The sequence below is a fragment of the Miscanthus floridulus genome, chromosome 8, assembly GCF_019320115.1.
Source record: "Miscanthus floridulus cultivar M001 chromosome 8, ASM1932011v1, whole genome shotgun sequence".
NCBI classification, from domain to species: Eukaryota; Viridiplantae; Streptophyta; class Magnoliopsida; order Poales; family Poaceae; genus Miscanthus; species Miscanthus floridulus.
The window spans coordinates 122879226-122950743 of record NC_089587.1 but is presented as its reverse complement, the minus strand read 5'-3'; the positions used below and the strand labels follow the sequence as shown (position 1 = coordinate 122950743).

At 44.1% G+C, this 71518-nt stretch overlaps 3 protein-coding genes and 4 pseudogenes across 4 annotated transcripts; 3 read left to right on the top strand and 4 right to left on the bottom strand.

The window, feature by feature from the left end:
* Positions 1–4332: 4332 nt before the first annotated feature.
* Positions 4333–15694, bottom strand: LOC136473461 (obtusifoliol 14-alpha demethylase-like; annotated as a pseudogene).
* Positions 15695–16491: 797 nt separating this feature from the next.
* On the bottom strand, positions 16492–18547 carry LOC136473460 (uncharacterized). Its single transcript, XM_066471101.1, has 2 exons — positions 17317–18547; positions 16492–16796 (listed from the first exon to the last, which is right to left on the bottom strand). Exons 1-2 carry the CDS (start codon positions 18545–18547, stop codon positions 16690–16692), a joined length of 1338 nt encoding a protein of 445 aa, XP_066327198.1. The 3' UTR covers positions 16492–16689.
* Positions 18548–32774: 14227 nt separating this feature from the next.
* Positions 32775–35712, bottom strand: LOC136473459 (AP-4 complex subunit sigma). The gene is made up of 4 exons (XM_066471100.1): positions 35474–35712; positions 35128–35214; positions 33194–33262; positions 32775–33084 (listed from the first exon to the last, which is right to left on the bottom strand). Exons 1-4 carry the CDS (start codon positions 35612–35614, stop codon positions 32950–32952), a joined length of 432 nt encoding a protein of 143 aa, XP_066327197.1. The 5' UTR covers positions 35615–35712; the 3' UTR covers positions 32775–32949.
* A 7257-nt stretch (positions 35713–42969) lies between these two features.
* LOC136469843 (protein ALP1-like) lies at positions 42970–44619 on the top strand (annotated as a pseudogene).
* Positions 44620–45135: 516 nt separating this feature from the next.
* LOC136469842 (uncharacterized) lies at positions 45136–47631 on the bottom strand (annotated as a pseudogene).
* Positions 47632–48347: 716 nt separating this feature from the next.
* LOC136473457 (aminopeptidase M1-B) lies at positions 48348–58274 on the top strand. 2 transcript variants are annotated; one of them, XM_066471099.1, is made up of 19 exons: positions 48348–48706; positions 48787–48932; positions 50515–50617; positions 50809–50995; positions 51098–51191; positions 51331–51484; positions 51615–51719; positions 51808–51924; positions 52708–52821; positions 53623–53805; positions 54328–54622; positions 54698–54819; positions 54920–55017; positions 55255–55432; positions 55507–55621; positions 55722–55789; positions 56301–56378; positions 57628–57705; positions 57795–58268. In XM_066471099.1, the coding sequence occupies exons 1-19, from the start codon at positions 48497–48499 to the stop codon at positions 57978–57980; spliced, it is 2631 nt and encodes an 876-aa protein (XP_066327196.1). In that variant the 5' UTR covers positions 48348–48496; the 3' UTR covers positions 57981–58268. The 2 variants fall into 2 exon arrangements, with proteins under 2 accessions (XP_066327196.1, XP_066327195.1); XM_066471098.1 differs by having other exon boundaries at positions 48366–48706; positions 54328–54819; positions 57795–58274.
* Positions 58275–60978: 2704 nt separating this feature from the next.
* LOC136473456 (uncharacterized) lies at positions 60979–64287 on the top strand (annotated as a pseudogene).
* Positions 64288–71518: the final 7231 nt, after the last annotated feature.

Below are 71518 nucleotides of genomic sequence, written 5' to 3'. Positions count from 1 at the left end.
TTTTTATTATGCATCTAAATATACATTATGTCTATATACATAGCAGGAGCAACTTATAATTTGAGAATGGAGTATTTCCCGCTGTAAAGAAAAAAAAAGGCTGCTATATCTGCTATGTTAATGCTTAGCTATCTGAAAAGGCTGCCATGATCCTACAACCACCTTTTAGTAAAAAAGGTGGCCAATTAACGGCCCGTTTTCAAGACATCTGTATCGGTATTTTCTACAATAAATTAACGACCAATCAATGGGGCATCCGAGCTCCTCCGGAACCTCGGATCCATGCCCCGTTTAGTAAGGCTATGCTTTCTTTTTCTATGAATTACACAAATACAGACACAACGTTCAACACGCATGCACATTCATCCTATAAACATACGTACGCAAACCTACCCCTATGAGTACCTCCGAAAGACTACCGACACATCTCGAGATTGACGAACACCATATGCGTCTCGCTGTCAGCGGAAATGTCGCCTACCACTGAAAGCACAACGCCGTTAAATCCTAAAATAAATCCAGAAAAATACGAACACCCATGCCAAGTCGAGGAGTTAAACCCGGGTGGGTTGGTTCACCGCAAGGAACCTAACCAACTGAGGGCTCAAGCTCTCACTTCTTATGTGAAGGAACTTGTCTGGTGGAGTTGATGTCGTTTTAGAAAATATTTAGGAAAACGACTTCAACGACAGTTTTGTAATAATTTTGTATTTAGATTTGTGAGGAGGAGCCAATAGAAACCATTTTTGCAGGCTCCAGCTCCTCTATACAAAACCGGCTCTAGCTCCTCCTAGCTCCTTATGAGGAGCCATTTTTCTATAAGCGTTTGGCAGGACTCCTTACAAGTAGCTGGAGCCGAAGCCCTACCAAACGTTGCCTGACTTCATCCCGAAGGATCAAAGGGGCAGTTGTACCGGTTCCATGGAACGGCATTCGAGCTCCTGGGAGCTCAGATACAATTTGTCTTCTCATGAATAGTAAAAAAGGTCGTACTAAGCCGTCGTATCACTAGTACTAAGCATGTCTGCCCACACCAGCACAGGAAAGATACAACTGCTATAGTATTTGCAAGTATAACACAGTTAAAAGGGACATGTCATCCCTGCTTCTATGGCACTACTAACGCAACGACCCGACAACTCACGCACGATGACAAAAGCCACCCCTTTTTATTTCTCTCTCTCTCCCCCTCTCCCTATAATTGGGTCCCCCAAAACCTATACAAGGGAGGACCTAAGCTCTCTTGCTCTCCCCCTCTCCCTATAATTGGGTCCCCCAAAACCTATACAAGGGAGGACCTAAGCTCTCTAGGGGATCGAAGGCGTATGCTTTCGAACCTTAGAACCTCAATACAGTTCCGTTTGTAATCCATATTGCAAAGATTCGAGCACTCATGCTCAGGGACATAAATATAGACACCGATGGACTAGATGTAAGGTGCGTTGCCCACTTAGCCGCCAAGCAGGTCCTCGCCCAGGGGCGCAACGGCGAACTCCATGCACCGCCGCCGACCTCCGCGATTCGTCCAAGCAGCAAGGTGACATTATGTGTTGAAAACGCATGTTGCAAGAGTATGTTTCAAGTGTTTCAGATGTTTCATCTGGATGTTGCAAGTGTTTCATGTGAATGTTGCAATGGTTGTATACGTATGTTGCAAGCTTTTGTTCCCAATGTTTCAGCTATTTTTCTAGATGTATGTTGCATATGTTTCACACATATGTTGCAAGTGTTTTATCTGGATGTTGTGTACATGGTTTTAAAGTGTTTTTTAGGTGTTTTTGCAAGTGTTTCCGATGCATGTTTCATTTGCCTTCAGACGTATATTGCAAGTGTTGCATCTGGATGTTTCAAAAGTAGATCAGTGTTGCATCTCGCACCCTCCTCGCCTCGGTGTCTCCACCATCTCTCGGCGCCGGCTGGGCATCCGAACCAGAGGCGCAAGCGGGCGCCACGCCCTCCCCTTCTTCTCAATGCTTGTGGCGCGGCGGGGCACAGGTCGCCGCAAGTGGCGCAGGCTGGCGCTCCTTCTGTTCCGTGGTTCCGTTACGCGAGCGGGCGAGCGCTCCATCTGTTACGCTATTCCGTGGTTTTGTAGCTGAGATCAGACAGCTCCTGTGGCAAGTATTGGATAGGTCGCAGCTGCATCTGGATGGGTCATAGGGCCGAACATCCAGGTGCTAGTCGTCCCGTTATTCTTTCTCGACGATACACAAATAACACATAAACCCCGATACCCCATGCAAGTACACAAGCAACCCAACAACTTACTCTATGCTAATCACGACAGCAGTCTTCATCTCTTGTAACTAACCATCACTTTACCTCTAGGCCCTGGAGCTAACTTCTCCCATTCTTCCACCCACTAGTACAGAGACAGGCTTTACTCCCGGTGGGGAACCCCCTCTAGTCCGGATTCCCCACCCGGGAGCAAGCATCCGGGACTAAAGGACCCTTTAGTCCCGGGTCAGGAACCAGGACTAAAGAGGGACCTTTAGTCCCGGTGGGTAACACCAACTGGGACTAAAGGTGCCTCCTAACATGCCACGGGGCCGGCACCCTTTAGTCCCGGTTGGTAATACCAACCGGGACTAAAGGTTTTTTTCTTTTTTCTTTTCTTTTCATTTTTTTGTTTTCTTTTCAAAATAGATTTTCGAAGTCGTATTGTACGCTGCTAATAATACATTTATACGCGTGTATAGTATGTTTCGGTTCAAGCACAATGAACGTATTAAATGACACAATTCAAGCATAGAACTATATATATATATATATATATATATATATATATATATATATATATATATATATATATATATATATGCATGCATGCATGCATATGTGTATTTTACATTATATTATTTCATGTGCATATATTACAAAAGATTGCATTACAATTGTTGTGATATAACAAGTTTCCTCTCATCCTCTAGCTTGGCTTCCATGGCAGTGTTGGGTCGAAGTAGAACTCGCCCTTGGAATCGATGACCTGGTCATTAAAAAATCCGGCTATAGACTCTTGAATTACTTTGAACTGGTCTTGCCGTATGACCTTTTCCTCCAACCATCGAGCCTACAGGTTTGAATTAAAGGAAAATAAATTAATATATGTACATACATATATATATATATATATATATATAAAGACATAGTAACACAATCAATAATAATAATTAAATGAATATATAGTGTATTTTTAACGTACTTTGAGTCTCTCTATAGGAGTTCTTTGGGAGACCTGCTTGATAAACTCGCAAACATAGTAACCACAGTAGTTGTTCCCCTGTTTCTGCCTCAGACACCACTTTACGAGAAAAAGATTTGTCATCCAATCTGGTGATCCGGTGAAAGCTATATGTTTAATTAATAAAGATGATACGATTTAGGGCACTTACTTTCAAAGGGATTACATTCAGAGGTGATTTGCATTTTCCCATGTGTTGCTTCTCAATAAATGTTTTCCAAACACTGCCCAATAAAAAATTTGCCACGTCATCAGATATAGTTAATCATCATGTTTGTGTGTATATATAGTTGCTAGAGATACCGAAATTACCTTTGGATAATATCTATCATATCTTGGTAGTATTGTTGTGGTTTTCTCATCGAGTCATAGATTATCAAGTGACTTTTCACCAGATCGATGTCCATCAATATCCAGTGATTGCTGCATGTGTTTATAGGATATAACGCATAACACTCATTAATTAACTAGAATCAACATATGAGCCATTAAGGATGATCGACATTATTAACACTCACTTGAAGTTGTAGGGGAAGAGTATATTCTTCTTGTGGCGTTGGTTCACTAAGAAGTTCATGAGGTTACTCTCTGACTCAGACTTCCAATTAGGCTTTGGAGTAACTGGGTCTTTGAATACTATATAGGGATCAACAAAACCAATTTCATTGCAGCCTTTCTTTCTGCGCTCTGTCATTGTAAATCTGCATATATATAGTACTTGTTAGGATAATTTATATGCATATACACACATATGATGAGTTTAATAATAGATCGAAAGAATTATTACTTACAGGCAATAACAGCTAATGATAACTTTGTCCAGAGAGGTTAGGTGGCATAGTTGATGAAATTCTGCAAAGTCAACATACATAACATCATCGCCACGGAACCAATATTCGTCTCTAATTCTGACACCAACGCAGAAGTATTCACCGGTAGACGCCTACATGTACCACTTGTTTAGCAGGTATATTTGCGTCCCCAGATCACCTAAGGCTTGAGGGTTGTATAGACTCTGGCCTAGTACAAATTTTTTCTTCCAAATATCAACCTCCGCCGCACTCTCAATGTTTCTATCACCAAACATCTGGTAAAGGTCGAGACCAGTCTCTTCAATAAATTCACCAAGGTGATCCAAATCGGCATCCGGAGGTATGTTTGCCTGATGCATTAATCCTAAATTCGAACCATATTTATTACCAACAACTAGCGGGGAGACTGATTGGTGCGATTGTTGTCTGAGTTGTGCAACTCCTTTCCCTGCCCGCTTCTTTTTCTGTGCTGTCTCAATTGACTTGGTGAGAGTGCGGTCATAGTCCGTTAACGTTGCTTTGGACGGCTTACGAGATTCCCGCTGTTGTTGCTGGTAAGAAGCCACCTTTTTTCTTAGAATATCTGGAGCTACGAAGAAGTACAGTTTCTCTGGGTTTCTCCTTACTTCTTGATCCTTTTTAAGTTTGTCATAGAATCTGGACATATCTTTTTTATATGCATCAGTTACTTCTTCCTTCTCTTTAGATATTATTTTGGGAATAGCCCTTGGTTTCACGGTATCTTTCTTTGTCGACGGGGGCTGGTTCTTCTTTTGTGGGGCTGGCCTCTTGCTAGTACTTGGCTTCTTGGTAGGCGGGGGCGGGGGAGGCGTTGGAGACCTCCTTGGAGGTGGTGGCAGCAGCATTGGAGACCTCCTTGGAGGTGGCGGCTGCGGCGTTGGAGACCTCCTTGGAGATGGTGTGGATGCAGCCTCACCTTCCAACACATTGTCATCGTACAGAGCACTATGATGATCTGGCGATTGAACAATTGGACTTAAGTTGGGGGAGGATCTGCTACAAAAAAAGGAATAATATATTATTATGAGAAGATTGTTAATTATTTAAGCCAGTATAAATTAATGATGTAGTGTTTTCATCCGCACCTATGGTGAGGTAGTTCAGGAGGAGGTGGAGGCGACATCCCGGGAATGATGATGTAGCGCTTGCGCCATAGAATGAATGTCTTCTCTGCTTCTCCTAGAGTCTTCTCGCCATCACCTCCAGGAATGTCAAGAGGCAAATCACTAAAACCTTTTTTAGCTTTATCTACCGAGATGGTAGCATATCCTTCTTGGATTATATTCCCATGAATCCTTGGTGTCTTGGTTCAGTCGATAGGATTAACAAGACCGATAGCCACCTTGATTGTGGAATTCCCCTTCAGAATGTGTAGCTCACATGATGTACAAGGTTCAATGACGTCATCCATAGGGAAGCGCAGTCCTGTGTCCCCTTGATTTGGTATCTCCATGGAAGCGCAGCTGCTTTTCAACTGAGCAGGGGGGCTAATATTGATTCCTGGCTCTGATGCCTGCTTGCTTGCACTCACTGCTATTTGCAATTGCCTTTTGATTTCCTCCTGCATTCTCGCTTCAAGGTTTTTTCTCGCTCCTGTGCTTCACACACCGCTTCCTCCAACCTCTAGAGCCGTTGTGCCTCTTCTTCCTTCTTTCTCTGGTGGCTTCTGTAGAAAGGTCTATCCTGAGGGAATCCATGCTCTCACGAGATACTTTCTTTGCCTCTAGTTTGGCCACCGTGTTCAATAGTCCCGATGGCGTATGTCAGTTCATCCTTCTCTCTGTTGGGCCTGAACGCACCACTAGCAGTAGCTCTCTGAGCATAAAACAATCTTTCTGCTGCTTCTTGCAGTCTTGCGCCATAAACGCACTTCCCTGTCTCCTAGTCCAGTGTTCCCCCATGAGCGAAAAACCAATTCTTTGTATGCTCTCCCCACTCGAGTGATTCTGGTGTGATACCCTTGGCAAGAAGGTCTGCTTCCATTTTGTTCCACTTCTTAATGGCAGTCGGGTAGCCACCTGATCCCAAGTTATGGTGGTATGTCTTCTGTTGGGCATTACGTTGGTTCTTTATCACCTGACTCACACCCTCTTCCGACGTCTTGTACTGTACAAACTCATCCCAATAGGGCCTCTGCTTTGAGATCGGGCCTGGGATAGTGAAATCTGGTGCTATGTTCTTCTTGACATATGTCGTGTATAGGTGTTTCTTCCAAGTCTGAAACTGGGTGGCCATCTTCTTCATTGCCCAATCCCTAACTCGCTCCTTCAATTCATCACCATCTATTATATCATCATAACCATCTGTTTGGAGCGTGAAATGTTCCAAGACATCATTCCAAATTAACGTCTTGTCACGATCGGAGACAAAACTAATATGAGGAGCATTGGTCTTCTTCTTCCATTCGCGGGTACTGATCGAGAGCCGGTCCCTTACAAGGTAACCACATTGGTGCATGAATTTCGTTTTATTTGCCCCCCCCCCCCCCCCGGTTCGCCTGTATCCACATTGAACTCCGAGATGATGAAGCAGCCCACCAATGGCTTTTTGGGACCTCGAACATTTTTACTCTTCATTGTAGTTGTTGATGTCGATCCAGAGGGCTACAAAACATAAACATTATTTTTAATGTCATGAGCACACATAAGACATATGATAATATATATAACTAATAATAAAAAATATATACTTTGCCCATATGTTGTTGCTCATTTTGTTCAAGAGCTAAGTACTGACTCCCGTCATCTGCATCCTCTTGCACGTTATTTTTAGCACCATCATCGCCGGCAACTTGAGTGCCAGTGTTGATTAAATTCATCATCAACTCCTCATCATCCATGTTTCTCGGGTCGGCCATCTAGCTTCAAAAAACAAAACTAATATATAGTACGTCAAATCTTTGCTTACATGCGTAAAATCTACGAACAATATGCATTATTAAATCTTGCCCCTCGGTCACGGACGCAATTCACCACACTACGGCGAACTACGTCGGTACTAGGGCGAATTAGGGCTATACATAAACGGCTGAGGGTGAATTGCGTCGGTGACTAGGGTGAACCATGTCGGTGACATCAACAACGTGGTTCGCCCTAGTCACCGACTCAATTCGCCCTAGTGTGATTGTTTAGCGTTAACGATAATGATAATACGAATGTTGATCGACTAGGCCACGAGAGAGGGCGGTGTGACGAGAGTGGCGGTGCTCCGCTCCGCCGTATATATGTTTGTACACATGGGTGAACGAGGGCGGCGGTGCTCCGTCGTATAAACCCTAAACCCTAGGGTGAACGAGGGCGACGGTGCTCCGCCGTATAAACCCTAAACCCTAGGGCGAACGAGGGCGGCGGTGCTCCGCTGTATAAACCCTAAACCCTAGGGCGAATGAGGGCGGCGGTGCTCCGCCGTATAAACCCTAAACCCTAGGGCGAACGAGGGCGGCGGTGCTCCGCCGTATAAACCCTAAACCCTAGGGCGAACAAGGGCGGTAGTGCTCCGCCGTATACATAGAAATGCATGGGCAAATGAGGGCGACGGTGCTCCGCGACGTATATATACATGCATATGAATACAAATGACGAAAACATATGGATCGCAATCGAGGACAAGGACTTATGGCAAGATGAGCGGCGTGGTCTCGACATCGGTGCAGAGTGGGCCGGGGCGGTGGTCAGCGCAGCAGAGCGGGCTGGGCCATGTCAGCGCGGTAGCGACCGGCGTCGGGGGCTTGCACACTGCGGCCGCGCGCACGAGGCGACTGAGGCGAGGCGGCCGGCTGGCCGGTGTACTACACGAGGCGAGGCGGGGTGGGCTCCGGTGTCATGGGCTGGCGGGCTCTCCGGTGTTGGGGATGGCGCAGCGTCAGCGGCCGCGCGCACGAGGCGACTGAGGCGAGGCGGCCGGCTAGCCGGTGTACTACGCGAGGCGAGGCGGGGCAGGCTCTGGTGTTGCGGGCTGGCCGGCTCTCTAGTGTTGGGGGCAGCGCAGCATCGGTGGCCACGCGCGCGAGGCGACTGAGGCGAGGCGGCCGGCAGACCAGGGTACTGCGCTCGAGGCGAGGCGGGGCGGGCTCCGGTGTCGTGGGCTATCCGGCTCTCCGGTGTTGGGGGCGACCGAAGAGGCATCGGCGGCCGCATGAGGCAAGGCGCGGGCTCTGGTGTCACGGCGGCGGGCTGATGCGCGGGGGCCGGGCTCCGGTGTCACGGCGGCAGCGCGAGGAAGAAGAGAGAAAGGGCGGCGGTGTTTGACGAGGAAGAAGAGGAGGGGATCGATCTGCGCCAGGCACTGGCGCTTATATACCAGGGAGATTTACTCCCGGTGCCAGCCACCAGCCAGGAGTAAAGGTCCTTTACTCCCGGTGCGTGTTACCAACCGGGAGCTCCCGGTTGGTAACACGCACCGGGAGCAAAGGTTTTTTTTGGCGGGCCATGAAACTGCAGCCCACCTTTACTCCCGGGTGGGCTTCCCACCCGGGAGTAAAGGTGGGCCGCAGTTTCATTTCCCGCATGTTTTGAGCAAATTTTTTAATAGAAATGCAATAGTCTTGTTAAATACATAGTAAATTAAATAAAAGGCATAAAATTATTTTGTTAAAAATATGGATTTTCTTTTTCTTTATTGCACATAGGAAAAATTTATAACCTAACTTTTTTTATTTTTTGTTATAATTATAAAACATAATGTAACTAATATTTATTATTTCGTTAATGCAAAAATGTAGTGTTTAATTAAAATTATTAAAACTATTGGTTTTGGACAGGAAATTTGTTTTCACATCATTTTAACGTTAATATTTTAATTTTCATCACTCAATATCCTAATTTAACTTTTCGAGAGAGAAATCCCACCAAATCAAACATTGATTTAATTTGAAACACGACATAATAAACATCTGAATTCACAATTATTACATAATATTTCAAACATACACTACATTAAATCACTATATCATCAAGTGGGCACAGCAGTGAACTTCTTCTTTACGTATGTCCCTTGGTTATGATCGCGTAGTAACCATGGAGTGTCCTCATCATTTACCAAGATGCTAGGGTCTTTGTTCACTTTGAAGGGCGGAATTCGATCATCCTTTTCATAATCTTCTGACATGTCTGACTTGTCCCCAATTCCCACGATGACTCTTTTTCCTGAAAGAACTATGTGGCGCTTTGGCTCTTTGGTTGAGTCATTATCGTTTTCTCTCTTTTTGGTTTGGTAGACATATCATTGACATAGAACACCTGATTTACATCCTTGGCAAGGACGAATGGTTCGTCTTTGTACCCAATATTACTAAGGTCTACTGTTGTCATTCCATACTCGTTGTCTACTGTTACCCCGCCTCCGGTCACCTTGACCCATTGGCACTTGAACAATGGGATCTTCAAAGTAGGTGCATATTCTAGTTCCCATATTTCATCAATGTGGCCATAATATGTCTGCTTATTCCCATTCGGGTCAGTGGCATCTATGCGGACACCATTGTTTTGGTTGGTACTCCTTTTATCTTGGGCTACTATGTAGAATATGTTCCCATTTATCTCGTACCCTTTGTATGTGACGATATGCCATGATGGTTGCATAGCCAATAAATATAGTTGCTCATGGATGCTCTCATCACCTTGACATTTTTTTCGCAACCAACCGCTGAAAGTTTCCATGTGCTTACGCGTAATCCAAGCTTCAGTCTTCCCTAGAAACTCGGATCGTAAGAGATCCTTGTGTGTCTCAATATACAGATCTACCAAAGAGGAGTTCTGTAGAACTATGTAGTGCGCTTTATTGAAATAATCATCCTCCGTACCAATATATGTTTTCCTCCCTAGTGTCCCCTTTCCGCTTAGTCTCCCCTCATGTATTGATTCAGGAACACCAATCAAGTCAAGGTCGGGAATAAAATCAACACAGAACTCAATGACCTCTTTTGTTCCATAGCCCTTGGCGATGCTTCCTTCTGGGCAAGCACGGTTGTGAACATATTTCTTCAGAACTCCCATGAATCTCTCTAAGGGGAACATGTTGTGTAGGAACACAGGACCGAGAATGAAAATCTCATTAACTAGGTGAACTAGGAGGTGTGTCATGATATCAAAGAAGGAAGGAGAGAACACCAACTCAAAGCTGATGAGACATTGAACCACATCATTCTGTAGTTTAGCTAGATCAGTTGGATCAATTGCCTTCTGAGAAATTGCATTGAGGAATGCACATAGCTTCACGGTGGCTAGACGTACATTTGGAGATAGAATTCCTCTTAATGCAACTGGAAGTAATTGCGTTATGAGAACATGACAGTCATGGGACTTTAAGTTATAGAATTTCTTCTCTGGCACATTTATAATACCCTTTATATTCGAGGAGAATCCAGATGGTACCTTGATGTTGTTTAAGCATTCAAACATGATTTCCTTCTCCTCTTTGCTTAGAGTGTAGCTGGCAGGACATAAGTAATGGCGTCCATCATCTGTCTTCTCTGGATGCAGGTTGTCTCTTTCTCTCAAACAACATAGGTCCTGTCGTGCTTCAAATGTGTCCTTAGGCTTTCCATACACACACATGAAGCCTAGTAGGTTCACACAAAGATTCTTCATCAGGTGCATCACGTCGATCGAGCTACGGACCTCTAGGACTTGCCAATAGGGTAGCTCCCAAAATATGGACTTCTTCTTCCACAAGGGTGCGTGACCGTTAGCGTCGTTCGGAACAGGTTGGCTGCCATGTCCTTTTCCAAAGATGACTTTCACATCATTAACCATATCGAGTACATCCTCACCGGTTCGGTTGCGAGGCTTGGTCAGGTGGTCTGCCTTCCCTTTAAAATGCTTGCCTTTCTTTCTTACGGGGTGATTTGCAGGAAGAAATCGACGATGGCTAAGGTACACGACCTTTCGACATTTTTTCAAGAATACACCTCTAATATCACTGAAGCAGTGTATGCATGCATTATATCCCTTGTTTGACTGTCCTAAAAGATTACTTAGAGCAGGTCAATCATTGATTGTTATGAACAACAATGCTCGCAGATCAAAGTGTTCCTGTTTGTACTCATCCCACACACATACACCTTCTTTATTCCACAAAATGAGAAGTTCGTCAATAAGTGGTCTCAGGTATACATCGATGTCATTGCCAGGTTGCTTCGGGCCTTAGATGAGCACAGGCATCATAATGAACTTCCGCTTCATGCATAACCAAGGAGGAAGGTTATAGATACTTAGAGTAACAGGCCAAGTGCTATGACTACTATTCCGCTCTCCAAAAGGATTGATACCATCTGTACTTAAAGCAAACCTTAAGTTTCTTACATCATTTGCAAACTCCGGGAATTCTCTATCGATTGCTCTCCACTGGGACCCATCAGCAGGGTGTCTCAACATATTGTCTACCTTACGGTCTTCTTTTGTGCCATCGCAACAATTTTGCATGTTCTTTGTTTCTGAACAGACGTTTCAAGCGTGGTATTATAGGAGCATACCACATAACCTTGGTAGGGATTTTCTTCCATGGACGTTCGCCCTCAACATCACCAGGGTCATCTCGCCTGATCTTATACCGCGATGCATGGCATACCGGGCATGCATCCAATTTCTCGTACTCTTTGCCATGGTAGAGGATGCAGTCATTAGGATATGCATGTATCTTCTTGATTTCTAGCCCCATAGGACAGACAACTTGTTTTGCTTCATAGGTAGTGGCGGGCAATTCATTGTCCTTCGGAAGCATCTTCTTTTGGATTTTTAGTAACTCTCCAAATCCCTTATCAGATACACCATTTTTTGCCTTCCATTGCAGCAATTCTAGTGTGGTTCTCAACTTTTTCTGCCCTGCATCACAAGTTGGGTACAGCAATTTCTTGTGATCTTCTAGCATCCGCTCGAACTTGATCTTCTCCTTTTCACTTTCACATTCTCTTTGTGCGTTACGAATGACCTGACAAAGATCATCAGCAGGCTCATCTTTTGCGGCTACCTCTTCTTCAGCTTCTCCCATTGCAGTATCATTGAAGCACGCACCATCGGGAATAATATCATTGTCGTCCCATTGTTCTTCTTCACCTTCTTCCATTACAATGCCGGTTTCTCCGTGCTTCGTCCAACAAATATAGTTTGGCATGAAACCCGACTTGAACAAGTGTGAATGAAGAGTCCTTGAGCAAGGATATTCCACCGTATTCTTACATATGGCACATGGGCAGCACATGAAACCGTCGCGTTTGTTTGCCTCGGCCTCACGTAACAAAGAATGCACGCCATCAATGAACTCTTGGGAGCAACGATCAGCATTGTACATCCAATGCCGGCTCATCTGCATTACATGACATAAATACCATATTAAAACCTAGATCATAATTAATTATTTGTACAACATACGTGCCACCATAAAAGGTACAAATTTATGAAAGCATCGCTACAATGTAGACAATTCCAACTACCACTAAAAGAACTAAAGCTAAAATACATTTCAGGAGCATAAGGATTTCGCGACCAATCTCAACTAAAATAGACAGATCCCCTGATTGTGCAACATCTTTGGGCTTCTTCGGCTGGATCACTGCCTCATTAGCCGCCGTATCTGCCTGTTGTGCAAGATATTTTTGCACGAGTTCAACATACTCTTCCTCCCAGTAGAAGCCTGAACATCGTCCACTGCCATCCCACTGAAATTAAAACAAAAAAATTAGAACTTTAATCACAACCATCATGAAAATAGGTATAAACTAACCATAATCATAAAATACAATAAAATAACTCACATTGCGATCCGGACACTTGTAGAAGATACGATCATTGTTGGGACCCTTCTTCACTCGGTACTCCATCATAATCTTCGTCTCATCACGACACTTGCCGCATGGAATGAGAGGGAGGCCCGGCCTAAGTCGCTTTGGAAACCCATGAGAGGCTGAGGACCCGGAAGCAGTTGTCATCTACTCTCTATACTCATTTTTTAATACACTATAAATTTCTCATTTTATAAACAAATAAAATTAAGAAACTATAAAATTATCTATATCTCTAAACAATGAAGTGTGCTATGCATGCTAGAAATAAAAAGTGAATACTAATTTTAAATACCTACTTTAACCTTTCTTCATCCAAATATGCAAACTATAAGTTATTTTGAGCTCAAATTGTTTACAAATAAAAAAAACACCATAAAAACAATATATATATAGTGAACAATATGAGATAAGCTAATGATGAAAAATGAGAGTATGAGATTGGTAATCTTTACAACTGAAGAATCGAAGAAATCGACGGAGGAATCGAAGAATGGATGGATGAACAATGGAGGGAGAAAACAAGAACACTAGTGCAGTGAGCTTCAAAATGTGCTGAGCTCGGGCTCGGAGAGGAAGAAGGAGACGGTCAGGATATAAAGGGGGACCTTTAGTCCCAGTTGGTGGCTCCAACCGGGACTAAAGGTAACTTTCCAACCCTCAGCGCAGCCACGGCCCGGGAGTAGACCTTTACTCCCGGTTGGAGCCACCAACCGAGAGTAAAAGTCTACCTTTAGTCCCGGTTGGTGGATCCAACCGGGACTAAAGGTCCCTGCCACCTCTGTCTGGCGCAGTAGCCATTGGGCAGGGATCTTTAGGCCCGGTTAGATCCACCAACCGGGACTAAAAGTCTCTCTAGTCCCGGGCGCAAAAAATACCGGGACTAAAGCCCATTTTAACTGAGGATCGAAGGTCTGTTCTCTACTAGTGACCGGGAAAGGAGAGATCAACTCGAGCTCAAAGTTTCTGAGCAAATGGCTCCATATCACCTCAATTTGCATGTAAGCAAAATCCTTTCCCAAGCAAGCGTGCCTCCCAGCACTGAAGGGTGTATACGAGAACTTGCCGCCAACTTTGTCCTCCTCTCTCCCCGGACCAAACCTACTGGGATCATACACATGAGGGTCCTTGTAGATGTAGGGCAGCCTGTTGCCCAACATCGTACAGGTCACTAGGGTATGACCCTTGGGGATGTCAAATCTGTTGCCTTCTCTTGTTCGCACGCTGAAGCCCTTGCTCGCGTGGCGGATCAGCAAGTTCGCCGGAGGGTGCAGCCTCAGCGCCTCTTTGATGCAGCAATGCAGGGTGCCCATCTCTTGCAGGACGCTGTAGTCGACGCGCTCGCCGTGTCGCTCCATGATCCGCTTCTGCTCTTCGACGGCAGCCGCCAGGTAGCTGCTCCCGCCATGGCTGAGCAGGCAGGCTCCTGTCCAGGTGCTGGTGCTGGAGCTCGTGTGCTGCGCGGTGAACATCAGGCACACGAGTAGCCCGGCGATCTCGTCCTCGGTCATGGAGCGGCCGTTGATGTACTTGGAGTCCACGAGTCTCTGCAGCACATCGTCGTTCTCGGCGCGGCCAGCTGCAGAGCTCCTGCGTGACCTCACCACCTCGTGGATGATCTCCCCGAGCTTGGTTCGGGCTTTGTCACGTCGACGGTGCGGCGGGATAGGGAGATACGGGAAGAAGAGGCTGATCAAGTGGAAGCCGTTCTCGAAGAGCTCGCGGACGAGTGTGGATACCTCTTCGTCGAACACATTCTCTCGGAACTGTTTTCCAAGAAAGCATCGATTTGCTATGAGCAGGAAGAGACGCCCCATCTCGTGCTTTACGTCCACCACACCATGTTGCCCCCATTGTGCAAAGTAGTCCTGCAGTGCAAGTAGATTTATTTTATGCATGATGATGGCATCATAACTAATAATAAGACGCACACGTGAATGAAGGAAATCATAATAAAAATGAATAAAGGACTCTGATTTGCTAAATTTCATGTGCCTAATTTTTAGTTTACTTTCAGGCGATGGTTAGCATATATTTTATACTAAAACTATGATTTTAGTTCATTGCAATTTCTGCATACACAATCTATGATTTTTTGTTCCGAGAATAAAATACCCGTTAAACAAAATCACAAACCTGACAAAATCTGACATGTGTTGGCACAAAGACAATTTAACAATTTATTACAATTATTTCTATAGTCAGACAAAGATAAAAATTTGGTACGTTATGGCACAAAGACAAATAACAAATCACAAAAGTGACAATTTACTTGTACTAATGGTAGTATAAGAGTGTTGCCTAAAATCATCTTAAAATTTAGACACTTAAATATAGGAGAAGTGGAAAAAATAATAATAAACGACGTTGCTTTCTTAATTACGTACCTCCACCTCATGAACCATAGAATCAACATGGCCTCTCAAGTTCATGGGCTTTATGGATTCCATACAGAAGCTGATCTGCCTGCTCCTGGTAGCAAAGTCCACATCATACAGAACCCCTCGCCCAAAAACGGGCACCGTGACTTTGTAGATATTGGACTGCATGATCTCTGATTCCGAGCCTTGGAAAAAATGAGCCGTCACCTCTGGCCCGACAAGAAACGTCACCTTCTTCAGCCCAAAAAGACTCAGCTTCGTGTGCAGGTGATCGATCACAGCCGGTAGACCACTGCTTACAAGCGTAGGCAGTAGGCACATATGCAAGCAATGAAACTGTGCTCACTACAGGTGGGAGTGAAGGTCCCTGCTTAGTTTCGGGCAGAGTTCTCCTTTGGACCATTTTGGTAGTGGCATACAAAATTGCTATGGTCAGACATGCTGCAATGATCATTAGATCCATGTTGGTCACTGCGCGGTCAAACCACAACCAGCCTAACGCCCTAACAAAAGGAATAAGTGAAGACAAGTTAGTTGTCGGTCATCTCATATCTCATCCTATTATACTTATAGTTAACAATAATAACTGATTGTGAAGTTTAAATCTTAATATACATGCGTGTCTTATAAACTGGACCGAGGAGAGTGCTTGTTGGACAACATATTGATTTCCTAAAAGTTAGAGGCACTTTTTTACAAAACATGCAGAGACAAGCATCAGCGCACAGAAGAACCACCAATGCTCCGAATGCTCTCCTACGAGCAAGCGGTAGTAGGTTTTAATAAACCTAATACAAAGTTTGTTGTGTGTTCAAGAAAAAATATATATATTGTCAAGAATCCTTCAAAGAAGAAAATAATATGCATCTTGAGTTTAGGAACATTGGATCTAACCGAAGTTCAAAAAAAAACATTGGATCTAATCAATCTTCATCACGCATGGTAATAGTTGCAACACAAAAACAAGTCTTAATCAATAATAGCAGAGATAAAACCAGGATCAGTCCTCATTAGATGCAGTGTGTGTGGAACAGTGGAAGTATTCCTAATAGGATTACAATTTTCCTGCGGTTCCTTTGACATAATATCATTTGTACTGAGGCCAGCTTTAAAAGACAGTGGCCAAAGGATGTGTGAACATACATTGCATCCCATGCTATCATCATGGAATTAAGTGTGCCTTGAACTTTAGCCATTATTTAGTTTCCATTTATCTTGTCACACAAACATGAATCAGCTACACGGACTGATATTTTTTAGACCAAAGACCATTGTTCCCGCTTTATAGAAAGCAAAGTTTTGAGTTTGCTGGGATAACCAGCTTACAAGATAAGCATTACAGTGCTCAAGGCACTTCCCCTCTAAAAGGAAACAGAAATAGAACGAGGAACCAAAAGAAATACCAACCAGAAGAGCATCATGACATTATAGCAAACTTTTTTTTTAGAAAAAAAAAAACTACACAGCTTTCACTGATCTCTTGATTGCGCCAAGTGTCGTGATAATCTCTGTGTCGTCGTCATTGACCAACTTTTCTCTTTCTACTTCAGCAGGATGCTCCACTTCTGCATAAAAATTATCGAGCGATGTACCAAAACATCAGGGTGGGCAATGATTTTATTGTTAAAAACATAAACATTACAGGTTAACCAAAGACTCCAAGTTATATAAGCTAACAGAAAGATCCACATGGATTTGAGAACATCCCCTTCCTTACTACTAAGCTCAAAGAACTGGGTTAAGTTTGTTGGAAGAGCTACACGGCCTGGTACTCCTGAGGCTATGCAGAAACAAATGTATTCTCATATATAAAAAGAGTTAAGTGTAACACTGCTGTCCTTAAACATATGAGGACAACTGGACAAGTGAAACGAACTGTTGAATCTAGACAGAACCTGGGTACATATTATTCCTACTCTGCAATTTGTAAAGGACGATAGCACTATAAAAAAACAGACACCGTATACTCAGCATAAGAGATTACCAGTAGAATAAAACAAAGATTTGCCAATTGTTTTCTTTTTATCTTCAGTTTATAGGTTATCATAACCAGTTCCACTTGAAACAGAAAGCTCAAATTGTTACCTACTAAAGAAGTAGGCCATGGCATGAAGTAGGGATGAGCATGGCCATCAGCTTTTACATAAAAGAGCTTTTCCAGCTTCCTTGTTTCCAGGCAGAAGGATAGGTACCAACAAGGCAAAGTAGCATCTCTAAATGTCTCAAATGTCGTCATGTACACAATGCCGTCCCGAATTGCAAACACTTTAAGCTGTTCAAGTTCATCCCGTTCGCCCTCGGTGGCCTCAAGAACCTCTTCCTCCATCTGCAACACATTTTGAAGCACCCACTTGTCAACACCATCAGCATCTGGTGTCCGGAACCAAACGAAGAGTGTGAAATCGATCGCGGCCACGATGCAGAGCTTCCCATCCTTTGTATCCCCAGTCCTGTAGAGGTGGCCTTGCCCACTCAAGCCATGCGGCAGATCGATGAACGAGAATTGCAGCGTCGCAGTGTCCAGCAACACCTTGTAGGCATTCTTATGGTGTGACCAGCACAGGAACCCATTCACCTGATTCCCCGAGAGAAGCCAGTACTTGCCACTCGCCGGCTGTGTCGGCACAGGCTCCGACCAGGGGAGAATCTGCCACTTCCTGGTGGTCGACGAGAAGACGGCAACGCGCACCCGAGACTTGTCGTGGCAGGAGGAGACCACGCGGAACGAACGCCTGTCGGGAGCCTCGTCGTCGGGGACGACCAGGAAGAAATCACCGGAGATGAACTTGCCGCGGTGTCCTTTGGAGATCTCATCAGGCAGCTTGGGGACGAGATCCAAGGCCCCGGTGAGGGGGTTGTAGGCGGCGAACTGCTTGGTTCTCCAGTTGAGGAGGAGAAGGCAGCCGCCGCGGCACTCCATTATCTGCCATCCGGGGAAGACGTCGTCGTCGTTCTGGTGCGGGACGCGGGTGAGGAAGGCGTCGAGGCCGCGGACGGCGGCCGCGTGGTCCCGGTCGGAGCCGCGGCGGATGGGCGTGAAGGTGGGGTTTTCATTGCCGTCGGGGTCGAAGAAGAAGCCGAGGAGAGGGGCCGGGTGCAGCGCGCGGAAACGCCGGCGGAAGGCGGGGGAGGAGCGGACGGCGGCGAGGAAGGCGCGGCAGGTGAGGGCGGCGCGGACGAGCGAAGGGAGGGACGGGAGGCGGAGGAGGATCTCGCGCAGGAGGTCGTCGGAGAGGTCGCGTATGGTGGTGGGGGCGGGCGGTGCTTGCGGTTGCGGTTCCGCCGGTGACGGTGGGTGCTCAGAATGGGCGGCCATGGGGAGAGGGCGACGGAGAGGAGAACGGGGGCTTTTTGAGGAGGACAGGAGACAGGAGGCCGGTTTTTTGGAATGGGCTTCAGTTGTTGGATGGGCTGGCCGTCTGGTAGGCGGACAATTTGATTTTCTATTTATTTGATTTGGAAGGAATGGGCTTCAGTCGTTGGATGGGCTGGCCGTCGTTGCAATTAGTCTGGATAACTTTTAGCTAGTTAATCTGGCTAACAGTCATAGCCAATCCAAATAAACTCTTAACTCTAGCTGTTGCTTTGTGTACGTGTGTTCATGGGTGAGTGTGCGGGTGTGTTGCGGACGTCTATGTTGTACTGTGTAATTTTCAAAAAAGAAAAAGAAAAAACTCTTAGCTATGACCATATTATTTAGACTTATATGTGGTAGGGAGTATCAGTTAATTCCTGAATTGAGAGGGTGGTGTTACGTAGAAGAGATGTTTTGAAGTAATCCCTCCGTCCACAAAAAGTGCAACAATGAGATTTGTACAAGTCAAATTAGCTTAACTATGACCAAGTTTATATTAAATAGTATTAATATTGATGTCTCCAACTAGGTTTACTATAAAAATTTATTTTATAATTAATTTAATGATACTTATTTCTTATAATAAATGTTAGTTCTTTTTAATTACTTTGGTTAAACCTTACATTGTTTGCCTTCTTATAAAGTGAGACTTGTATTCTTTTATGAATGGATAGAGTATATGCGTAGTGCCACGAGTTGTTGATGCCTGTGCCTATGCAAGATCTGCTTGTGCTTTGCCGCAAAATGACAAAGAAACATTAGAATTCAAAAAAAAATTGTAGAATTTCTTCTCCTTTCCTTTCCCCTCAGCATGTCATTTGATTTGCTGGAGGATGGTGGAGCGAGCTCATGTGGCTTCAATGATTGAGGACTTTGTATGGCCTGAGCTTTGATAGTCTCAACCACTCTACACAAATTTATGACAGTGCTAGCGCCCGGAAGTCCGAACGGACGCCCGTGTTTGGAGGCCCACGCCTACACCTTGTTCCCATGCATTGCACCCTGTATACCACTCGACCCACGCGATGTCTGTGCCCCCACCCAACCCCACATGGCGTTTGCGCCCCCGCCCGACCCCATGCCACGTTTGCGCCTCGCCTGACCCCTCACGCCGCCTCCAACAGCTGCAGCAGGCGAGTCACATTACAACATGTGCAACACTCCAATCTACTTTTGAGACATTCAGATGCAACACTTGCAACATACGTCTGAAGACTGATAAAACATTTGAAACATGAGTCTAAAACACTTGCAAAAATACTTGAAAACCATTGCAAATATACACAACATCCAGATAAAGCAGTCGCAACATATGTGTGAAACATATGCAACATTCAGATAAACACACTTGCAACATACGTCTAAAAAATATAAAACATTGGGAACAACGTTTACAACATACGTATAAAACCATTACAACATATGCAACATCTCGATCTACTTTTGCAACATCCTTACGAAACACTTGCAACAAACCTCTAAAACATCTGAAACACATGAAATATATGATTGCAACATGTGTTTTCAGCGCAACATCTATGTAAGGAAAATGGACCCTAGGCCCATTCACTTTGGATTTTGGTGTTTGATGACCAACACAACCAAATTGGATTAATGGATTTTCAAGTAATTATTTTGTAGTTCAATAGGATGCAAAACATGACTTGGACAAAGGCGACGTGATGATCTGATGATCAACACCTCAAGAAAGACATGTGAAGATGCATAGAAGACATATAAGGTCAAGCAAAGTCTAAGCACAAAGATTGGAACCAAGCCGGACGTAAGATCGCGAAGAAACGAGCCCGGTAGACGTGACCCGGACGCGGCCCTATGAGTGACCGAACGCGTCCGATCAGGTGCCAGGCAACAACAGGTGTCGGTAGCTATGACCGGACGCTGAGCGAAGCAGTGACCGGACGCACCGGTGATACTGTTCATCGTCACGGCAGTGTTTTTAGCGTGACCGGACGCAGCAGACTGGACGACCGGACGCACTAAGTGCAGCGTCCGATCGAGTCTAGAGAGGTTCCAGAGCGGCGCCAGCGCGACCGGACGCGTCCGGTCAATGATGACCGAACTTTGAGCCAAGTCCGATCAACGTGCGTGCTCCAACGGTCGGGATGACTAGACGCGTCCGGTCAGGACGTGATCAGCGTCCGGTCAGTAGCAGAAAAGTGGGTTTCGTCCTCAACGGCTATTTTTTTAGTGGGGCTTATAAATAGACCCCCAACCGGCCATTTGAGAATAGTGGAGCTGAGGAAACATACCAAGGGTGTTAATACACCATTTTAGTGATCTCCACTTGCATAGTGCTTAGTGATTGATTAGGTGATTAGCGTAGGTGCTTTGCGAAGTGGTTAGGTTGATTTGACTACCGCTTATTCGCTTGCTCTAGGTTTAGGCCTAGTGTTTAGTGAGGTTTACATACCTCTTACCACTTGGTGCTTGCACGCACCATTGTTGTACATCGGAGGGGCTTATAGTCTTGTGAGATCACACCAACTGCGTTTGTGGTGTGGCCGCCACCGTATATCGGAGGGAACAAGACCCGCGATGGTTCGGCCGAAAGCTTGATAGTGAAGACGGCAGGGAGCGGTCCGAGAGAGGCTTATCAGAAGGCACACCAGAGACCCACCTGCGTGTGGGGAAGGTCCGGGGCTATCCACGGAGACCGAGAGCTTGGCCCTTGCGAAGGATTCCTTGTGAGGGGCTCCAACGAGGACTAGATGGAAGCTTACGTGCTTCTCGATACCTTGGTAAAAATACTAGAGTCGTCGACGGGAGTTTGCATATCTTTGCCTTACTCTTTAGCTTCCGCATTTACATTGTTTGCATAACTCCTTTTTACGGTAGAGATAGCAACACACTAGCAAAATCGTAGTTGCACATTTAGATAGCTTATCTTTTGCATATGTTTTGCTAAGGTTAGAAAAAGATGCCATATTTTAGAGTTAGAGTTTTAAGTTGCCTAATTCACCCCCCCCCCCCTCTTAGGCGTCACGGTTCCCTTTCAATTGGTATCAAAGCCGGTTGGCTCAATTTAGACCTTTGGCTTCACCGCCGTTGAGCCGACACTATTTAGAGTGGTTGGGATGGATACCTCTAGGCCTCCGCACTTTGATGGCACTAACTTCCCCTACTATAAAGCTAGAATAGCTTGTCACCTTGAGGCGGTAGATTTGGGTGTTTAGAGAGTCACTCGTGACGGGATGAAACCCATTAAGAATCTCGATAAACCCACAAAGAGTGAAGAAAAAGAAATTCATTTCAATGCTAGAGCTAAAAATTGCTTGTTTGAATCTTTTAGCATGGATGTGTTTAACCAAGTGTTCACTTTAAATACGGCACATGAAATTTGGTTAAAACTCCAAGAGCTCCATGATGGCACAACTAATGTCCGTGAGCAAAAATATTATCTAGCTAAACAAAATTATGATTCCTTTAAAATGAATGATGATGAGCTTGTTCGTGATATGCATTCACGTTTGAATCTAATTATCAATGAGCTCCATTCAATAGGATTAACGAAGCTAGATGATGCGAACATCGTGAGGAAGATCATCTCTGTGCTACCACATAAGAAATATGCAAGCATCATCACCATCATTCACAACATGGAGGACTTGAGCACCATGACCCCGGCCATGGTCATTGGCAAGATAGTGGCATTTGAAATGTCACGCAAGATGGGTCAAGAAGAAGCCTTTTCATAAAGCAAAGGCAAAGCTCTCACATGTAGTGAGAAAAAGAATATGAAGGGCAAGCAAGTTGAGACAAGCTCAAGCTCAAGTTCCTCAAGTGAAGATTAAGAAGAAGATGAGGATGATGAGGATGATGATGATGAAGATTCAAGTGATGATGATCAATCTTCCTCCTCCACCTCCGACCTTGATGAAGAATCAATCAAACTGATCAACAAGGTAGAGAAGATGATCCAAAAGCTCAATATCAAGGGTGTGCCCATCCAAATTTAAGATTTCATCTTCACCAATCAAAGAAATGAGTAAAGAAAGAAAGGATGGTATGGATATGGCGAGTTAGGGCACTTTGTGGAAGTTTGTCCAAACAAGCCCACACCCCAAGACAAAGAAGAAGACGTGCAAGGACAAAGTCCTCACATCAATAAGGTCATGGGATGATTCTTCAAGTGAAGAAGAAGACCATCACAAGAGACGAGGGCACAAGCACTCATCATCAAGCACCTCACATGTGTGCCTTATGGCACGAGGTAACAAAAAGCATATCCCTAGTGATAGTGACAATAATAGTGATAGTGATGATGAGCTACCTTCTTATGATGAAATTGTGCAAGAAAATATTAACTTTGCTAAAGTTTGTAGTAGTCAACATAAGAAGCTTGAAAAATTAAAAGAAAAACTAGATAGCTCACAACAAGTTTATGCTACTTTGCTTGAACAATATAAAACTTTTGCTAATCTTAATATGGAGCTATCTATTAAAATTGAGCAACTTGAGACTAGTACAAACACAAATAATTGCACAATCAATGATGAGCAACTTGTAAAGAAAAATGAAAAAATAAAGAAAAAGTTAGCTAACTCACAAGATGCTTATAAAAGTTTGCTTGCTAAAATGGAAACTATGTGCAAACATTGTGATGAGCTAACTAAGAAAGTTGCTAAGTTTGAAGCCATCGATACTACCCCCACCGGGGCATCTAAAAAAATTCAATTTTTTGATATGCCTAAAAAGGATGCCTCAACTTCTTGCAATGATTTATATTTAGACTCACCCTTGTGTAACCAAGTTTGTGTTGAGAAAATTATTGTAGATACATGCACATAAGAGGTTGCAATGGAGAATGAGCAACTCAAGCAAGAAGTGGCTCGCCTTACCAAGGACTTGACTCAAGTAAAAAGCAAAACGAAGCAAGCCCAACTTCATCAAGATAACACTGTCAAGAGAGTGAAGAAGCTTGATGAAGGACAAACCGTGGTTTGCTATGTGTGCCATAAGAAAGACCACAAGTCCTATGAGTGCAAGGTGAAGAATATGGGAGGAACTAAGAACAAACAGAAAAACAAAAAGGAAACAAGCAAGCTCTCCAACACCTACACCAACAAGGTGGACAAGAAGGCCTCCACACCATACTTATTAAAGAAGAAGAAAAATAACAAGGTGGTGGCCATCAAGGTGAACAAGCAAGTCAACAATGGGGTCAAACGCTTTTGGGTGCCAAAGAAGATCATTTCCAACATGAAGAGCACCAAGAAGGTTTGGATCCCGAAAGAGAAGTGAGAAGTCCGATGGACTTCAGGAAATTTGGAGACTTAGCAAAGTATGGGTGCATTTCATGGAGTGCATCACATTGGATCATGTCAATTGCCAAGTGGGTTAGTGAATACTATGGACCCAAATTCTCCTTTCCATATTAGGTAACTAGATTTAAATTCTTACAATTTTAATTAGCATCTAGTTTCTTTTTGTGCCTAGGTTTGCATTTGCATGCTTAAATCCTTTGTCATGCATACACTAGGTATTTCTTATGGTTGGCTTGCTCGGTCTCACTCTTAACCCTTGGAGCAAACCTACATGGTTTAAATTGTTTAGGAGCATGGCACATAGCTTGTTTTACAATTGTTCATCTAATATATGCCAAAGTCCAAATTGTAGATAATTTCTCCCGAATGTCACTTTCGAAAATGATTCTCACATTCATGTGATATCATCTTTCAAGTGGTATTTTTTATTCTAAAATCAATGTGCATGTCTCCTACAAGTATTCCATACTTGTGTGCACAAATTTAGGGGGAGGTTACTATACAAGTTGGATGCTTTAAGACTAACACCTTTTCAAGCTTATCATATGTGTAGTAGTCTCATTGAAAGGAAAATAGAGTCCCCGGAGTTAAGCATCATACTTCAAATATCCACCACCTATTGCAAGTGGTATAAATCAAATTGGTTTCCACATGTGGTATTTCTAAACCGATATCATCATGTTGATTTCACTTTGGTATTTATATACTTTCTCCATGCATTATATAGATTAAACTCCCTTGAGCATTAATTTGCCAATTATGCATAAACTACATTCTCCATCATATGTATGCATATATTTAGGGAGAGCTTAGTCTATATAATGTGAGAGTCAAATTTTATGACATATTCCACTCCACATACAAAGGATCACAAAGTTTGACCCTCCCTTATGCTACTAATGTCTTCCTTTTTGGTGTTTGATTTTAAAGGCGGAGAATTTGTAGGACCAAAAGCAAGCCCGATCATTATAATTTACAAGTGGTAATGATCCAAGAAAGGGAGGATAGTGGATTATGGAGTTAGGGAGAGACTTAAATCCATAATGCCACATGGAGACATTTGCAAGGGCAAGATAAGTTTCCAAAGATGTTTATATGTGGTATCTTTTATCATCATATAACATTGTCCTTTGCATTGCATCCTAGCAAGTAGATAGTTTTTAAATTCCAAAATTTATATTATTTACTTGTTTTGGTCGTGTTGTCATCAATCACTAAAAAGGGGGAGATTGTAAGAAAAATGGACCCTAGGCCCATTCACTTTGGATTTTGGTGTTTGATGACCAACACAACCAAATTGGACTAATAGATTTGTAAGTAATTATTTTGTAGTTCAATATGATGCAAAACGTAACTTGGACAAATGCGACGTGATGATCTGATGATCAACACCTCAAGAAAGACATGTGAAGATGCATAGAAGACGTACAAGGTCAAGCAAAGTCCAAGCACAAAGATTGGAACCAAGCCGGACGCAAGATCGCGAAGAAACAAGCCCGGCAGAGGTGACCGGACGCGGTCCTATGAGTGATCGGACACGTCCGATCAGGTGCCAGGCAACAACAGGTGTCAGTAGCTATGACCGGACGCTGATCGGACGCTAAGCGAAGCAGTGACCGGATGCACCGGTGATACTGTTCATCGTCACGGCAGTGTTTTCAGCGTGACCAGATACAGCAGACTGGACGACCAGACACATGAAGTGTAGAGTCCAGTCGAGTCCAGAGAGGTTCCAGAGCGGCGCCAGCGTGACCCGACGCGTCCGGTCAATGATGACCGGACTCTAAGCCGAGTCCGACCAACGCGCGCGCTCCAACGGTCGGGACGACTGAACGCGTCCGATCAGGACGTGATCAGCGTTCGGTCAGTAGCATAAAAGTGAGTTTCGTCCCCAATGGCTACTTTCTCAGTGGGGCTTATAAATAGACCCCTCAACTAGCTATTTGAGAATAGTGGAGCTGAGGAAACATACCAAGGGTGTTAATACATCATTTTAGTGATCTCCACTTGCATAGTGCTTAGTGATTCATTAGGTGATTAGCGTAGGTGCTTTGCGAAGTGCTTAGGTTGATTAGACCATCGCTTATGCGCTTGCTCTAGGTTTAGGCCTAGTGTTTAGTGAGGTTTGCATATCTCTTACCACTCGGTGCTTGCACGCACCATTGTTGTATATCGGAGGGGCTTGTAGTCTTGCGAGATCACACCAACCGTATTTGTGGTGTGGCCACCACCGTGTACCGGAGGGAACAAGGCCCGCGTCGGTTCGATCGGAAGCTTGATAGTGAAGACGGCGGGGAGCGGTCCAGGAGAGGCTTGCCGGAAGGCACACCAGAGACCCACTTACATGTGGGGAAGGTCCGGGGCTATCCACGGAGTTACCCGACCGAGAGCTTGGCCCTTGCGAGAGATTTCTTACGAGGGGCTCCAACGAGGACTAGGGGGAAGCCTGTGCGCTTCTCGATACCTCGGTAAAAATACCGGAGTCATCGATGGAAGTTTGCATATCTCTACCTTACTCTTTAGCTTCTGCATTTACATTGTTTATATAACTCTTTTTTGTGGTAGAGATAGCAACACGCTAGCAAAACTGTAATTGCACATTTAGATAGCTTATCTTTTGCATAGGTTTTGCTAAGGTTAGAAAAAAGACGCCATAGTTTAGAGTTAGAGTTTTAAGTTGCCTAATTCAACCCTCCCTCTTAGGCATCACGGTCCCCTTTCAATCTACTTGCTGCTTGGACGATTGGAGGCTCGTCGACGCGGAGCTCGACGCCGGTGTGGAGCTCGATGCCGTGGAGAGGCTCGTAGCTCCGGTGGAGAAGGCAGCCAGCGTGGTGGAGAACGCTGCGACAGGCGGATGGCCCGGTGGAGAGGAAGGATGGTAGGCGGCGGCGCTGGAGCGTGTTAGAGAGAGAGGACGGAGGCCGGTTGAGCGCGGTGGAGATGCTGCGGCGGCATGGTTGCGCTGGAGCACGCACGCAGTGGAGAGCGCAGCGGCGGCGTGGTCGCACTGGAGCGCGTGCGGCTGTGTGAACGCGACGGGGGCGCGGTGAATGGAGACGAACGACGATGGGCTCACGAGCAAATAAGGTTGGGCGAGCAGACACGTAAGTGACAAGTTGGGCCGTTGGGCTGGTGTCGTGGCCCATCAACGGGAGCGTCCGGATATACGGACGTCCTTAGCACAACATTAGCGCAGAACTTATCCCCTCATCAACGACCCTTGCACTCTTGCACTAAATCCAATCCCTCTCTTCCTTCCTATTTATAGCCTTGCTTTTCATCCTATTATATCCTTGCTTTTCATTTGACGTAGACAGTTCTCTTGCTCTCCTATCCTCTTCCCAAACAAATATGCAAACAAATAAGGCGGAGAAGAAATTAGCAGAGCTGTTAGTGAAAATTGCTATTGCCTGAGAATGGGTGGCAACAGGAGGACTTCTACAGCTTCCGAAAATTCATGCTCCAACTCACTATATTGTACTGCAACAGTTCTTGCTTCAGTCCGAGTTCCTGTGCAAGAATCAAGGTGCAATTTAGTTGCTAGCTGCGCTTCCATGTCTGTGAATGAAGAAAGGATGCAAGAAAAAAAAAACTCTAATGGAGTATATGGTTTTTACATGAAGATAAGACAATGAACCATGGCATAGATTAAATTACATCTTGGGATACAGGTTCATGTGTTCTGCTACTTGTATCGTTTGAACATCAAACACCAGCAACAGGGCCAACAGAACTGATACAAGAAAAAAGTAATGTAACTTGGGATATGTTAATGGTGGAACTAAGTGTCCGGATAAACACTTAGGCGCCGTTTGGATATGCAAAGTATTTTGGAGTACATATTGGATAAATGTTACGTTTTTGCAAAATGCTTTAGTTTTCAAAAGTTGTTGGATGTTTGGATATAATAAATTTTGCATTATCTAAAACCATGGTTTTGTCAAACTCAGTCTTTTTGAAGTTTTAGAAACTACTTCACGACCTCTTTGTACTTAACCACGGTTATGTCTTTGACCTATAAAATCATAATTTTCTAAAACTACATCATCAAAACAGACCCCTTAATCATTCAACAGATTGTAGTTGACACTATCTAGATAAAAACCAGTTGCATATATATATTTGATCCATTAAATTCATTGTGGCAACCTTGTTTTTGTTTTGTTTTTGCAATAAATACTTTCATATTGTGATGCTTTTGATCCTTATTAATTGGGCAATGCTAAGGTACAAATGTTACCTCTGAGGATGTAATATTTCAAATCAATATGAGTCATTCAGCCTGTTTGTTGGTTGGTTTCTGGGCTGATAAGCTCGGCTGGTGCTGGTTTGTTATGAGAGAAAAACGTTGTTGGTTGGCTGATAAGCCCTGGCTGAAACCAAGAAGCGAACAGGCGAATTGATTCTTCACATTTCATAAATTACTTAATAAATTAAAAAAATCCAGGAAAACAAATAAAATCTTGCCACACGCCCCTAATGACGGGGAAGTCCAGGAAGACATGCATGCCGATTCCCCACATGCAAGCCGATTCCCCTAATCACAGACTAATCACGCGGCAGATACAGAAGCGATTCTTTCCCTCTCCGTGCGCGCAGTAGCGCGGGATCCCGACGGTGTGCGCATGGGTAGAGCGGGCAGGCTGGAGTCGGGTGCACGCCGGTCGTCCTCGTGCGCCGCCGCCGATCCGGCCATCCTCGCTCCCTTCCAGCTAGGTGCGCACCTCTTCCCTGTGAGTCGTCTCGATCCGATTCTTCCCCCAAATCTCTGAATCAGATCCCCTTCCTTGCTCCTTCAATCACGGAAGATGTTGCTTTGGCAATGTCGCCGAACAAGCGGCGGTCACGGGACCAATCCCTAGGTTTCCATCGCCACCTACGCCGCCATTGCGAGCCGGTAAAAACATTGGAGTTTTGTGTTCAATCATGTTACCCACGCTCATCAAATATATGCATGGACACGCTAACCACGTACACGATAGCTAGCCGCGTACACACGCGCTGACCACGTATACGCTAACCACGCATCTAACATGCATGCATGGACACGCTCACCACACACGCTAACCAGCCTAACCACGTACACACGCGCTAAACCAGGCTGACCATGCTACTAGCCGCGTACACACACACGCTACACAGGCTAACCACACACGCTAATCACGTACACATACAAATCCTAACACATGTAAAATCAAATGTATAAAGTTACATACAAATAATATGGCAATCAAAATGCAATGAGTACAAAGTTATAAAATAAAAAAGATTTACCATATATATCAGTCAGAGATCACGCATGCATCAATCAAATCTAGAAAAATGATTTTTTATATCTAAAACTTTCCTTATTTATCCTATTTTATAAAATAAAAAATTAATAAATATACATTTCATCTGTTACCTCTTAGTCCGATCGTAATCGATGAACGGCTCATAGTTATTTGGGGTACCGCAGTAAAGCCCTTATTAATTATTTCGTACAAGATTGTAAGCCCGCAACAAAGGTTAGGAATGCTAGTTCACACACATTAATCTCCTTGAGGATATGGATAGCATTGGGAAAATATTCGATACTATTTCCCTTGCTAACAAAGAGGATAAACTAGGTACTTGCTGCCGCATGGCTAGTAGCTACCGTGGGGTTCTGTGCCTAATAAGCCATTAATCAGTTTTCACTATGGTCCAAAACCATGAGCAAGGAAACTCAGGATGTACAACGAAGCACTAAGATATTCATCCTTCCACTAGGCGAGACAATGGAATTAAAGTTGTAAAATATATTATGTATATATGCTTCCGGTGCATAGGTTTAAATTTCCGTACATCGATGACAAAAATGACTTATCATGTGCATGTCACTCCTCTGAAATCCGAATCATGGCTTCATGTCATTTCTGGGAGGATGGTGGCAGCGAGTTCATGTCACGGCTATGATGTCACGATCCAACACGGGCGTCTGTGACTCCTGTCCGGACGCGGCTCCGCAGGAGCGTGCCCCATCTCTCTCAGAAACAAAAAAAAAAACAAATCCCCACTTCCTCATATGCTTATGCGCGCCCGGCGCCTAAAGCAGCGTAGCAGCTCATCTGTCCGTCCCCTTCACCCACCACGCGCCCTCGCTCCTTGCGCCGCTCACTTGCACCGCTCACCTGCGTCCTAGTCACCTGCGCTGCTCGCTCCCTCACCGTCCGTCCATCGCCCATCGCTGTCGGGTGCACCGCTGACCCCGCCATGGCTGCGGGGGCGCATGTGTTGTGGCGCCTCAGGTCTTCCCTGGCTGAGCCAAGGGCATCCACGAGCGTGGACGGTGCTGATGGTGCTCGCAGCCATGGCTCGCCGTTGGCTCCCACCTCGACGGCGGGAAACGACCGGCCCGACCTTTCCTTCCCTATGTTGCATATATATGTTTCAAGTATTTCAGAAGTTTCAGATGTATGTTGCAATTGTTTAATCTTAATGTTGCAAAAGTAGATCGGGAGATGTTGCATATGTTGCAAGTGTTTGTTCAAAATCTTTCATTTGTTTTCAGATGTATGTTGCAATCGTTTTTTTATCCAGATGTTGCATATGTTGCACACATATTTTTGCAATAGTATTTTCTAAATGTTTCAGCTGTTTTAGTGTTATGTTGCAGCAAGTGGTTTCATGTTGCAAGTTGTAAGTGTTTTATTTGGATGTTTCATATGTTTCACACACATGTTGCATGTGCATGTTCTAAATGTTTCATTTGTTTTCAGTCTTATGTTGCATTCATGTTGCAAGTGTTTTACGTTGTTCCGACGTGTGAGAGTCGGGGTCCGTGCGAACAGGGCACCCAGGGGGCTGGCGGACGGGGGCGTGCTCGTCCTTAGCCGCTCATCCCGGCTCCCGAGTGTCGCCCGCGCGGAGAGTTGGAGAGAAAGGAGTGGATCAAAGGAAGGACCGGTGGGCGCATACACAGGGGCAGAGTGCACTCGTTGGGTGGGACGGGGTGGGCTGCGCAGGCATCCGGACCTCCGGGAGCTAGCTTGTATGATAGATAAATCCGAGCTTTAGTCTCAACTACTTCTCTACACAGAATTTATTCCCTCGTCAACAACCCTTGCACTCTTGCACTAAATCCAATCCCTCTCTTCCATCCTATTTATATCCTTGCTTTCCATTTCACGTACCCAGTTCTCTTTCTCTCCTATCCTCTTCCCAAACAAATTAGGAAGAGAACAAATTAGCAGAGCTGTTAGTGAAAATTAGTGTGCAAGGGAAACTAGCTATTGCTTGAGAATGGGTGGCGACAGGAACAAATGGAGTTCTACAGCTTGGGAATTCATGCTCCAACTCACACAATATTGTACTGCAGTAGTATCATCGGCTGCAGCTTGTTTGCTTCAGTCAGTTTTTGTCCAAGAACAAATGGTGTGCTTGGTGCAACTTAGTTGCTGGCTGCGCTTCCCTGACTGCCAATGAAAAAATTTATACAGCGGATGCAAGAAAAACAAAGATTTAATCGAGTATGTAGTTTTTACATGAAAATTACTATGAACCATGTCATAGATTAAATTGCATGTTGGGACACAGGCTCATGTAGTCATGTGTTAACACCAGCAACAGGGCAACAGAACTGAAACAGGAAAAAGTAATATATTTGGCATATATTAATGGAAATAATTGTCCACATAAACACTTAGCCCTAAATGCAGAATAGTTTTGGAGTATTAGATAATATTACGGTTCTGCAAATCCTTTGGTTTTCAATAGCTACTAGATGTTCGGATACAACAAAGTTTGCGGTCTCTAAAACCATGGTTTCATTTAAATCATATTCTTTCTGAAGTTTTAGAAACTCCTTTACGTCATCTTTGTTCTAAAACATGGTTATGTCTCTAGCCTATAAAGTCACAGATTCAAAAACTACATCATCTAAACAAGCTCATATTGGGATGTTTTTGATCCTTATTTTGTACAGATTTTTTTTATCTCTTATTTTGTACAGGATTGTAAGCCCATAACAAAGAAAAGAATGCTAGTTCATATACATTTACCTCCCTGAGGATGGATGACATTAGGAAAATACTCATTACTGTTTCCTTAGGTAACTAAGAGCCAGATGTGCCACTAGTATCACCAATTCTCCACCCATCATCCGGCGAGCATCAACAGAAGGGATTCAAAAGCCAGAACATTCATAGTTGTGAGTTTTGAGCAATTGTGAGTAATATTCATGATGCTTTTATTTATGGAGTTCAAACGTTCATGTGTTGTGGAAGCAAACTGAAAGATGTGTTTGTGCTTAACAGCCATTACCATATAACATTAGCTTTTACTCGAGTTGGTTATCAAAATATAACTTCTTCACAAAAAGATGCATAATTCAAATTAAGCACCTGATTGGTTCAACAAGAATTGAACTATTAGGTCTAGGAGGAAAAGGCCATGAAAAAAATGTATGAAGATACATAGGTAAAACCATAAAGAGAGATACTTGCGCGCAGTGAGCAATGGCCAATGGCAATCCAAATCATATTTTTCTTGTCTATATAAGCACAACACAGCTATATCAGAGGAGTTAGCATGATCTATTATAGTTATCACAGGACGAGAAACATTTTCCACTAACGTAAACAGACCAAAATTGGCCATCATTTCACAGGCATCCATTCTTGTGAACAAGTGACAATGTGGTACTTATTACAGGTTTGTAAACTAACGGCGATCACATAATCATAACAACAAAATGCTCCATATAGTCAGTTTTATCAATCACTCAACATCAACCCCAAATATTCACCTTTGATCATTACTATTCAAATTATCTGCAACAAACTACATAAAAATGTAACAATAAATTACTATTTTTATGAGAGATCAGCTTTTCTTAAGATAAATATACCTTTTATACATAAGTGGTCAAAGGGAAGGCATACATGAAAAGAGGATCACAGGAATATCTGAAAGCACACAATCAGGTCAATTCAATACAACATGCTTACAGAGATTGTTTGCACTTTCACATACAGAGGGAAAATTTATGGAAGGGGGCAGAGGAAAATGTGCTAAGAAGAAATGGATGGAAAACTAGACAAATGGATCACTATTTTAGGAAGTTTTCTCCATAAGTTGTATGGGTGCCAAGATGTTCTGTTTACTCGTCTCCACAATGCAACCATTCATCACCATCTCTTCCAACATGAAGTGCACTTTCTCCAGATGGAACATGATATCAAGCTCGCACTGGCCGAAAGGAGATAAAAAAGAAAAAAAAAGCATCAGCCCCAGTTACGCGAATATTTTTACAATGCTAATAGCTGAGAGAAAAACACTTGGGGTTGCCTAAGCTTACCACATTGCCAAAGTGGCGATCCATAGTTTCCACCAAAAGATGTATAAATTCAAGGATAGCTAACTCATTCTGCAAAATGGAATGAAATGGATGCATTGTTAATTTTTGTATCAGAGGGAGGAAATACCTAAAACAAGATTTGCAGGTCAAGGAAGTAACGGAAGATGCATCTACTATCCAGTAATCCTTGGTAAGTTCAAAAAATGAAATGCAGTTAAATTGCAACAGAAGTTACAAATCCAGAGGCATTCATTTAAATTTGTGAGAAGGTGCATCTAGTAGTGCTTGACAACTTGAAAAGAACACTGGAATGCAGTCAAATTGCAACAAACATTAAAAATCCTGTAGCACTGATTTGCATATGCAAGTTGCAGTAAGACATGTATAGAGAAAGACATGGTAAACAATGAAACTTTCCACCAAAACAAACCTACTAGCCCAAATAAAAATTCCTAAATCACAAAAAGGGATATTGGAAATAACAACTATATTCACTCAGGCACTTAAAAAGTAAAAACAAGACAAGAAGCAGAAACAAGATATAGATAGATATGCAGTGCAGCAATTTCACAGTGTACTAAGTTTCCAAAGGGCCAATCAAAATGTCACGAAATATTATCAAACAAAAGTCCATTCAGTGAGTTATGTGTATATTTCAGAATTAATGAACTAGCAAATGCTGCCATCAAAGGATAACCCAGTAGAAGCCTTATCTGATGATTTGGTTGAGATCTCCATACCTATTGGGCACTGGCAGATCAATCTCTACTAAATCCCATTGCATGCTAATTTGTTTCATTGAACAAATATATACTCCATCCTAAAGAAGTCATCTAAACTAAATTTGACCTTTGACTTATTTGCAATAGTGTCAAATGCTACAAAATTAATAATTAATATCAATTTAACAGTCCTTTTAATACAAATATATTCAAGTATTCATGCAACTCTACACTAATAAATAATTCAGACAACTGTTGGTCAAAAATTGCAAAGATTTTTTTTTCCAAATCAGAACACGTCATAAATTGACAGATGGAATATTGCTTGATCGGCAATAAATAATTTTATAAAGAAAGGATGATAAGAGTACATCCACTTAATAAGGACTTGCTTAACTATAACAGTACCATAGATGGTTCCCGGTGACTATTAGGAAAACAATATGGTGAGTTTGTGAAAACTACTCATGGATATTAGTTTGGTAGGACTAGTACCCTTGAGCGAATATTCCTAACGATTCCCTTGACTAACCTTATGCACAGTGACGAAAAAGAGTAGCCTTAACAGATGGTGACATCATGGACAAATTAGTCGTAATCGTAAAGCTATGAAAATCCCATGAAAGATTATTCCATTGTGATCTCTGTAGCAACTGTCATCCCTACTAAATCCAATTGCGTAGTAACAAACAATTCTTTACAACTTAGATGAAAAGAATTATATGAACAGGAGCTAAATCCATAGCATCAAGCAAAAACCATTTTTTGCTGTTCCGTTCACAATATTAAGTATTGCTTGATCTGTGACGAATAATTCGAATTCATTACTAGAGGATGATAACAGTAGAGTGAACGAAATTCAGACTTGCACAAGGATAACAGTACCATAGACGACAAGGTGAAAGTTAAATAGATCATTGCATTGCTTTGCTTTGAGTTTGAGGTCTATGCAACCTTTGTGGTTCACAGGTTCTGCATCATAATACTGTTTCCTGCCAAACCATTTTCGTCACAACCATGGCTGAGCTGAGCACAGATAGATGGCAGCAGCTAATAGCAATGGGGATCGACTTCATCCACAGTTTGCAATCACAGACAAATTGGCATGGCAGAGACCTGAATTCATCCAAGGGAGGAGAGGAGAGATTGAGAGAAGAAGGTGCAGGGGGGTGGGGGGGGGGGGGGGGGGGGGGGGGGGGGGGGGGATCACACCTCATCATTGTCGACGCCGACGAGGAAGAAAAGGGAGGCGTAGCGCCTGTACACGACCTTGTAGTTCCGGTGCTCCACGAACGAACACTGCATCAATCAACAAAAAAACCAGCGGGAGTCTCAGAAAATCGGAAGTGCAGGATAAAACCCCTTATCCCGATCCAGATCCAAGACGGTCCAACACAAAACCAGCAGGTTCGTGGATCCGGAAAGGAGGGCGATGATCCGAGCGGATCAGGGGGGAGCGAAGCAGCGGAGGGGACGTGGAGAAGAAGGGTGCACGTGGGTGAGGAGGAGGAGGAGGAGGCGGCGGCGGCGGTGCGGACGGACGGACGGAGGGACGGACCTGCTGGTCGGTGCGGGCGAGGCACTTGCGGACGATCTCGCCCTCGAGGGCGCGTCGCTCGTCGAGGGAGAGGTGCTCGTAGTACTGCGCCAGCCGCGTCTGGCCCTGCTTGTTCACGAACAGCACGAACCGGATCGTCATCTCGTCGTCTCGGCCTGCCTGCTTGCTCCTCTGCTGCTCGACCCCGTCGTCTTCTACCTCTCGATGAGCCTGTTCTGCTCCTGCTCGCCACAAGTCAGAGAGGAACTCCACCGAGCGCCGTTCCTTGGCCATCCGACGGCCAGCACCCTAATCGGGAACAAGGCCCATCTAATAAATAATAGTCTGCGGCCCAGTAAAGAGGCCTTCCAACGTTCATAGCAGGCCCGCCTTTGGTGCAGACAGCGTCGCTGTGTTTAAGAGCCCGCACGGCTCCGCGCGGCTCCGCCTCCGCCTCCGCCCACTGGAGCCGATTTTATTCATCCTGCTTTCCTCTCTTACTGTAGCTCGGATACCGTTTACGAAGCCGGTGGAGCCAACATTTTTTGCTTCACCGGTGAAGCCGCTGGCTGTGAGAGGGAGAAGGAATGAGAGAGAAATCTGGCTTCTGCTACAGTGAATAAACCGTGGAATTGCAGCGGAAGCCGGAGCCGTAGGAGGCCCAAAATTTTAGGTTGCGCAGAAACAGCAGAGTAGCGGAGCAGCGCCGGCAACGAAATCATAGATGATCAGTTCGAGATGCGTGGAGCGGTTAGACGGAGGAAGGTTGCGACGAAGATATAGAGACCACTAATGAAGAGGTGGAGATGGGACAAGATTAGGATGGTCAAGTTTGTGCCGCAGACCTTTATATATATATGAATTCACTGCCGTCACCCCTCTTTTGCATGCTCCCATCCGTATTTTGCTAGTTTTTACAGAAGAAACTAAATAATTGGACGATCTCTTCGAGAAACAATTATGCTTTGCCATCGCAGCGAGGGGCGCGCCTTCATTAAAAGAACCACATTTTGTGAGGTCTTTGCCAATTTGCCATACTGGTCACGCAACTTCTAATGCGTGATTAGTGCCCTGTATGGGTTTGCACGAGGTTGTTTGTGTGCGCTTGCTGTCTCACCAAGCTTTAGATTTACTCTATACAATGCAACATCTTCCACACAGTGAGTGTTTTTATTTATTACATGATCTCTGATCTGGCTCAACTGATACATATGATTAAATATTAGTAAATTTTACACTTCTAGCTCTAACCAACCTATTTTTTTAATGGTATGACTTATTGACAGCCGTCCGATTTTAGGTGCAAGCAGACGGCCGTCTTCCTCATCTCCCTCCCCCCATCTGCCCACACCTACGCCCGACTCCCCACGCGGCTCTCTCCCCTCCGGCGGCGGCGGCTCCTCCCCACGCGCCCAACACAGCTCCTCCTCGACGTGAACGTGGCTCCTCACTCTCTTCCCTCCGGCGACGGTGGGTTCCAGCGGCGGCGACGAGGTAGGCGACTTCCTCCTCCTCCTCCTGGATCTGCAAGTTAGGGTTTCAGCGAGCTCTCCCTCTCATCTTGCCTAACTCCAGTGGGCTTAGAAAGGGAAGGTTTGGGGAGGAAGGCATGGCAGACGGTGGGGATGGCTGGAGGGGTTAGGGGACCTAGCGATGGAGAAGGCGGCTAGGCCAGGTCAAGGCGGGGCATCGTGGTGGTGTTGAGCAGAGAGCATGGCCATGACGGTTGCGGGATGTGGGGGAGGCGAAGAAGGTGACGCCGCAGGCAAGCTAGGATTTCGTTGGAGCTCCGCGGCCCCTAGCTCGCCCACAACGGGGCGGTGGGCGACAGGGCGGTCGGACCACGGCGACGAGGCAGTGGGACCATAGGAGGAACACAGCAACGAGGTGGTGGGACCACAGATGGAAGAAGGAAAACAGTGCGAGCGGAAGAAAGAAGAGAGAAGAGAGAAAAAGCACGTGCGCGGCCCTGCGTAAAAGGTCGGCCATGGCCGCGCCTGATCTGACGCATGGCCACGTATTTTAGAAGTGTCTTTTTTATGTGGAAAGTCTGGATCACCGATGCAAGGTACTAGTACCTTCAAAAAAAAGTACCAATCACGTCTCCTTTATTGTTTTTGACAAAAAGAAAAAAAACTTGCGCTCCTGTCGCACACGTGTTCATGTGCAGTCAACGTGGCCACGGCATGGGAATGACATTCCTAGCCTTCTCTCTCCCGTCGCCAACCATCCGCCGCACAGTCTTACCGCATCATGGCGACCTCCATCGCCGTTGCCTTCCCTCTCTTAGGGCCCGTTCGGCAGCAAGGGTTTCAATCCCATCCTGAACGCTTCCGGGGCAAGGATCAAGTCAATCAGGTCGGTTCACTTAATCCTATTGGATTCAATTTCAGACTAGGGTTCGTTTCTTCCCGTCAAAATCATTGTTCGGCTGCACAGGAATAAAACCCTCCTCACTTCAACATAAATCATTCATCAAGTTAATGCATCCTAGAATGGATCGTTGATATACCAAACATTGCACACGCCTTGCAAGTTCACAAAACATTGCACATCAGTGTTATTGACTTTTCGAACTGGCCTGATTTCACATGCGTGTTCATTACATAAACATACGAACATAATTGAATCTTCATTGTATAATCTCAAACAAACTGAAAATAAATATCCAGCTACGAGTCTTTACATAAGAGGCCTCTGAAACTAGCACCTGAACAAACATTGAAATAGAACTGGCCCCATGTCTTCAGTTCTTTCACTAGTTTTGTCACGTCATCACAGCAAACATTGGTTGCACGCCTGCAAAAAATAGAAGGAAATGGTAAGTTCCAGAAGGGTTGAGTCTCGCGTGACTTCTGAAACTAATCACAATATTCATTCTAAAAATTTCAAACATTGTTCGGCTTGTGTCAACTTGCTTACTGCAATCTAAAATTACTCTTATCTGAATATACAGCAGGACATCTCTTGCTTACCATGGACACTGATGACCTACGTTTACATACAGATCTCCTATTGTTGCCAAACCTCAAAGATCCAGTGTGACAGTACTATGGCTCTTCTTATACATCTATTTGTGATCTTCTCACTTTTCTATCTAAAACCTACACCATGATGACAGAGGCTTTCCCATAGATTAAAAGCCTTATCCTTTAACTGCACACAAAAATAAAAAAGGCGGCAACAACCAAAATCAATGGTGTTTTACTGTGTTTGGATGATGATGACTAAATCCATAAGCTGCTACTGTCACCAGTTGTTGTTACTGAAAAAAACGGTAGCCATCAATCAATGACCTGCAGAAAAATACCTACGTTGAGTTTGTTTATAATGCCTAATGCATGCTGTCAGCCGTAGGGTGTTCATAAACACGATTCTTTATAACTTGGCCTAAGTTTATATATATGGTTCGTAGAAAAATGGCAACACAATTACCAAATGTCTAATGCATCATGTTTTGAACCAGAGCAGCAACACTATTATATAGCTTCAGAAAACTAAAGGTACAAAAACAAATGATCAAGCTGCAGACCCTAGTGAACCTAGCGAATGAATTGCAAGGCTAAAGAGGTCCTACCTTTCTTCTTAAAAACAAAGGATAATAACAACCCATAAGCCTTTAAAACAAAGAAGAAGCTCAATTTAGTCTGCAAGAAACTAAGAAAGCAGCCAACACATAAACTGGAAATTTTACCTGCAAGACATAGAACATAGCCTGCAGACCTGAACCTGATTCTTACCCACCAAACAAAAAGCTGAATAAAAAACTCAAACAAAGGATCATCTAGTTGGGCCATGGATTAAATAATGGATGAGTTTATTCCCGAATCTTTTTTTAAATAGAAGGATCACTCAGTTTCCAAAAAAGGAACTGAGTCATATAGATGCTAAATAATATTAACCATGTCATATAGAAGCTAAATATTATTGACCATGTCATATAGAAGCTTTAATAAAGATGATAGTCACATAGAAGCATATATAAACTCATAGTCATATAGAAGCTTCTAGAGTACCTTCTGGAGTTGGTACCGGATCCAAGAAGGCGAAGGTTCAATCAGAGTTGATTATTCCATCACCGTGCAGAGATAGGTATGGACAACCAACGCTGAAATAACTGCTAATTGCCACATGAACTGATCTCCCCAGTACACTGAAAATTAAAAATGACAGCAAGCTCTGGCTCTGCAAAGTGCTTGGAAAAACAAGCTAGTAAGGTAGGAGTAGAAAATAGATACAATATAACCGAGCGACGGATTCTCAAAGTGCTCGGTAAAAAGTTTATTTATATAAACCATCATGCATGCATACCTTTACTGAATGATGTTAAGTTATTATTATACATTGATTCCCGGCTACTAACTGATTGACCGACTGCCTGATTCTGTCTATACAGAAAATCCCGCTGGTGTTTCCTGGGTGAAGGCCTAGAGACGCAGAGATCGTCTATGCGGCAACTGCCAAGGCAGAGAAAAAGCTCAAATGGAAGTAAGTATGCTGCTGATGCTGGTTTTTGGGTTTAGATTTAGAGAGATAACTGCTCATTGCCGACGCCAAAGATGATTGCCGGGTGGATCAGGCCGTGTTCTGGACCGTTTCGGACCAAAACGAACGAGGTCTAAATGAGCCGAGAAAGCCTGACCCGAAAGCAAACCCAGCCCAGCTCTGTCCACTCTGGTAAACAAAGCCGACTCAGAGCAACTCCAGCCCAGCATGCAAATTGGGCCTCTATTTTTTTCATTTGCATGCTAGCCTGCAAAAAATAGGGACCCAAATTTGCTTCCAACTCCAGCCCAACACCCCTATTCCAGCCCAAGAATGCCCCGCACATGCGCCGCAGGCGCCCCGCTGAAGGGTCGAGATGGCGATTAGAGGGGGGTGAATAGTCTTTTCTAAAACTTAATCGCGTCGGCTAACCGATACAAATGCGGAATTAAAACTATCGGTTTAGCCAAGACTATACCCCACTATATATGTTCACTAGCACCTTACAAAGATAACAATTATGCAACAAGGGTGTCGGGCTAGTTAGAGCTCTCCTAAATAATTCTAGGAGCAAGGTTACACAAACCTAAGCCACTAGTACTTTAAGCAACAAGAGAGCTCCTACACATGCTAGTAAGCAAAAGCACAAAGCTAACTAAGCTCACTAGCAATGCTCAATAACAAGGCAACCAATGCCTAATTAGAGAGCGCAAATACTTAGCTACACAAACTAAGCAATGTGACTAACAAGGTTACTAAAACCAAATTAGCCACGCAAGGGAGCTACTTCTATGCTATACAAGCAAGAAGGTAATTAGCAAGCTACACAAGCTATCTAATTATAAGAGCAACTACACAAGCTTAATATGTATAAAAGTAATTGCAAGCTTGTGTAAAGGGGATGCAAACCAACGGGAAGAACAAGGTTGACACGATGATTTTTTCTCCCGAGGTTCACGTGTTTGCCAATACGCTAGTCCCCGTTGTGTCGACCGCTCACTTAGTGGTTCGGCGGCTAATTAGCATCACCCGCTAAGCCCGCACATCGGGCGCCGCAAGAACCTACCCCTTGAGTGAGGGTAGCTCAATGACATGATTTACTAGAGTTGCTTTTCGCGGCTCCCGCGGGGCGAGCACAATGCCCCTCACAAGCACTTCTTCGGAGCGCTGCACAAGCTTCTTGCGGGCTTCGACGGAGACCACCACCAAGCCGTCTAGGAGGTGGCAACCTCCAAGAGTAACAAGCACCATGGGCTTGCAACTCGATCACCTAGTGCCACTCGATGCAACCTCACGATGCAATCACACTAGAATTGCTCACTCACACAATCGGATGATCACTATCAAGTATGTGTGAGATAGAGGGCTCCCAAACACTCACAAGCATGGACACTAAGTCCCCTTAGGTGCTCCCCCCAGCCATGGCCGAGGGCCACTTCTATTTATAGCCCCAAGGGCTAAACTAGCTGTTACCCCTTCACTGGGTAAAAATCAGGCCGACCGGACGCTCTGGTCGTGTTGACCGGACGTTAGACCTCAGCGTCCGGTCACCCACAGATGGCCACGTGTCCCGATTCCAACGGTCACTTGACCTGACCGAACGTAGCAACTTCAACTGACCGGACGCTGAACCCCCAGCGTCCGGTCGTTTCCAGTAAGGCACCGACCTCGACCGGACGCGTCCGGTCACACTTATCGGACGCAGCCCAGCGTCCGGTCACACTCCAGCTTCTGTGTCACCGTACGTCAGCCTGACCGGACGTAGCCTGCCAGCGTCTGGTGCTTTCAGATCCAGCGTCTGGTCAATTGACCGACGCCAGCATCTTCACGATCAACACGTTTTCACTTCTAACTTCTTCACCTTTGCTCCAATGAGCCAACCACAAGGATTTGCATCCGGCGCAATAAAAAATAGACATTCCATTTTCCTGAAAGCGCCGAATCCCACCGAGTACGGCCATCTATCCTAAACCCGGTCATAAACTTCTCTACACACCTATGACCGGTGAAATGAAATACCCTAGGTTATACCTTTGCCTTGCGCATTCCATTCCATCTCCTCCAATATTGATGCAACACATGCACCAACATGATCAACAATGATATGATCCACTTCATATCATCACGTGATCATATTGGTTCATCGATCTTGATTTTACTTGCTCTTCACCGTTGCCATCGTCCATCGGCGCCAAGTCTTGCTCAAGCTTCACCGCCACGCGGTTCATCGCTCCAAAGCCTCCGACTTGCCCTTCACGCTTGCAACCGGTCCATCAAGCCAAGTCTTGTCTTGATCTTCTCCACCTTGATCACATGACTCAATGTTATGTCTCATGTGCAATGAGCTCCTTCATCATCATATGTGCGAGCTTTGCAACATCTTCAAGCCATCTTCACCTTCATGGCATATGTTGCTCACACACATGTACCTATGGACTAATTACCTGTGTATCTCACATAAACATGATTAGTCCACCTAAATTATCATTCAATTACCAAAACCAAACAAGGACCTTTCACCCGCACACGCGCCCCACCCGCGCACTGCCAGCTTCGGCGCCCCGCCTGATCCACGCCACCGACGGCGAGCCAAAGCCCCTAGACCGCACAAAGCCGCCTCGACGTTGACTGCCAGAACCACCTCACCGCGCGACGCCCTCGCGCTGCGCCGTCCCGGCCGCGTCCCAGCTCGCCGTGAACCGCGACCCAGATGACATCTTCACGAGCCCTAGTGAGCAACCCCTGCCCAAGGCCCTTCCTTTCCTCTGTGTTGGACCTCCCATGCCTGTCCCAGCCTTCGCGCATCGATACCCCTGTCCTGGCCTGTCCCGGCCTTCGCGCCCCTACCCAACTCCATTTGTTCTTGTTTTTTTATTTGATAAAAAATTTAGGACCATTAACTGATTGATTTGTTGGTAATTAAGCGAGATGACCTAACAACTTGTGGATAAGTTATGGTACAAATGATACTACTGACTTATCTAATAGACTAGCACCCATCCCACAAATGGCGATCAGAAAGTAGTAGAAACATGGAGGAGAAAGGTTCAGAAACTCCATATCTATAACCAATTAGACCAGTTCCAGACTTCCTATTGTGTAGTAGTCATGAAAAGGCAAGGTGAAAGTACAACTTGAACCTTAGCTTGTCGAACCATTAAACACTTTTTCTAAAAAAATCATGTTATAGGATTGGGTTGCGGCAAGTACAGGACTTTAAGCTAATGAGTACAAAAGAGACAGTTTTGTTCTGTCTCTTGAATTTGTTCTTGTCGCACTAAGGTGGAAGATGAGATGTCGAAATCAAAAGATTACACTTTTTATAGGTAGAAGAAAGCAATAGCAATACAAACTTTTCTGTTAACTTTTTCCCTTTTTTGTTGCTATGGTAGATGTCAAGGTTTGGAACTAGAGCTCGTTGAGGGTGGGATGAAGAGGATGAATCTGATGATGACGACCTCTTCATCATTGCTGGTCTTCTTGAGGGCTCGAGGAGAAACAAGCGCAAGAAAAAGTTTCGTGGATCGTTGCCGGGTCGCCGCAAAGTGCCACGGAACATTTCTAAAGGTCACAATCGCATCTACCTAGACTACTTCACGGACCAGTGTGTATACAGTGAGAAACATTTTAGAAGGAGGTTTCGGATGTCCAGGTCACTCTTTCTACGGATAGTGGATGCAGTGGAGTCTCATGATGACTATTTCTGTCAGAAGCCCAATGCCATCGGAACTCTTGGCGCCTCTCCCATATAGAAGGTTGTTGCCGCCGTTCAGATGCTTGCCTACGGTATTTTGGCTGACTTTTTGGATGAGTATGTGAGGATGGGAGAGAGCACAATCATTGAGTGTCTGAAACATTTTGTGAAGGCTGTCGTCGAGGTCTTTGGTGAAGAATACTTGAGGGCCCCCAATGCCCAGGACATAGCCAGGCTGTTGGCAATTAATAGTGCAAGAGTGTTCCTAGGAATGCTTGGTTCCGTTGATTGCATGCATTGGAAATGGGACAAGTGCCCAGTAGGTTGGAAAGGAGCATACGAAGGGAAAGAAGATGGGCCGACCATGATCCTTGAGGCCATTGCATCACAAGATCTATGGATCTGGCATGCATTCTTTGGCCTTCCAGGTTCTCTAAATGATATCAACGTTTTGCGCCGCTCTCCACTCTTCCAAAGTCTGACCTCTAGGATGGCGCCACAAGTGGAATACATGGTCAATGGAAACAAGTACACAATAGGGTACTATCTTGCTGATGGGATATACCCAGCCTGGGCAACGTTTGTCAAAGCTTTTCAACATCCATAGGGCAACAAGAAGATCCACTTCACAATGGCACAAGAAGCAGCGAGGAAAGATGTGGAAAGAGCGTTTGGGGTGCTCCAAGCTCGCTTTGCAATTGTGCAGGGTCCTACAAGAATGTGGCATAAGGAAGATCTATGGTACATAATGCAAGCTTGTGTAGTCTTGCATAACATGATCATTGAGGGTGAGCGAGATGAGAAAGATGATTTTAACTACCATCAGGAGGGTGTCCCTGTGTTGCAACCTATGGACTACCAATGTCGTAATCCACTTGTGCTAGAGGACTTCCTGAAGATACACGACGAGATTGAGGATAGGTCTTCACATGAACGACTTCGTGATGATCTTGTAGAGCACTTGTGGGCAATTCATAGTTCAAGCTAGTGATAGATTTCAAGCTTGTCCCTGTCTTATAATGTTAAAAATTATTCTCTGGTGCACTGCCATCTTTCTGCAGAAAGAATAGGCTAGCCTCTATTCCATGCTTTGTACCAGAAGGGTATCCATAGTAGAAAAACACTCATTTCCCACACTGATTTTGTGCCTCAAAAATCAGAAACAATTGCACACCCATACCCCTAGAAACAATTTCAAGAACTGAAGACAGCAGTCAGATAGCTGTTCACATTTTAGGATATGCCAAACTCCAGTTTTCACCTTTCAGGATGCTGCTTCTTTCTGGACTACATTCAAGAACTGAAGACAGATAGCACAAAAATATGAAATAGATGTGGCTTAAAATAAAACAGCAGTCACATGCAGTCCAGATAGCTGTTCACATTCAGCTAGCATCCAGATACAGAGACAGACATAAGTTCACATAATACAGACATAAGTTCACATAAACTTAAGTTCACATAAACTTAAGAAATGACCACTAGCACTCCACTCTTACCAAACCTACACTCTGCTCTCACCACTAGCAGTCTCGCCTACACTAGCACTCATCGCCTTCGCAATCTTCGCTCTCTTGGCCAACACATATGCCCTTTGATCATCGTCCATGGTGGTCACATCACAAAACATAATTTTCTGTTCCTGCTCCCACTGCAGCCGCTGCTCCTCCATCTCAATCCTACGCTGCTCAAGCATCATATCCTTCTTCCACCTTTCTTTCTTCATCTTATGTTCCTCGGTCTTCATTACCATTAAGTTTTGCATCATATCCTTGTACTCGTCATCTCCTTCATTCTTTTTCAGCTTCTCTTTGGATTGCTTTCTACCCGAAGGTCGAGTTTTCTTGGCAGAAGGGACTGAGGAGCTCTCTTGGCCTTGGGCGGTTGACTCATCGTCTTGTTCACTTCCTACTGGGAGGTTGAGCTCTCTGGACTTGGTTGGTCTCTTGTTGCCTTCAAGTGTCGATTCGAACTTCTGAGTATGCCTCAACGTGAGCCAGCATGTTCGAATTGACAATTTTTGCCCTTCGCTTTTCTGGCATACCTTGCTTGGGCTTCAAGCAACTGCATCAAAGATCAAGTGCATGATTAGATATATAGCAATGTCAAGATATATAGCAATGACAAGGTATGGGATGAACCAATTACATGCTCTTTGTATGGAATGCCGCTTGGATGACGACGCTCGACCTTCTCGTAGTAGCCTTGGAATTTCATGCACTCCTTTAGTATGACCCCAAAGCGATGCTCGAGTGAATTGGGAGTCCTATCGGACTCAAAGTCCCTGTTGCTGTGGAAATCATTTCCGATCCTCTCCCAATAAGTTTCCTTGGCTGGTTATTCCCTATGATAGGGTCATTGCTGATATGAATCCAAGATTTGCAAAGTTGGATATCCTCAAGATTAGTGTAGTTGCTGCCTCGCTTGGATGATCCTTTGCCGCCAGTACTTGGAGTGGCATCCTGCTGCCTCAACACTTCCAAATCATCATCCACTTTCTGTGTCAATATGGTTGTGAAATATCCTCTTCCTGCTGCACTTGAAGCCCTTGGTTCCTGCAAAAAACATAAACTCTAGATTGTCAGTTCAGTCCCATGCAATGTAATGCAAGTGCAAATTGCAACATGTCAGTTCAGTTTGTATTCAAATTGCAAGTGTACTAGTAGCAAAATTGCTGGCATGATGGATGATTCATTCGACAAAAACCTTTCTAAGCTGGCTATTGCTGGATTCATTTAACATAAATCCTTCTTAGCTGGCTATTGCTGGATTCAATCAACAAAAAATGTTTCTTCTGCAGGGATATTTCATATGGTCTCCCACTCTCTCTCTCTCTCTCTGTTGTTATCTGTTTCAGACTTGCACCAGCTAGATGGATGGATACACCTCCATAGGTTGACCAGCTCCTGCCTACCTTCGGTGTTGTTTATCACAACTAATGCAAATGCTAATTTTCTTTGGGTCACAGTCAACGCCTCTTCATTCAGTCCAGCCCATACCCATCTGTCTGTCCAAAAGAAGAACAAATCTAACCGTGGCGTGTCCTCCCTATGAATAGACTACCTGCCTGCCTGTCGGCCGACAATCTTGAGTTTTGGAGGCATGCTGTGTCATATTCAGAACTTGAGGATATTTTGCCCCTCTTTTTTGATCCGATACATATATGCGTCTGAAACCAGATGCGGGCTTCCTAGACTTAAATTTTTGCTCATTTCATTTGATGATATAACCAAAACCAAAAGGTACTCTACCAGAGTTGACAGAATTGATGATACGGACCGGCTTGTGTTTGCATTGCAATTTGCACTTGCCATGTTTGATGATATAACAACAGTCACATGGCATTCTGGCTAGACAGCTAAACACCAGGCAGTTAACAAACATGCTACAATTGTACTATATGTTCTCATCGTGGCCCAAATTGCAGACAAGTGAGCACGCCTCAGCCCTTCAGAAGCTCAAGTATAACACAGCTCAGAAACAAAACAAAAGCAAAATAATGGCTGCCTGATCTGAACAGGCACATGACTGAGCTCAATGTGGAACAAGTAAAAATAGGTGAGTGACCAGCAAGAAAGGCCAAGTATCTTCTGCAATGTCTATACTAGATTTCTTTTGTATTGTACTTGTTTAATGTTACAGTTAGTAACACAATCTTATAGAAAGTAATAGCACATACAAAAAAGATCAGAGAACATATGATTGTGATTGCCATAGCACATGCACATAGCTTATCTAAAATGTTTACCAATGAGCTCTTAACATTAGCACAACTCACCGAGTAGTCATCAGGCGTCCAATGGTTGGGGCTGAAGTCGCCGGCAACCTCATAGACGTGTGCTGGTGATGTTGTGGTGCTGTCGGCGTCCCAAGTGGCGGTGTGAGGCTCCGTGAAGGTCAATGCGTGAGGACCGAGTCGAGGCTGCTCGTTGGGGAGTCGAGGAGGTAAGCCGCTGCCGCCGCCGCCAGGAGAAGGACGTTCTTGGGACAAATGCGGCATCGGACGGGGATGCGGCGCGACGAATGGGCGACGTCGCGTGGGAGCCACCGTCGGACGGGGAGGCAGCCCGCCTCCGGAGAGGCCACGGGACGCGTCGCCGTCCATGGGAGAGGAACCGGCAGCGTGGTGGGCGTCGGCGTGGTGGGCGTCTTGCTGGTTGCGCTGCTGCTGGTCGTCGGTGTGGTGGGCGTGGAGAGGAGGAAGAAGAGGGACGGGCGCGGGGATGGAGGTCAGGAACGCAAGCGGGGATGGAGAGGAGGAACAAGGACGAGGATGGAGAGGCGGGGATGGAGAGGAGAGGTGGGGATGGAGAGGAACAAGGACGAGGACGCGGACGCAGGCGAGGTCGCCGGACCGACGGGAATCGGCGGGACGAGGAGGAAGAAGAGGGGCGGTGGGAACCGGCGGGACGACGCGGAGGCAGGCGAGGACGCGAAGGAGGGCGGATCCGCGAGCTCCGCGGCCACGATGGAGTCCAGGCGGCTCGTCGGACCGGACCTCGCCGGATCCCGCGGACGGCGGCGGCGGGGTGGCGGCGGCGGTGTGGCAGTCGGGTGTCGGGCGTGGGGAATAGGAGCCCCTGGTTCCTGGGGGCCTCCAACTAAATTTTGGAAGGTCTCCTAAAATGGAAGTCCAAATAGAAAGTCCATTAAAGTAGTTTTTTTTGCTTGAGCTTCTAAAAATAGAATAGGGACCTGTTTAGAGACTCCACTGGAGTTGCTCTCACATAGTTACAGTGGTCCCCTGCCTGCCGTGCCGTCGCCGTTTCCGCACTTCTCTCGTCCCACCAGTCCACCTCCTCCACCGCCGCGCGCCGCCCGCTCCTCCGCCTCCGCGAGGTTGCCCTTCCTCGCCACCAGCGGCAATGGCGGCCTCGCCGGACCAGTTCCGGGGCCAGGCGCGCCTCCCGCACTTCGCGGCCCCGCTCCGCTACGACCTCCGCCTCCGCCCGGACCTCGCCGCGTGCACCTTCACGGGCGCCGCGGCCATCGCCGTCGCCGTGTCCGCGCCCACCCGCTTCCTCGTCCTCAACGCCGCCGAGCTCGACGTCGATCGCGCCTCCATCCGCTTCCAGGCGAGCGCTCGCGGCCCCCATCTTCTTTCGATCGAGTCTCTTCTGATCTTACTGACTTTTTTTTTTGGTTGTTGTTGCAGGATTTGGCGCCGACAGATGTGGCACAGTTCGAGGAGGATGAGATCCTGGTCATCGGCTTCGACCGGGACCTGCCCCTCGGCGAGGGCGTGCTCACCATGGACTTCACCGGGACGCTCAACGATCAGATGAGGGGATTCTACCGGAGGTACGCTGCCTCTTACTGTACTAGTTTCTTGTGCATGCCAGACTCCAATTATTCCTAGTTGGTATGTACTCCCGATTGTTAGTTTCAGTGGTGACAAATTCGTGTTTGGGACCAACCGATACAGTTGCTTCACTAGCACGCCAATTGTGTACACCAGGGACATCTGGATGTGTTCTTGTTGCCATGCATATTATGCGAAAAATGTGAGGTAGTTACAGAGCAGTGACTGATATCTTAGAATCTGTAGTGTCACAGTCTTGATCTGGTAGTCCGATCATGATTCTACTTCTACCAACTACCATCGGTTTTGTGTTAACTTGAAATTGGTCTTTATTCGTTCAAGATTTTTTTTTTTTTGTTATCCAGAAAACTGTCACAAGAATTTTAGCCAGGATGCTGATCCTCATTCCCTGCCCAATATGTCATCTGTACCTTCTGCTAGTCACCATACCAGCAATCACACACAGTGCCCCAGGACCTATTCTCCACCTACCTTTCTGGCTGGTGTAGCTTGCCAGGGATTCTTGTTGCCACTCTGCTCCATTTCACCTTTCACTGTTTTCAAGTTCCATGGCCATTGGATCCACCGTGTGCTGGATCCTTAGCCAGCACTGGTCCTTGCAACTCCTATCTGCTGCCATCCTTACTATATGGGAGTGTTGGTCGCCTTCTCCTCTTTGCAGTCCAGCAGTCCTTCCTCCGCCTCCCTGCCACTGGCTCCACATCTGTGGAGATCAAGCTCATGATCCCCTTTTCTTGCGCCTCTTTGCTGTCTCTCTCTCACTTCCTTCTCCATGCTCTACCCCTGGTGGTGTTGGTGATGGAGGGAAGGGGAGCCTGTGATGATGGTTAACAGGCAATGCAGACAGTGGATAAAAGGAGGTAACATAGGGAAGATTGTTGTATAATTCTTGGCTTCACCTGTAGACTAGGTGCTCTAATCAATGCCCAAGGTAGATCATCATCTGATCATCAGGCATCTCCTGTTTAGAAGAAGCTCTGATCAAACCATCGCACAAAAACGTTTGGTTGAATTCATCTTAATTGATTCCCTTCTGACTAGATAACTTGTAAACTTGGAAATAGACAACTGACTAGTACTCTCTAACCTTACGTAATACTAACCGACTAGATAACTCACATAAATTAACTTGTATCTTTCCATAACATGGCTGAGTCAGGTATTAAACCATGGCTGAAAGTACTGTTGGCTGATTTGTTGTGAGAGAAAAATACTATTCGTTGGCTGAAAAAGTACGGCTTATAAGCCAAGCGAACATGGCATATGTTATTATTGACATATTTAGTGTTGAAGTTAACTAGCACCAGCAGGATGCAGTAAATCTGTGCATAATAACCATGCCGTTCTGACTAATGTGCTTGGAGAGAGACCATAAGTTCGTACTGTTTCTGGAACCTTTATCCGTGGATTTTTAAAAAGCAATATTGTAATTTTGGGATATTTTGATATATTAGTGGTTGTCGAATGATGTACTTCACTACCAAATTTTCTTGAGATTAATGTTTTTTATGTATGAAGTGATCTCTCCTTTTATTATTTTCTGGTGGCATTTCCTTGCAGCAAATATTTGTACAATGGAGAGTCAAGAAATATGGCGGTTACACAGTTTGAAGCCGCTGATGCGCGGAGGTGCTTTCCATGTTGGGATGATCCTGCATTTAAGGTGATTAACATGTTCTTTATTTTCTGAACAATGTTTTGATATATTCCCAAATATGAGAATAAACAAGTGAAATCATTTTTCACTGAGTCTTCATACAGGCTAAAACATCCTCTACGTCGTTTTAGAATTTAAAACGTATGATTCACTATCTAAAATAACTTATTATCTATATATATATTTTTTATTTTCAGGCTAAGTTCAAGCTAACACTAGAAGTTCCATCTGACCTGGTAGCATTGTCCAACATGCCAGTGGCTAAGGAGACTGTCAGTGGATCTATCAAGACTGTTTATTATGAGGAATCTCCACTAATGTCAACCTATCTTGTGGCTATAGTTGTTGGCATCTTTGATTACATAGAGAGTTCAACATCAGAGGGTACAAGATCAGTTTTCACTGTCCATTATTTTGACCATTTGTTTCAAAATGCTTTTCTATTGTTCTTTTCCTAATTCCATTTCAATTTATTTATTTAATTAGGAACCAAAGTTCGTGTCTATACTCAAGTTGGCAAGACTAATCAAGGAAAGTTTGCACTAGATGTTGCTGTAAAGTCGCTGGATTTATATAAGGAGTAAGTCTGAGTCTAGTTTTGATTCTAAAATGTATTTACAAATAGTGAGGCCAAATGGGGCTGAAGATTTTTTTGATAATTCGAGTTATTAATAGATGTACACTGGGATCAGGATTACTAATGGCATTTTCTTTCCTAGTTATTTTGCCACTCCTTATCCACTACCTAAGTTGGATATGATTGCTATCCCGGATTTTTCTGCTGGGGCCATGGAGAACTATGGGTTAGTCACTTACCGAGATACAGCTTTGCTGTATGATGAGCTACTATCATCAGCATCCAACAAGCAACAGGTTATAGATATATTTAAATCAAATCCATTTATTTCATTTGCTAATAATTGATGACTGTTGCCTAGATTGCTTTGCTACAATTATAACCAAGTATATCTCCTCTTTTCCCCTTGATATCTTCTCTACTTAGGTAGCAATAACTGTTGCACATGAGTTGGCGCACCAATGGTTTGGCAATCTTGTGACCATGGAATGGTGGACTCACTTGTGGCTAAATGAGGGTTTTGCTTCCTGGGTAATCAATCCTTCCACCATTTTTGAGCAATTTATAGCCTATTTCTGTGTAGCGCTAATTCCTTTTTGTAAATCCTGTGTTTCAACAGGTAAGCTATTTAGCAGTAGAATCTTTATTTCCTGAATGGAATAACTGGACACAATTCCTTGATGAGACGACCTCTGGCCTCAAATTGGATGCACTTGCAGAGTCTCATCCTATCGAGGTATTCTTCATTTTTTTAATGAAGAGTTATTCTTCATTATAGGCCCAGTTCCTGTTGATGGAATTGGCTGCTTTTCATTTTTCTGCATTATATTTTGTGTAAAAGTATTTCTGGTAGTTCTACAACTGTTGTGGCAAAACATTTCGCTGGCGATATGGAATATAGACAATAAGATACATTTAACTTAAATAGAATCAGACACACATGGCATGTACAGTGATTGAATCATTGCTGCCCTTGATGTTATTATGGTTCAATCAATGTTCGGAAATTTAGATGAACTTTTATTTGAACTATTCGTCTTAAATGCAGCATGCATATGCGTGGTAACTTGGGCTGTATAGCTTATGTAGTCTCCAACAGGCATGATTCTCGTGTAGTCGTGTACACATACCTGATAGCAATGGAATGTTTGCAGATGTAGGTACATCTCTTTGCCTTTTTAAGATGATCTGAGGGCATAAGACGAAACCCCAGCTGCCTTTCTCATCTCTTCACTACTGCCATCTTCTCCAGTTGTACCATTCCCATCTCTGGCAGTGCTGCCAGTCTCCTCTGCTGTCTCCTTACCAACCACCTCATGTCCCATCTACCATGATGGATTTTTTGCTTCCTGTTGGCTTTGGGTGTCTCCAGCTCTGGAGGAGCTGACACCTCCGCTATAGAGTCTTACATTATACTTTTAGAGAACTTCAGCAATGTGCCAATATATTGTCAATTTCAGCATTCCGTAGTGTTTCTGATTTCACAACATTAGCATGTCCATTTGCCCTGTTTGTTCAGGTTGAGGTAAACCATGCCAGTGAAATTGATGCAATTTTTGATTCCATAAGCTATGACAAGGGTGCTTCTGTTATTCGTATGCTACAAAGTTACCTTGGTGCAGAGCGTTTTCAGGTATGATGTTGTTTCTCCTATGAGTTCTATCCTATTCTGTATCTTTTCTGGTGGAGCATTGCATCTTATCCTCCCTTGCACATTATTCGTGTCATTTTCTTCTTAAATAAAGGGCAAGTACATTGTCACATGTTAGCGGTCTCATAAGTTGTCTCCTGCAATGCCACATAGTATTTTAATGACATGGATGAGATGGAGGGAGGTGAGAGAAACATATCGCTGTTTCGCAAAGCAACTGCCCTTTAAGCTAAATTTTAGTACTGTGAGACTACTCTGCCACCATTGTACAAATTGTCATTGCAATGCAACTCATATCATTCGATTTCTATGCACAAATTGAAGGGCTGTAGAGTTACTACAAATCATCTACAACTCTACAATACAACTCATTGTAGAGGTTGTCTGGTTGTGTTTTTGGGTGTGTTGGGGATTGGGAGTTTACTCCCTCTCCCTTGTACTTTCCTCTGTTATAAATGAAATTATAAGCAGCTCCTGCATGTTTGAGAAAAAAAAGATCTGGTCTGGTAAGTTGTCTCTAAATTGCGTGTCATTAACTACAAGGCTACTTGTCGCTGCATCTATGCTAAGGATATCCTACCGAATTTTTAAGATAGCTTTAATTAGTGTATTCCTTAATACAAGTGAAATGACTATTTGTTATGTTTCTAATTTATTACGTTTGCATACAAGTGAAATGATCATTTGTTATGTTTCTAATTTATTATGTTTGCCTATCTGGCTGTGTTCCTACCTGTATTCTTCTGGTACCCACTTTTTTTTGGCAAATGTTTACTGTTTCAGAAAGCTTTGGCTTCATATATAAAGAAGTATGCCTACTCGAATGCTAAGACTGAAGACCTTTGGGCTGTTCTTGAGGAGGAATCTGGGGAGCCTGTTAAGGATTTGATGACTACATGGACTAAGCAACAAGGATATCCTGTTATTTATGCAAAAATCAATGGACGTGATTTGGAACTTGAACAGGTTTGCTGAAAAAACTTTCATTTTCATATTTGTCATCAGTAATATATTACTTGTTGGTTTTTCAACTTCTATTTTATTTGGCTATATGATGTATCTGACCTGGTCACTTGGTCGTTATTTCTTGTTTCTGGGACCTCTATTTTCTTGGTTTGTTTGGACCATCAAATAGTTTCTTATAGTCAGATAACATGGAACCTGTTTTTCATATTGACTTCAGAATAATATTAATATTATCATGATAATATTAGTGTTTCTTTCCTTTGCCTTAGTTTTCATACATCATCTGTTTGTATGTATAGCACAAAGTGAAGCCATTAAGATTTTTACATCAGGATTGTCAGTTGTTTGACCTTGAAAGTCGAAACAGTTTTGTTACCTTGCCATATTGTCTGTGATGTCATTTCTGAGAAGAAAGCCAATCTTTACAGTTCACAACATGAACCAGCAAAATGCACCTGCTTGTCCATCTCAGTGCTTATGTTATGCTGAAAGGTTGTTGATAAGTCATTTGTCCCCTTACAGGCACAGTTTCTGTCTGATGGATCCTCTGGTCCTGGCATGTGGCTTGTTCCTGTAACATCATGCTGTGGCTCATATGATGCACAGAAAAAGTTCTTATTGAAAGATAAAACGGATAAGATAAATATTGAAGAATTTGCTGCCTCTCAAAGTGCTGATGGGGAGAAGAATCAAAACATTTGGATCAAATTGAATATCAATCAAACTGGATTTTATAGAGTGAAGTATGATGATGAACTTGCAGCTGGACTTGTAAATGCAATCAAAGCGAAGAAGCTCTCATTAATGGATAAGATTGGTAAAGATAAGAAAAATTTAGCGCTATTGTATACTTTTTCAAGGTTTTTGACAAGGTGTCACATTCTTCTTGCAGGTATCGTGGAAGATTCATATGCGCTCTCTGTTGCTTGCAAGCAAACACTGACGTCATTGCTGCGACTGCTGAATGCTTATAATGATGAGTCTGATTACACTGTACTTTCACATGTAACCTCTGTAAGTAATCTTGCACCTCCAGTGGATTCTAAAACCTTATATCTCCAAATCAATTCTGTGGCATTTGAATATCAGATTCATGTGTCCTCTTTCTTGGCAGGTATGCTTAAGCATTTCTAAAATAACAGTTGATGCTACTCCTGACTTAAACAAAGATATCAAACAGCTTTTGATCAACCTTCTTCTCCCAGCTGCCATGTATGCCAATAGGCTTCATATTTTACTTGTTTTCACCATGTTTATTTGTGGATTGACATAAAATTGTGTTAAGTTTCCATGTTTATTTATTTGTGTCCTACTTCTGTCTATCCTTATGCATATAAACATAGAACTAGCTTAAGCTTAGTGTTAATTTCTGCTACTACAAACATTCTTGCTTCTCCCTTGTCGTGACTTGTGACCATATTTAAAGGCTCCATGTACCTAATATTTCAGAAAATTAGGCTGGGACCCCAAGGATGGTGAGAGCCATCTTGATGTAATGCTTAGATCACTGCTCTTGACTGCGCTGGTCAGACTCGGACATAATGAAACTATAAATGAAGGAATTCGGCGTTTCCACATCTTCTTTGAAGACCGCAAAACTTCCCTTCTTCCACCAGATACTAGAAAGGTCATAGGCCTCATTGTTTTTCCTTACATACCGTTGCAGTGTTACCTCTATGTCTAATATGCAACGTTGTGCAGGCTGCATACCTTGCCGTGATGCGAACTGTTAGGACCTCAAGCAGATCTGGTTATGATGCTCTCCTTAAAATCTACAGAGAAGCATCTGAACCACTGGAGAAATCACGCATCTTAGGTTTGTGTACACTTTTTCATTTTTCAGCTCGGCGGCAACATAGTTTTTTTTTTGTTTCATCATGTGGTTTATGCTGAAAGTAATGTTTCTTTGTTTCCAGGCTCCCTGTCTTCATCACCGGATAAGGATATTGTTTTGGAGGCATTGAACTTTATGTTTACTGATGAGGTTAACCTCTAAACCATTTCTGTTTTTACATTCATTATATTGCAAAATTGTTCCAAATACTAGTGTCTTCAAGTCTGCACCATGATTTTAAAAGCCATTGAGCATATAGTCCAACCACCAGCTTACACAGGTTGGACTCATGTTCACATAAAACAGTAAAGCAATAGTTTTGAGTATTATAGAGAAGAAATAAAATTGAGGATTGTTATGCTACACAAACCAGGCAGCCTATCAAGTGGTTGGAACTCCTTCAATTGTTTCCTGCACTTCTCCATTTCGGTTCCCAGAAGCTGCTTCATTTTCTCCCATGCACTTTAGTCCAGTATGAACGACAGTTTAATGAACCCGGTTTTAGCAGTTCCATTGCATGAGCTAAATTTTAGTCTGACCTGACTAGGCCAGGCACTGATTATAGTTTTTCTAGTGAAATGTTGTCCCGGTTGTTTCTTTAAACCGTGCTCTGCCCAGCTGTATGTACAAACTTAAATCTAATCTGTTGCTTGCTTATTAGGTACGGAATCAAGATTCATTTTACATCCTTGGTGGTATTAGCTTAGAAGGACGAGAAGTAGCATGGACCTGGCTGAAGGTATGTTATACAGTTGCAGGACATCTAGGCTTGGTTTTTGTGACAACATCAGACAAGATATCATATCATATTTCTGATATATTTCAAAGTTTGCTTCTGGTCTCTTGAGAAATTAGTGTGCCATGTCATTAATTTTGTGATACATGTATTGAAGTTACTCCCTCCGTGGATTGCACTTTTTTTTGGACGGAGGGAGTATGCTGTTTATTTCTGCATTAATGAATTCAGATAGGAATCCACTGCTTCAAAAGCAGTGTTCTGAAAAAAAAATGAATATAACCACTTAGTATGGTGCATTGTCTTCAGACCGCTGCAGGCAGGTTGCAACCATCACATAGTAGATTCCATCTATCTGATCTCTTTACTGATCACATTGTGAATAAAGGAGATGCCAGACTTAAGTCAAAGACATGCCAATAAAAGTTCGTTGTTAATTACATGGTTAAAATAATAATGAAAATAAAAAATAATGCACTTTAGATAGTATCCTTAGCGCTCTGCATGTCTGTACAATCAGTCCCTGAAACAAGTGCAATCAAGTAGAACTGCTATTGCATATTAGAGACAACAAGGCAATCTAATATCTGCACTTGTGTGGCTTCTTCCCAGAATATGTACAGTCAACTATAACCAATATTGCATATTAAAAGACAACAAGGCCATATAACTTATGTACACAAAAATGAAATTCGGTTTACCTGAAATTATTGCAGTTTGTTCATCTGCTATAGCCTTGGCTGTGTTGCATTCACTGTGCATCTAAGCCACCTAAAAATACTGAAATTGACTTGTACATCTAAGCCATCTAAAAAGTAAAGGATGGATCACGAATCATTGCAGACATAAAAGATGGAGGATTCACATTTGGCAAGGGGACTGCACTAGATATCACACATACCACTAATATAAGATTTTTTTTTAAAAAAATAATTGTTACTCCCTCTTTTACAAAACATAAGGTATTTTAACTTTGTTCCAAGTCAAACTTCTCTAGCTTTAACCAAATATATAGAAAAAATGCACCAAATCTGCAACATCAAATTAGTTTCATTAAATTCCATCATAAAACATGTATTGATAGTGCATTTATTTTGTATGGTAGATGTGAATTGATTTTTCTATAAAGTTGGCTACAGTTTGACTTAGGACAAAACTAAAACACCACTCTTTTGGAATGGAGTATCTTATTATTTGAGGCACTATAATTGAAAACATCCAGATATTTATGCCCATATTTGTCCCATTACAGGAAAACTGGGATTACGTGTTGAAGACATGGAAATCGAGTTCACTCATATCAGACTTCATCAAGTCCATTGTCCCACCGGTACGCTAGAGACTTGTCTTTGCTTTTTCCTCCCCTTCTATCAGTAAGTTAGTAATGTTAGCCCTTTTTGTGTATCTTGTGCTGATCAGTTCACCTCCGAGGAGAAAGCTACCGAGGTTACCGAGTTCTTTGCTGGCCGCATCAAGCCATCTTTCGAGAGAGCACTGAAGCAGAGCCTCGAGAGGGTGCGGATCAGCTCGAGATGGATCGAGAGCATCAGGAGTGAGCCCAAGCTTGGTCAGACAGTGCAGGAGCTGCTGCAGGCCAAGGCGTAAACATGTGGTCCTCAAGGTAGCTTTTCCTCAGTGTGATCATCTCATAGGAGTCCCGCTTGACAACAATGTTCTTGAAAAGGTTGTGGAGGGCGTGGTTATTCTACGTTGTATTGGCAGTTGCTTCCATATGATGATGATCTGTTGCCGGAAAAATGATGTAATGACGTTTGTTTGAAAGAGTGGTGTGCTAATTTCATGATTATAGTATTGACAGTAATAAAGAAACGAAAGGGATGTTTCAAAGAGTGGTGTGCCAACTGCCAAGCCCATGATTTAAGGGCATGTTTGGATGCAACCCAGGATCAATTTTGCCTGGACTGGTTGTTGCTTGTACCCTGCCTGGAAGTTGTTTGGTTGGTGTCCTGGACAGCAGCCTCCACTAGGCAACTCCTTCTCCTGCCAGGCAACCAAAATCAATCGCCTGGTGTTGCATGCGTTTGCCTGGGCTTCAATTAATATGACTACTCTCTATTAATGAGCTAAGGGGCCCACGGTCCTACTCTCTAGGCAACACGTTTGAACCAAACAAGCATCTTTCTAGCTGCCTGACCAAGCAAAACCAAAAGCATTCATAGGCAACATGCAGGTAGGGCCTGTTTGGATGGAAGCCTGGAGTACTTGCCTAGTAAAAAGTGTTGCCTGGAAGTTGCCTGGAAAATCGATGGAATCTGCCTGGCCAAGCAAGTTACAAGATAGTTCGTTTGGTTGGAAGCCTGTGCCTGGAAAAGCTAATAAAAGATACATTACATATTTAAAAGCTAATAAAAGGTATAATATCATATTTAAACATACACGGTTATGGTCTGAAAAAACTATTGTGAATATAAAGTGTGCTTTCTTGTCTAATAAAACTTTAATTTCTTTTGTTTAAATAATATATATCAAGACAAATAAAGGATTTAAATAAATAATAGAAAACAATAATCTACACACACAAAACAGTGATTTCAATGAACAGTAGCTGCACCAATTTAATATCCCGCCGGTAGGAAATCCTTTTAGCAGTAACAGTAACAGTTCTAAGAAATATTTGAAATAGCACAGTGCGTTAATGGATAATTCTTCAAATATTTAATAGTACAAGACCATCACATCGTACTTGATTACATGCCAGGCAAACAAAGCAGCACCAGGCAACCGATTTTGCTCGCCTGGGCGTTGAAGCATTGCCTGGTGCAGGCAAGGACTCAGGGTGCAATCCAAATGAGCTCCAGGCAAGCTCCAGGCCACTTGCCGGCCAGGCAAATGAGACCCAGGGCATCAACCAAACACGCCCTACTGTCTTGTCCCAGGCAAATGTTCCAGGGTTGCAACCAAACATGCCCTAAATTGCCTAGTTGTGAAGCTGCTTGGAGTCCGTTTGGTTGGAACCCTGGGCACCAGCCTGGCACAGGCAAACCCAGGCCTAGGAAATCGAGGTGTGTTTGGTTTCTCTCGGAGCAAGGCTGCCTAGGAAACGGTCAAACGGAGTTCCCCATGCCCGACGAGCAGCCCGTTCGGTTGGCTGGTTCGTATCGTTGCTGGTTCGTGAAGAAGTACTGCTGGCTGATTTGTATGAGAGAAAAATACTATTTCGGCTAAAAATTTACAATCGCTTACAACAAGTCATAGCCAAACGAACATGCTGGAGATCAATGCCCAACGAGATTCCTATCTCCGGAGCACTCCGCCTGTTGTAATCGCGAGTCCATCTGTCTGCTAGCTTTTTGCTCGTGATGGAGATATGCCACACTGTGGAAACAAGTGAAATTGATTATTCTTAAATTGCACAAGCAATTCTCCTACCTTTTTTTGAGGGTTCTAAGAGGAGTTTCCAAAATCTAATCCCGATCTTGATTTTTTTTTGGCAAGATAGAAAAACAGCTCTCAAACAACTTCGGGCGCGTTTGGATCTTTGGCCGTATCTTGCTTGGCCTTACTCGGTGAGGAATAGCAAGAGCACCAGACGTTTAGTTGAGTGGAGTTACTTGGGAGCCTGTGCAAGTAAGCAAATTCTTTGCCGAAGCTAGAGAGTCTATTTGGCTGGCTCAGCTGGGCGAGTTTCTTGGTTTCCGTGTAGGTGAGGCGAGACGAGTTTTCTAGAGAAACAAACGCGTCCTTCGTTATCTCAACTTTCAATCTTTCCGCACTTGGAAAAATCGATCCAATTACACGAAAAATATAGGTGTGCATATCAATCGACCAATCTAGAGATGAGTACCAGGGTTGTCAATGTATATATGTACAAAAGAAATAGTATATGATCCATTGCATTTTTATCTTTTAGAGAAGCAAGATTTTAGGGACAGTTGGAGCAACCCAATAAATATGCTCCCAAATTGTTTTTAACCACATGGAAAACCCAACAAATAACCCTGAGTGCCGTGTAACTTTGAGCAAACGAGGATGTTGGTGAAATTTCATTGATTTTTGCAGTGAAATTTAGGTTCACCAGCGAGGGAAGGAATCTACTTATGAACATTTTTATCTATATACTATATCATTATTACTTCACGTGCAATTTTGTCCGAATCGCATTGGTTTTGCTAGGTCACCTTGAATGAACACTCTTACTATTTCAGGCAATGCTTTGGTTTGGTTGGTGGACGCATCACGGCACTCGACTCGGCGCTGGTTCCTTTCCTTACGAGCCACCGCACATCACTTTTTTTTTTTTTGTCAAAGTGAAAATGAAAATGAAAAAGAAAAGATACATACAGCCGAGTGGATAGGAACGTCCACTGAAATTGGGGTCCGCTATCTTAGGCTCTGATCGGTAGAATTTATTGCTGCTGTGGCTGATTTGTACGACTGATTTGTTGTGAAAGCTAAAAAAAAAAAAAAAGTAGAGCTGATTTTAACTTATAAGCTCCAGCGAACAGCGCTTAGCTGCCAAAAAGTAAAAGGTTGGACGCGGCACTATGATTACACGGCATTTCCAAATTCAGTAACCATATCATACGCCGTGCAGTAGTGCTTGTCTGTAGCAAGGACAATCAGTACATGTGAAGAATAGGTGGTCACGGTCAGTGTACTCCACTTCCGTCCTTCCCAAAACCCCAATCGCCTCCACCGCCTTGGCATCAAGGTAGTTGCCGCCGGTGGTCGTGGTCCTGGAGGTCGTGGATCGAGCGAGAGGTGATCTGCCCTCAGGTGACTAGCTCGCTTCCGCCGCTCGTCTCCAGCCTCTCGCTCTCGGTCCGTGAGATGCAACTAATTCGGTTTGGTTGGGGGAAGGTGTCGTGTCGTTGCAGGGTGGTGGTGATCGTGCGCGAGGGTGGGAGTGGGAATGAGCTTCTTCCTGGCCAGGCTCGAAGCCGCGCGGCAGCAGCACCGGATGATGGCGGCGGCGGCGGCCGCATGGCACGCCCACGCCCACGCCCACGCCCCACGCGCGCGGCCTCCTTACCCCCAGCACGCCGCTCTTCTTCTACCTCGCCCGCATCATGCTCCGGTTCCTCCTCCTCCTCCTCCTCTTCATGCAGGCATCAGGGTCGTCGACACGTGGCGCGGCGCAGGCAGCGTGGCGAGGCGCGACCGCCGTTGCGCGCGGGGCGGCGTGGCTGGTTCGGCGACGGGTGCGACGACCGTGCGGGAGGAGACGGGCGGCGGCGACGAGCTGCGGAACAAGAGGCCGTTGGCACCGACGACGCCGCGCCCGCGCTCCCCGTCCCCGCCACCCAAGCGGAGGGCCGTGGCAGCGGCGGCCAGGGCCTGTTCCCTCCCGGCTGCGGGAGGGACGCGGCGCTGCCGCTCGCCAGCGCCGATGGTGGCGCTTCGCGGTCCGTAGCTGCGCGCGGCGACGGCGGCTCAGGCGCACCGCACAAGTCGGCTCTTCCTCCTCCTCGTCCTGCTCTCGCGGGCGGCAAGGTGGACAGCGTCCTTTTCGAAGCGGCGTCGTCACCCAGCGCTGCTGCTGCTTCAGCTGGTGGTTCGAGTTCGATCAGTGCGCTGGAGAACGTGTCTGCTTCGGACGGTGGCCATCATTGTCAAGGGGAGAGGCTAGTGAAATCAACCGAGGCTTTGGGCACGAACGGTGTGGCTGCTGCCGCCGCCAGTGCTCTCATGGACGCCGCCGATTCACAGGGTGTTGCAGGGCCGGGGAGTGGTGAACCGTTGAAGTCCAAGGATTGTTTGGTGTCATCCGTGCGTTTGCTACCAAAGCCGCCGCCGACGGTTTCTGCCAATCGTCGCTTCCCGCCTGGGTGCCGGAGGTTTGGAGCGCCTGTGCCCGCTGGTGATGGCACTACGAACCAAGTAGTGTGTCTGCCGTCGCCGGAGGAGGTGGTGCCTACAGAACGAGATGACATGGAATTTGTGGTTCGTCCAGGATCTCATGTTTCTTCCAGTGTTACTCCGCATGAGGCTACAGCCTGTAGACATGGTGCTTCTGTTCCAACAATTGGGAACAAATGGCATTGCGAGGAGAGGAGGTCATCATCAGCTGTACCTGCAAGCGGTGCCAACGTGACAAACAAACCTGGTGGGAGTTCGTGCAATGTTGCTGCTGCTGAATCTTTGGCTCAAGGTCTTTCCAAAGGTCATAGGAGTGACAGTGTTTCTGATTGTTCTGCACTGAACACCACATGTTCAGACGATTTTGCAGCTGCAGTGTCCGGCGAAGGAGCAGTGGTGACAAAGAAGGTCATGCATACAGCTCGGAAATCAGTCAGGCCTCCCAGATTGATTCAGAAATCTCTTCTCCACACTCAGCGTAGGTCCTTCTCCGTGGAAATCGAAAGGGAAACTGAACTTGGATGTAGTGTGAACATGAATGATATTGAGGACACTGGTGGGTTTACCAAAGCTCGAGCCATTCAGGATCCCATGTGTGCAAACAAGTCCCCCTGGACAGTGGACAAAGGGAAAGGAGGCTGCCTTCTTCGGTCCCAAGGAGAGGGTGAGCAAGAAGAAGCTAATGAACAAAAGGAGGGTTACTGTAAAAGGTCCTACCTCTGCGTGTGCGTTGGATGACAAGGAGGATTCCATCTTGGAAGACGATGAAATTTTCAAGGCCCTAGCTGCTCATGAAACAAAGTTTGAGTATGGGCCCCAAAGCGCAGATGCTAGGAGCAAAGTCAAGATAATCTGCACCAGGTTCGAGTCTATCTGCAGGGCTATAGTGCAAGCTGCGGGACAGCGTTCGATGAAGGTTAGAAGAATTGACCTCGCAGCAGATAAACTGATCAGGAAACTGCCAGGATTCACCAAGCAGGGGCCAGTCGTTGGAAGCGTTCCTGGAGTCGAAGTCGGCGATGAGTTTCTGTACAGGGTTCAGCTGGCCCTCGTTGGTCTTCACCGTCCGTTCCAGGGAGGCATTGACTCCACCAGACATGAAAAAACCGGTGTGCGGATCGCCATAAGCGTGGTGGCTTCAGGCGGATATCCTGACGAACTGTCATGCTCAGGGGAACTGGTATATATACAGGGTCCGGTAAGAAGGATGGTGGAGATCAGAAGCTTGAGCATGGGAACCTTGCCCTGAAGAATTGCATCAAGATGAAGACTCCTGTCCGGGTGATTCATGGATTCAAAGATCAGAACAGAGAGGAAGGCAGCCATTCAAGGGCCAGAGAGATCTCGACGTTCACGTATGATGGGTTGTATCATGTGGTGGACTGCTGGAGAGAAGGTTCACCAGGTTCAAAGGTGTTCAAGTACAAGCTGCAAAGGATCCCTGGGCAACCACAACTTTCCCTGCACATGGCTAAAGCCGTGGTGAAGAACAGTATGCGTCCAGGCTTCATATTTACATGTATGTATGCCAATGATCTTCTTGTTTGTTTGTTTCTTCGAGCACCTTGCCATCTTTAATTATGTTGTAAATTGTCTTAAATCTCCGTATGTGCATATACTTCTACATTTCTTACTTGTGCCTATCCTTATTCAGTTATTCGTGTAACCAGTGGCGTGCTTTCTTACAGTTTTCAGTTTGCTGCAAGTTTTACTTTCTTGTGATGGATTTTGCTATGTTACCCCTAAATGACTGTGAGCCGTGTTGATATTTTTCAGAAAATTAGGATCGGACTGCAAGTACGTCGTCGAGAGCCACATTTGGATGTAATGCAAGTATTACGTCGTCGAGAGCCACATTTAAATGGAAATTTTGTGAAACAACCCATCAGTGACTATACTACTAAAAACGGCAGTAATGTATTGTAGGTAGTTCCTAAAAGGAAATCCACATGTGATGATTATATATACATCTTGACAGTTCTCATACATAAACTATGATGCGTGTATTGTAACGTACATCGTTTTTAAAGCAATTTCGGGTCTAAATGCATATTATATGGTTTCTGCACAAAAAGTCATGGGTCATGTATAACAACTGGATTTCCACATACGATATGTACTATTATATTAGTATACAATGTTTTTTTTTGCTATCTATAGTTTAGTTTAGGCGGCAATATATATGTTTATTATTTGAGATGGGTTTCGAAAATAGTTTGACATCCTATTATTACTGGGATGCGGCTAACGCACGCACGCACGCATGCACGCACACACACCAGAACAACTTCTTAGTCACAGAAAAAGCACAACAGCTTCTTCCTCCTCTACTCCGGCGCCCTTGGCCCTGCCGTGGCGAGCTAGGGTTTTCGCTGGAGCTCCGTGGCCGAGCTCCGGCAAAACCTAGCTCGCTTGCGACGCCACCTTCCCCTCCCACCCGGCCGCCGCCTTGCCCATGGCGCCCCCGTTCAACCTAGCTTGGCCGCCTCCACCGCCGCCAAGGTCCCTAATCCGCCCGCTGGCATCCCCACTGGCGGGCCTTCCTCCCTGAACCCCCTTTCCTTCTATTGCCGCTGGAATTTGGGAAGAAGAGAGGGGCTCGCCGGAACCCTAACACGATAGGAGGAGGAGGAGGCCTACCTCGGCGGATCCACCATGGCATGCCGGGGCCGGATCCGCCATGGCCGGCGAACCCGGCGCGAGTGGGGGCGCGGGGAGGCGGTGGGACACGGGCGTGGGGAGGAGCTCACCGGTCGCGCGCATGGGCGCGAGAGAGAGAGAGACGCAGATGTGCGGGTGTGCGTGCGAGTGAGGGAGGGAGTGTGGGCATGGCTAGACTCTCTTTACGGTCGTGTGTAAAGAAGTCATTACTTTATTATTGCCACTAGTTACAGTGCCTGTTTAGTTCCCAAAATTTTGCAAAATTTTTCAAGATTCCCCGTCACATCGAATCTTTGGACGCATAGCTAGTGTATTTAGTACACCGACGTCCCTCTATCAAGAATCAAGAATCAAAATTGAACTGGTGCAACTAGTGCTCACCTATTTAGGTAATCAATGCTCCCTACATTTCAGGACAAATTTAAATCCTAGAATTTCTTACACTTTGGGCTAATTTTGAAGCAATAGAAAACCCCTCCATAAAAGAACTAAATAATTATTCAAATGATTTCCCATAAATTTTCCACCCGGGAAAAAGTAAAGAATCCTAACAGGATTTGAATTTCTAAATTAGCCCACGAAAGAATTGGGACGGAGGCACTGTCACCGCACCAAATGTACTCGCACTGCAGCCATCGTATACCGAATCTGTGCAACCTCTTTAATTGCGTCAAGTCGTCAACACTCGTGTCGATGGTTTTGGGCCGGTCTATTTATTTTTAGTGGTACTTTGGTTTGTGGCTGTGATGATCTTTTACGCCGATCAGCGCCCGTTTGCGTCCTCGCGCGTTCAATCTTTTCTTCGCGTGCAAATGCAGGAGCGAGGAGGTCCCTCCACCATCACTGCATCAATTGCACAGTATAAATCTTCGGTAACTCACCTCGCACGCACTACTTTTCAGCCATAAAACAATATTTTTCTCTCACAACATTTCAACATAAGTATCAGTATAAAGCCAAAAATAAAAGAGGATGGAAAGGTTTCTAGCTCTGCTCTACATACCCAAATTTTGTCGTAGCCAAACTAGGATGGCTGAAATTTGGCTATAATGGTGATATTTGATTGCAATCATACCAAACCTCAGTAAATGCATATGTTTATCCTATGTACTTATGGCATATAACAACTTGCTTTGGCTTCAACACTTCAGTTGTGTTTGGTTGAGCCGTGGGATGTAGGAAAGGTGTTGTGATGTGAACTATATACTGTTAAAAAAATTTAAAACTCCATCTCTTTATCTCTCTCGAAACAGATGTAAAAAGTATTTATGTTTCCATCCATTTAGAAAAATCATAAAGCAGAAAGCCAAAAGCAAAACCACGGTGCAAAAATTGTATTACGCAAAAACATCTGCTTCTAGAAAAGCAGTTTCAGGCTTCATCCGTTTAGTTGTCGTAATGTCTTTTACCAGTAGAAGTAATTTCTAGAAGCTAAACCAAAAACAACCTTTAATAGTTCATCCTAGCACTTTTTGCACTCACGAGAGGCCAGCAGCGACTACAGTTAGCTTGGTGGCAAAATTTGGTAAGAATATTGAAATTTGGCTTCTACGCAAATTAAAGTCTAAATTTATGGAGAAATAAAAAATTGGCTTTACTGTTTAGAGATAGTACGTAGTATCTAAACACATCCTAATATTTCGTACGAAAACCCGGAACCAAAAAAACGAACGTGTCGTTGGGCCAGGATCAGCTGACAGCTGAGATCATGTAGCCGTTGCGTTGCTCGTAGCGATGATCCGACGCGAGCTGGTCACCTGGCGGCTGGCGCAGTCCGTGGTTCAAGTGTGAGTCGGGCCGTGGCTCTGGCTCGGCCCAGGATCGCCGCGTTCCAGGCCTCGTTTAGATCATCTCTAAATTCCAAGTTTTTTCACTCTCTCTCCATCACATCAATTTTTGGACGCATGTATGGAGCATTAAATGTAGGTAAAAAAATAACTAATTGCACAGTTTGGTTGTAAATTACGAGACGAATCTTTTGAGCCTAGTTAGTCCATGATCGAACAAAGTTTGTCAAATACAAATGAAACGTGCTACAGTGTCTAGATTGCAAAAATTTGCAATCTAAACAAGGCCCCATTATCATTAGACTTGACCAGATGGACAAATTCTTAATTTGTTCTATCTGTATAATATTAGATTCGTATTAAGAAACAACAAAATGTTATATGTGGATCTTATTCTTTTTTAATCATGGCAGCATATAATATGCATTAAGGCATCGTATGGATGCCCATGCATTCACTTCAATCCACGTGTGTTAGGGTAGTTTTGTGTAGAATTTAAAATTCCACACCAAACCACCCAAACACACATGGATTGAGGCCTTGTTTGGATGCATGTGTATTCACCTCAATCCACATGTGTTGAAGTAAAATGGAACATAACTTAGTTTAATTTCACTCCAATACATTTCAACACATGTGAATTTAGATGAATATATGCGCATCCAAACAAGGCCTGGAGTGAATATATAAACATCTAAATAAGGGCTAAGCAGCTTGCGATAAAATAGAGGATTTATTGTTGATCTTGCAAAAACAACTAGGGGGTGTTTGGATTCCTTCATTTTGGAGGAATTGAAATCTACTTCATGTATTAGGTTATTTGGTTTGGAATTTGACATTCCATAACTTTCTTAAGCTCATAAATAAGCCTATCTCAAATTCATAGGGTGAGGGACAGAAATGGATTTTATAGATCATTATGCTATAATTCTACTCTCCAACTTATAACACACTGTTTAACTCACTTCCCTACAATCAAAATGCAATATATAAGTACGTCCCTGGTATGTCTAACCATAAATATATAAATATATTCTATATACAACTATATTAACTTAATTAATTTATGTCTAAATTGTAATTATTAGAATGAATTCAATTCCCAGTGATTTCAACTCATTCTTTCCAGAAAATTAGACGTACTGTCCACACGTGAGTGTATGCGCTATAGTATTTTGGTGGGGACGTAGGGCACAATCCCTGCACCGCTGCAAGCCAGTAAACCCATGCAACGCAACCACTTTAATTACGTCAACACTCGTGCCTGTTCGATTCAACAGTGTATCTATCCGGCCCGGTCTATTTATAATTTTGGGGTACTTGGCTACTTCGGTGGTTGTGATGATTCTGTGCGCCATTCAGTGCCCATATGCGTCCTGGCGTTCAATAGTTTCTCCACGTGCGGCTTGCAAAGGTTTGCTCTGGCTTTATGCACGCAGCACGCGTATCTCGATAAAACAAGACACGGCCAAGTGCAAATGCAGCAGAGGCGAGGTCCCTCCTCCTCTAGTCCAATATCACTGCGTCAATGATCACTGGCAGGTAAATCCAAAATATAAGACTCATTTCATGTTTAAGTAGCGCTATAGGTAAAGGGTTTCGTATCTATTTTTGTTCTTCTCTAATACTAAGATAAAAAAATCATTTCTACAAATAAATCTTCAGAAAAGAGGATACTTATATTTAAACTGTGCTTTTGCTGTAACACAAAATAGATCGCATATATATGTGCTCTATTGAAAGTTGACACATTATCATTCAAGATCCATTTTAGATATGGGTGGCCAAATCAACGACCATCTGACACCGTGTAAGGGCGTCCTCAACAACACTTTGAAATCGGCAGGCGACGAGTGAGGCTAAAACCATAAACAAATTTATAGCTGAACATCTCACATATGTGGGCCAGAATGACAGAGGCAGCAAGTTTCATAGGAGTCCGTGCGAGCTAGCGATGAGCTTCTCGCTAGCGTTTAATTCTTTAATATTTCTTCCTTGTACACGTACGCAAATAAGCGAGCTTACAGGTACTTGTAGGGACGCACTAAGGCTATATTCGACGACATCACCCAAAATACAAGACACATTTATTTTTGGTAGCGCTATAGGTAAAAGATTCAATATATATTCGGCATCTTCTCCAACAACAAGACCCAAAAGATAATCTTTTCTGCAAAATGGGTTTTCAGGAGAGAGGATGCTCATATTTGAGTTGTGTCTTTCAAACAACCCAAAATAGATCTCCCGTATAGGTACTTTATTGGATGCTGATTTTTGATCTCTGGCTACCCATTTTAGGTTTGGATATCCATATGGATTCCTTGTTTGAGGCAGTCTAAGAGCAGGCGCAATATATATTGTTAAGGTCGGTAGTAAGGTGGGCCAAGGAGCAGATGGCAATAAGCATCAGACCACCTGCACACACTCTGTTCGCTTGATCGTATCAGCCATGCTTATCAGTCATGACACAGTGTTTTTATCTCATAACAAAACAACATCAGCCGACTTATAAGGCATAAAAACGATCAAGCGAATAGGATGACAATGTCCATCCAGTAATATAGTTGGGCCAAGGAGCAGATGATGGCAAGCATGGTGCATTGGCAGCGGGCAGAAGCGACGGTGAGTGAGAGAATATGAATTCTTTATTTCTTGTTACCGGGTAGTAGTGCTACTACCAGATGGTGCTATTGGCCCCGTTTGGTTTACCTTCTAATCCGCACTATTTAGTTTAATTTTTCAGCCGGAAAAATATATTTTCTCGCAACAATTCAGCCAGAATAGTGTTTTTCAGCCAAGTTTCAGCAAGCCGAATGGGGCCATTACCTATTTTCTTTTCTTCTTCACAATGTATCTTACCAGTAGTCAGTGTTTTCCTAAACGCTAAACGGTAAACAGTCGGTCACCTACCGTTTAGCTATTATTCGGGCTAAACGGTCAATTAAACGGGCTAAACGGTCAATTAAACGGGGTAAACGGACGATTAAACGGAAACGGACGGAAACGGCGCACCACCGTGTAGCGTGTACACGGCGTGTACACGGGCTACACGGCCGTGTAGGCGAACAGTGCCAGTAGTAAGCTCTTACTACCCCTTTATTACCCCCTCCATTGCGAGGCCCTAATTGTCTGTTTTGTACTACTCTATAAATTTCACTCTCGAGCAGCTCTAAAAAAACTAGAGTTTCTAGTGCTCCCGTAACTCCATCTTTTTTCGTAAAGCAAAGTTTGTAGAGCTGCACCTATATTTGGCTGAAAAACGTGAAGCGGGGCTAAAAAACATGGAGCGAAACGATCACAAACACTAAGTACCATTGCAACTATAAAATAGATGTAAGGGTTTTGTAGCAAATTTTTCCCATGGCCAAACTAGGTAAATCCGAAATAGACTAACTAGAATGGTGATGTTTGGACGGTAACTATATGCCCATACCAAAGTTTCAACTTCGTGTGAAGGGCATTTTGAACATTTTGATTGATCGGGTCCATATGTCAGGGCTGACAAACTGTGAAAAGCCAACGGAACGTGGATGGAATGGCAACAATAAAATGGGATGGAAAGGTTTGTAGCTCTGCTGTATCAACCCAAATTTTGTCGTAGCCAAACTAGTCATGGCTGAAATTTGGCTACAATGGTGATATTTGATTGCAATCATACCAAACCTCGGTTATCAAGCATTAAATGCATATTTTTATCTTACTACTCCATCCGTCCTTAAATATGTGTCGTTCTCGCTTCTCGAGAAATAAATTTGACTAATTTTATATAAAAAATATTAATATTTACATAATTAATATAATTAGATAGATCATTGAATATATTTTCATAATAAATTTATTTAGACATATAAATCTAGTTAAACTTGCGGCATGAAAATAAAAAACGACAATTATTTAGGGATGGAGGGAGTATGTACTTATGGCATATAACAACTTGCTTTAGCTTCAACACTTTAGTTGTGTTTGGTTGAGCCATGGGATATAGAAAAGGTGTTGTGAACTATATGCTGTGAAAAAAAATAAAACTCCATCTCTTTATCTATCTTGAAACAGATGTAAAAAGTATTTATGTTTCCATCCATTTGGAAAAAGCATAAAGCAGAACACCAAAAGCAGGATCACGGTGCAAAATTTTTATTCCGCCAAAACATATGCTTCTAAGAAAGCAGTTTCAGGTTTCATCCGTTTAGTTGGCATAATGCTTTTTTTTTTTACAATAGATGTAATTTCTAGAAGCGAAACTAAAAACAACCTTTAATAATAGCTCATCCGAGCACTTTTGGCGCCACGAGAGGCCAGCAACTACAGTTAGCCTGGCTGGCCAAATTTGGTAAGAATATTGAAATTTGGCTTATAGGCAAATTGACGTCTAAATTTATGGACAAATAAAAAACTGGCTTGACTGTTTAGAGATACTAGTATCCGAACAGATCCTAAATATTACGTAGGAGAAAAGATAAATGTTCCCGGAACCAAAAACAAACAAAAAAAAACGAACGGGTCGTTGGGCCAGGATCAGCTGACAGCTGAGATCACCTAGCCGTTGCGTTGCGTTGCGTTGCTCGTAGCGATGATCCGACGCGAGCTGGTCACCTGGTGGCTGGCGCAGTCCGTGGTGCAAGTGCGAGTCCGACCTGGGCCGTGGCTCTGGCTCGGCCCCGACTCGCCACGTTCCATTACCATTAGACTTGACCAGACGGACAAATTCTTAATTTGTTCTGTATATTAGATTCGTATTAAGAAGCAGCAAAATATTATTATATATATATATATATATATATATATATATATATATATATATATATATATATATATATATATATATATATATATGGATCTTATTCTTATTTAATCATTGTCTGTTGAACTGTCCAC

Bases quoted from the DNA above. Each gene is read 5' to 3' on its own strand.
- LOC136473460 (XM_066471101.1), bottom strand. From the start codon at position 18,547: ATGGCCGCCCATTCTGAGCACCCACCGTCACCGGCGGAACCGCAACCG. The intron at 16,797-17,316 runs GTAACAATTTGA...ATTTTTATGCAG, and splicing joins ATGGCCTACTTCTTTAGTAG to AAGTGGAGCATCCTGCTGAA.
- LOC136473459 (XM_066471100.1), bottom strand. From the start codon at position 35,614: ATGACGATCCGGTTCGTGCTGTTCGTGAACAAGCAGGGCCAGACGCGG. The intron at 35,215-35,473 runs GTCCGTCCCTCC...TGATTGATGCAG, and splicing joins TCGCCCGCACCGACCAGCAG to TGTTCGTTCGTGGAGCACCG. The intron at 33,085-33,193 runs GTAAGCTTAGGC...CCTTTCGGCCAG, and splicing joins ATCGCCACTTTGGCAATGTG to TGCGAGCTTGATATCATGTT.
- LOC136473457 (XM_066471098.1), top strand. From the start codon at position 48,497: ATGGCGGCCTCGCCGGACCAGTTCCGGGGCCAGGCGCGCCTCCCGCAC. The intron at 48,933-50,514 runs GTACGCTGCCTC...ATTTCCTTGCAG, and splicing joins ATGAGGGGATTCTACCGGAG to CAAATATTTGTACAATGGAG. The intron at 50,618-50,808 runs GTGATTAACATG...TTTTATTTTCAG, and splicing joins GGGATGATCCTGCATTTAAG to GCTAAGTTCAAGCTAACACT.